The 72089-nt window shown below is 45.6% G+C and overlaps 1 protein-coding gene and 2 pseudogenes across 1 annotated transcript; all 3 read right to left on the bottom strand.

The window, feature by feature from the left end:
• Window positions 1–32280: 32280 nt before the first annotated feature.
• On the bottom strand, window positions 32281–36359 carry MGC152340 (uncharacterized LOC785476). The gene is given in 6 exon segments (NM_001099194.2): window positions 32281–32515; window positions 32618–32659; window positions 33204–33249; window positions 33522–33598; window positions 34141–34297; window positions 34940–36359. Coding segments are annotated over 5 exon segments (1605 nt in total). The 5' UTR covers window positions 36224–36359; the 3' UTR covers window positions 32281–32515; window position 32618.
• A 1418-nt stretch (window positions 36360–37777) lies between these two features.
• Window positions 37778–38650, bottom strand: LOC614449 (ribosomal protein S4, X-linked X-like pseudogene; annotated as a pseudogene).
• Window positions 38651–55978: 17328 nt separating this feature from the next.
• LOC112445561 (uncharacterized protein CXorf49 homolog) lies at window positions 55979–60578 on the bottom strand (annotated as a pseudogene).
• Between the last annotated feature and the right edge of the window lie 11511 nt (window positions 60579–72089).

Genomic DNA, 72089 nt, shown 5'->3' with positions numbered 1-72089 from the left:
GTATTCCCATCTCTTTCAGATTTCCCACAGTTTTACTGTGATCCACACATTCAAAAGGCTTTGGCATAGTCAATAAAAGCAAAAAGAGATGTTTTTTCTGGAACTCTCTTGGCTTTTTCCATATCCAGCGGAATGTTTGGCAATTTGATCTCTGTTGCCTCTGCCTTTTCTAAAACTAGCTTGAACATCAGGAAGCTCATGGTTCACATATTGCTGAAGCTGGCTTGGAGAATTTTGAGCATTACTTTACTAGCTGTGAGATGAGTGCAATTGTGGGGTGCTTTGAGCATTCTTTGCATTGCCTTTCTTTGGGATTGGAATTGAAAACTACCTTTTCGCAGTCCTGTGGCCACTGCTGAGTCTTTCCAAATTTGCTGGCATATGAGTGCAGCACTTTCACAGCATCGTCTTTCAGGATTTGAAGATAGCTCAACTGGAATTCCATCACCTCCACTAGCTTTGTTCATAGTGATGCTTTCTAAGGCCCACTTGACTTCACATTCCAGATGTCTGGCTCTAGGGTCAGTGATCACACCATCGATGATTATCTGGGTCGTAAAGATCTTTTTTGTACAGTTTCTTCTGTGTATTCTTGCCACCTCTTCTGAATATCTTCTGCTTCTGTTAGTCCATACATTTCTGCTCCTTTAGTGGAGCCCATTTGCATGAATGTTCCCTTGGTATCTCTAATTTTCTTGAAGAGATCTCTAGTCTTTCCCATTCAATGTTTTCCTCTATTTTCTTTGCACGGATCACTGAGGAGGCTTAATTTATCTCTCCTTGCTATTCTTTGGGAAACTCAAGGAAATACATGTTGTTATATAATCCTTAGTACAGAGTTTAAGCTCAGTTGCTGTTCTTGTGTTAATCATCAGTTCCAGGTTAAAGAAAAAAAAATGTTTTATGTGACTAAGACTAAGAAATGTAGAGAAAAAAAGACATTGTCCTTTCCTCCTATTGGGAAATTCCAAACCCCATCACCTCTTCAAAGAGCCCCACATCCTTCTTCTCCTCTCAGGTACCCTGGACTTCTTATCAACCTACTTAGAAATCAACTCTCTCATTTCCCCCTTTTCTTTAGGAGATTTATGTTGCCAAGGGAAAGGGGTGTCATTTTCATTCCATAACTACTTCCTGCTGTGTGAGGGGCAACATCCCTAAATTGTTAAGGCAACATATTCTTCCTAACCTCATATTGAGGGTCTCTGATCCAGGGGCCCCAAATATAGTGGAGGAGCTGTGGCACTCAAAGAAGCCTAGACAAAACCTTTGTAACTTAGAAGCTTTTCCATACAGTTAGAAATAATCCAGTTACACATTACAGATACAGTGGAGCAAACAATAAAAACAACAATTAAATTGTTACAATTTAGGTAGTTTTCCACCATGGGGATGTAGTTAAACGTTCCCAAAGTGAGTGACTGGAGGCTTCACGAGGAATCTATAAGCCTGAATCAAATCCTGTTCATGTGTTTAGTCAAGTGCAATAACATGAGTGTTTTCTTATCTGGTTATATGTACAACATTTGGTTATAAATAATAGCACAAGTTCCTCCTTGTGTGGCTGTTAGAATATCTTAAGGCCAGTTCTGTTTTGCTAAAAACCACCTTTCTAATTTCTGTTTGTTCAGCATTAAGGGCTGAAATAGCTTTGAGAGTCTTCGTAAAGCCTACTGAGTGAATTAGTCAAGAGCATCAACTCTAGCATAACATTCTGTAGTTCCAGAGAGGAATGAATATTGCACCATATAAGCGTACCAGTGAAAATACAGACCTTGCCCAGTGGTTTTATGGTGTGCAGATTAGCAGCTTCTCTGCAAGCTCTGGAAAATAGTGGAAGTTATTGAGTAAAAGTAAACCATGAGTAAAGAGATAGGGTGACATCTCCCTATCCAGCAGGATAAGCCACGTGCACTAGGCGTAGGCGGAGCCACATAATCCAGTAGGTCTCATTTGGAGCAAACGCAGTGTGACTGAGGGATCCCAGTCCCAGTGAGTTCTGGCCAGGCAAAAGGAGGACCTGAACTGGAATTGGACAACACCAGGAATGATTACATGCAATTTCTTAAGCAAAAATCCCAATTGTTTCACAATCATTATAATTAAGTTGTCAGCTAACTTCTGGGGATGGCTCTATTTATTCCCAGCATATGGGAGAATTAGATAGTAGATTTCCTTTTCAGGAGTTAGCTATATGACCTCATCCCATATTTGATAAACATCAGGTAGGAAACCACCAGATCTAGACCCATTTAGCTTCTCATGTGCAGCAAAATAGTCATTAAACCAAGATAATGTATAATCAATGTTGAAAGTCACATTATTGTCCATGGTTAATGTCCAAGGTATAAAGTGTTATACCAATCCATCTTAGTATGCTAGATGTCATCAGATTAAAGAGAGGGCATCACATGTGATTGTTGTTGGTGGAGATATTGACAGAGTTAACGAAAGTTTTCCCTTGATAATGGAGAAACAGCCGTTGGAAGCCTTCAACTGATGAAGAGGGAGTGCTCTCAGACCCAGCAATTAGACCGATTGTGGAATGCAGCATAAGAATGAGCCCAGGACAGGAAGGCATTGTCTTGAGGGTCAAACAGGCAGACTCAGGACTTTTTGAGTCAGCAGAAGCAGGCCCACATATATTATCAGGCCATCTGAAAAGTTAAAGGTGAAAGCATAGAGGATAAAGACATAAATGACATTGTTTAGTTTTGGTCTGGTGCCACTTTTTTAACTTGAGTTGTGGCTGCACCCAGAATCAATTCCTGGCACCTTGACAGCTGTGGGAGAAGAAAGAATAAGCTGGTAAGGGCCTCCCAGAGGAGCTCAAGAGATGCTCTCCAGATCCAATGTCTCTATTGGACCTCAGTCTTGCTCAATGCAGCTTGTTGACTCAGAGGCTGAGGGTGGGGAGTCACCTCCTGGGTTTCCATAATGCTCGTGAAAGGGTGGAAAGCTGAGTCACATAATTAGTTAATTCTAAGGCTTCGGGGTCATAAACAATGTCTATGATAAGAAAGTTCTTCATAGATACATTCAAAGGGGAAGGTCCTTCCTTTTTAGGGCAGTCCAAACCCTATTAAAGCTATGAGTAGAACTTCAAGCCAATTTGTCCCGAATCTCTTGAGGGTCATTTATGGCAGATGCCTCCATAATGTCATTAGCCCTTTCCTACCTTTCTTGAAGATTGGGGTCTCCAGGAACAGTGGAAGTGATATTCTATTCCTAGAGCTTTTGACACCCCTTGAGTTACAGCAGCTTTAAAGGCAGAGCCATTATTGCTCTGGAGGCTCCACAGCAGCCCAAACCTGGGAATAATTTCATGAAATTAAAATTTTTATAATTTCCTTAGCCTGTTCACTACAGCAGGAAAATGCCTCAATCCACCCAGTAAGTGTCTACCCAGACTTTAGGCAAGAAATCCATTTGTTTTTGGCATATGAGTAAAATCAATTTTCAGTCCTCTCCAGGATAGTTCCACTTCGTTGTAAAACCCCGTTTTTGCTAACTTTTCAGTCTTTGGTTATTTTTCTGACAAACCTCATATCTCTTGATAATGTCTTTAAAGGTTTCATTAGATTTTACCCTCAAATAGTGGAGAAGCCATCTGGTAAGTGCTCTCAACACCTAATAAAACTCTGGGGTAAACCCTTAAGAATTTCCCATTGAGCATTTTCAGGAATTAATTAAAATTGGTCGCATCTTTCAGACTATAATACTCATCCTCTATCAGAATTTTGGCTCTCTTTTCTCATATCTTTCTAATTCTTCTTCATTATATTTCTGTTTTTTCCTGTTAAGCAGGACCTTTCCAGACTAGGGGCAATTGTAGGAGAGGGAGTTCGTAAAGCACTGCTTTTCCAGCTTTGGGAATCATCAACTGATTTCCCTAGGCTATGGCTACATTACTCCTGTCCCTGCTGTGCCTTTGAATCGTATAACAGCTAATTATTTCAGGGACATATAAGCAGTTAGAATCTCTCAACTCTCGTTGAAATGTTTAATAGGTTCTTCCTGTTGCTGTTTTAAATTGTCTCTCTTTCCATATTGCAGCTGGGCATGTAAAGTCAATAAGCAATACTTAAAATCAGTGTAGATATTTACACCACTGCCCTTTGCTTAACTCTAAGGCTTGGGTCAAAGCAAACAAGTCAGCCAATCTGGGCACTTGTAACCAGGAGGACAGAGACTTTGCCTCTAAAACCTGTTTCAGATGTAACCATAGTGTAACCTGCTTTCTGCTTCCACTCCTGAACAAAAGAACTGCCATCTGTAAATATATCCATGCTAGAATTGTCTAATGGGGTAATCCATTAAATCTTCCCAAGCTGCATAGTTTGAAGTTAGGAATTGGGAACAAATCATGCATCGGTGTGTTTCATCTTCCTTTTCAGGAAGAAAGTGGCAGGATTTAAGTTTCGCACAAACTGTAAGCTTAGTTATTGGCCCTTCTAACAACAATGACATGATATTTATAAGAAGCCAACTGTCTCTCATCGCAAATATTAACTTTAGAGTTTAAGATTCCACTCATATCATGAGAAGTCAGTACATTGTAAGATTTCGCCCATTAATAAGCTTGAGAGCTTCAGGTGCTAACTCAAGCAATTTCAGCAATTTACTCTTAGACAATGTGGCACCCACGTGCCACAATGTTCAATTCTCTGCTTAGTTATCCTATAGGTTGTTGGTGAAGCCCTCGGGGTTGGCCATATTATAGAGCAAAAAAAAAAAAAAAGATGTTTGGTCTTTTCCTTCTCCTTGAGAATTCCAGACCCTCTCTCCTCCTCAGGACCTTGGACTTCTTATCAACCTACTAGAAATTGACTCTCCAAAAATTGTCAAGCTGAGTGAAGTAAGTAGAGAAAGACAAATATCAATGATATTCCTTATATGCTAACTGAAAAAAGGAAAGATGCAACTGAACTATTTACAAAACAGATACAGACTCTCACAGAATGAACTAATGGTTACCAGGGGGAAGAGTGTGGAGGAGGATAGTTAGGGAATGTGCATTGACGGATACACGCTACATATTTAAAATGGATACCAATAAGGTCTACTGTATAGCACAGGGATCTCTGCTCATATTATGTAATAATCTAAATGGGAAAAGAATTGAAAAAAAGAATAGAAACATATATATGTATAACTGAATCTCTTTCCTGTATACCTGAAAATAACAAAACATTGTTAACCAACTATACTCAAGCATAAAGTTACAAGTTTTTAAAAATTATAACATAATTTGTTAATGGATACACAATATAAAGAGAGGTAAATTGTGCTATCAAACATATCAAAAGGGGATAAAAGGATGGAGCTTTTTGTAAGCAAACAATGATAACTGGCTATTAGCATATACTAGACTGTTATGACGAGAGGCAATGGCACCCACTCCAGTACTCTTGCCTGGAGAATCCCATGGATGGAGGAGCCTGGTAGGCTGCAGTCCATGGGGTTGCTAAGAGTCAGACACGACTGAGCGACTTCACTTTCACTTTTCACTTTCGTGCATTGGAAAGGAAATGGCAGCCCACTCCAGTGTTCTTGCCTGGAGAATCCCATGGACGGGAGAGCCTGGTGGGCTGCCGTCTATGGGGTCGCACAGAGTCGGACATGAATGAAGCGACTTAGCAGCAGCAGCAGCAGACTGTTATCAGAGGCTTTATGTAAACATCATAATAATCACAAAGCAAAATCTAAAATAAGTTCACAAAATATTTAAAAGAGAAAACAGAGCATGCCATCACAGAAATTTCATTTACAAAAGTAGGCAGAAACAGAGGGGAAAGAAAACAATGGCAAATACTACACAACCAGAAAGCAATCCATAAGATGGTATAAGTAAGTCCCTAAATATAAATAATTACTCTAAATGGGTTGAGTTCACCAACAAAAGGGACAAAATGGTCGGATGAATAAAAAAGCAAAAACTCAACTATATGGTGCCTATAAGAGACTCGCTTCAGCTTTAAGGACACACATAGGGACACGCATTCCCTTGGTTACTATCATAAAGCTTCCTGGGTGAATTTTTAAAGCTTCTATAAAGAGTATATATTCTTCTATTCCACACTGAAGGAAAAAGTTTGTGGCCAATAATATACATTGGAGAACTGATTGAACCCAGCATGCCCCATTAAGGCAGACTGAAGCGCTGCTTTCAGGGTACCTGTAGGCAACATTGAGCCTAAAGAAACCTACTGTACACCTTCTAACCAACCCGGGGAGATCCAAGGCCAAAACTTTGTTCCATACACCTACTGGATCCAGTTAGGAGCTATCCAATATATTTCCCAGGGTGAAAAACACACTCAGAACCTGAAACATACATACACCCAAAGACTATAAACATTAGATAGGATTCATCAGGGGTTTTAATAAATTTACAAGTGATCCAACAGCACATCCTGCAACTTGCAGTATGAAGTCAGGAGGATGCTTTTGAAATCGATGATAATGGCCTGATCCATCTTTTTGGACTGCCACACTTGTATCTACTGGATGCTACACCATGTTGCGTTGATCCCTTTGCTTACTGATGAGAATTGGGAGTGTTCTCAGTTTTTCCCATCACCAATGCCACTGTGCATGTGTTTTTTAACAACAAGTACCAGGCGCTGGACTTCCTGGAACAGAGGAAAAAAAAATCGCTTTATTATTTTTGTTCAAATTTAGACCTTTGGCTCAAAGCAAGGACTCTGGAGTCATATTGCTTGGTTTCAATTCTGCCAGTGATCTGCACGGGCCAAATGCCCTTGGGCAGTGGCTGAACCTCTCAGAACCTGTTTCCTCACCTGTAAGAGGCTTATACTCATTGGTACTTAGTCCTAGGAGTGTCACAAGGAAGCATTACTATTTATGTACAGCACTTAGAGAGTGCCAGGCCCAGGGCCCCGCCTGAGTCCTTTAGCAAAGGTATTTTCTTGTACTATAAGTCCAATCTTACTCTAGAGATCTAGCCACTGACTGAGCTCGCTCAATGAGAGGACTTTGAGGTGACAGTGCAGAGCAGGGCTATAAGAGTTGAACTACACCGGGCCGCTCCGGGAGGGGTAGCTGTTATGCCGGAGAAAGGTGCTTGTCGTCACTCCAGTTTTGGGCCATGATATAATGCACGAATTACTCGCATTTATTTTAGGATTCTTCCGCAAGGTTACAGGCTTTAACCTCAAGCCTTCCCATTCCAGAGGGTTAGCTTGGAGCTTGATCGTCCTAAGTGCTTAAACCCATGTAGGTTTACTTCCACTCTCAAGATAGCAAGTGGCCTGAGATTCTTGTGGGTGTTAATCTGGAACGCGACTTCTCTTCTCTTCACATAACGTGCCTCAGAGTGGGGAAAGTAACTGATGGAATGCTTGTAGCTGGGTCAATCCACGGTCTTGTCCTCCACCAATCGCCTCCCTCGCCAGAGAGAGCGTTGCTGATGGAGAGTTGAGGCAGAAGATCGTTACATACAGGAAAAGTATAGCCCCTCTATGCCTCTGGGCCTCACATGAGAGAGTAGATATGCGAAACCTACTGATCACTGTGACCCTGCGGCATTCCTCTGCCCATATCTGCTGTCCGAATTGGCGTTGCTCATAAGGCTCGTTGGTGGCAGGGAGGCTGCGCCAATGTTTTTCAGCACTATCTAGGTGACCCAGCGGCCTCCATCCTGCATGTTTCATCCTCACCTTCCAGGAGACCAGTGCCCTCAGTACCTTCCTGCTTCCCGCTCTAACCACTTTGTACAGAGTCAGGGCTCAGAGCTGTGACAATACTATATCTATGGAAGGAATGCAAGACAGCAGGAGGTGGGACAAGAGGCTTGAAAGAGGTTACTCGCACCATCACCTTCACTCGCCAAATACTGACTGGTTGTTGAGCCTTTGGTCTGGCAGCAACACAGCCAGAAAGACCATCGCTGACCATTGGTTACGCCTCGAGGGCGAGGGCCAACAAGTCGTACCCTGGTTGAGAGGAACCCCCAATGACGAGGCTGCAGCACAGGTGTCCAGGCACGCTGACAGCCTGGCACCACTGCAGCAGTCTTGTGTGTGGGATACCTATGCCTGCTTGATCCGCTGTTCATGCTAGAGTGCTCTGCACACCTCACACTGCCCTGACTCGCACCACCACCACACTGTAACCTGGTTGATGAATCGTTGCAGCCCAGTCCAGGGGCCACCCAGATCATGACATGAGCTCCCGATGATGAGGTGTCTTTTTAGGGAGTGGTGTTTCGCCCGAGAGAGCAGGAGCGATCCCCGCCCTCAGGCCAGCTCTACACCTGGGGAACCTGGACAGGCCTGAAAGAGGGCACCACAAGTGATGAGTGTGAGGATGGGGATGGGTACCAACCCTGAGGGCTTCAAGTCAGAGGCGGAGGTGCTGGAAGCTAGAAGCCGGTTGCTGTGGGCCACGAAGGCCAACCTGGCTCCCTGGCCACCGTCAAGGTGATGGCCTGCAACTGGCTTGACGAGTCTGGTGGCAGCAGCCATCTGCAGCAGCTGAGGAACCTGGACGTGTGGGCATCCGCACATACCTGTCCCCAGAAAGCTATGCGATCACTGAAGTGCCCATCTTGTGGCGCACCTCAAGGAGGTCCCAGCATTTATGCGTGGCTGACTGATGAGCTCGTGAGGGAACGGGGCGGCCGGTTGGGCTTCCCTCTCCAGTGGCTGAGCCCAATTGTGGCGGCCGGCCTGGGGGACCCTAAGGAGGCACTAAGAGTAGGTTGATCGTGGCTGATCACAGTGGCTCCCACTCCACGTGGAAGGCCTGTATGGGCTGCTGTCTGACCTCGAGTCTTCTGATGAGTTCAGTGAGGTAGACCTGATGAGGGTGAACATTTATACCAAAAAGGAGGCCAGGTCAAGCTCAACAGCCTCGAGGATTCAAGGACGCACCCAGACATTCGAATGTCCAAGGCAGGGAGAACCCCTTAACATGCCAGGCACTTTCCTGTCTCGTCTTGCAAGGATTCACTTCAGTGTGGAAAGGCAGGACAGGCAGGGCAATGGAGATTTGGACATCTCCCCCCCAAGAAAATGCAGAGCGTGTTCTGGGGGAAGGGGGGTATCCAGCCCACCTACCCGGGAGTACCGTAGCATCAGCTACTGCAGCTGCTGCTACAGGTAGCCGCCGTGGGCCACTCCTAGGAGGAAGGGGGCCAGGAGAAGAAATCCCTCGAGGGAGTCTCCAAACCTGCCTGGGGAGAACCTTCCTTCCTGGAGGCAGCGAACTTTGGCTACTCCACTGGAACCGCCACCTTGCCCCCAATCTCCGGATTCCGCTGCTTGGGAGCTCCAAGAGGTATACCTTGGTCCCTTGCGGAGCCAAAGAGTCCAAAGCACCAGCACTGGGAAGAAATCTGAGGCCAGGCAGGCGCGAGAGGCGGTGATGGCAATGGCTGTGATGGGAGAAGACAAAAACCAAATAAAGAGCCAGTCCAAAGGGCCAAATGAGTAGGCCAGGCCCCTCCTCACTGCATACTCTTCCCTCCCACCTTCCCAGGACACACTTCTTTACCTGTATTCCCTTGTCCATCCTTCAAGGGTCGTCGTTGGGAGCCCCTCAGTCAGTGGGTCATTAGGATGCCAGATTGGGGTACTTTTACAAGGGACAATCATTAAGATAGCACTTTGGGTGTGCTGACTTGTGAAAGGTTGTTGTTGAATCACGCAAATACACCAGGATTCTTGGCCCCGGAGGAGAAGAATTCAATCCGGGGCCAGAGACGAGCTTGATCGCTCAGAGCTTTTGTGTAATAAAGTTTTATTAAAGTATAAGGAGATAGAGAAAGCTTTGACATAGGCATCAGAAGGGGGCAGAAAGAGTACCCCCTGCTAGTCTTTAGCTGGATGTTATATAGTCACTAGCAGTCTGTTATGAAAGAAAGGGAATATTTAAAATTCAGAATGGCACCAGGCCCCTCACCCATAAGATGCATTTGGGATAAATGGTTTATCCTGGGCCATAAATGATTAACTTGAATCTTGAAGAAGGGCAGACCACCATACAAATAGTTCATTTACATAGATTGGGGAACAATATCCATACTGGTTTGTCAAGTAGGTTCTGGCCAAGAGGCGGAACGACTTTGGAGACAGAGTGGGTAAAGGATAGTACATTAGCATAGCTTAAGACAAACATTTCCATAAGAAAAGGCATTGGTTATCTCTAGACTCGAGAATAGCTAACTTCAGGCGAAGCCGGGTGTCATTATGGCAACACAATATTTTTAAGAAACCTCCCTTTAATTTGTATAGAGAAGAAAAATATGCTAGTTTGTTCTCCTGCCGCTTAGAGAGATAAAAATGTCTGACACTTGCGGCTATTTCCTCTATTTGGAGACCCCTGGCCTTCCTGCTGTTACCTCTCACTTGGTCCTCCACCCTTGACCTTTCCCAGCCTACTCCGTGAGGCTGGGGCTGGAGTGGAGGGAGGGCTGGTAGCCAAATTAGGTCAAGGGGCCCCTTAAAAGCTTCACAGAGTTTCGAATTTTGTCACATCACTCCTGAATCCTGTTTCCTGGCTGTTTCCGCAAACCTTTCAGGGGCCCGGATTCTTCAGTGCCACACTGTTGTCCTCAGCTCAGCTCTGCTGCTGCCTGGGGCTGATTGACAGAGAAAGTGCTAAACAGATTAACATTGCAATTTCTTCCCAAATCCCTGCCTCAGCCTGGCCCAAATCACAGGTTCTCACATCACAGAAGACATAGACATACAAATGCACTGGTATGCACACACACACACACACACATACATACACACACACACCTTAGCTCAGATTGGTGATAAAACTTTCTTTTAACTGCCCACTCACGGACATGGCCATCTCGTCCGTGGGTGCACCGTGGAGAACCCACAGTGCCGACCTCAACATCACAGGCCCTAGGATCCAGGAAACTCAGAGCCCTTGGCTTGAACCAGAAGAAGTCATGCCCAGAGGCCTGGCCCTCATGTGAGTGTCCTGGGTTTTGATATGGGGGGAGGGGACCAGGGGTGAGGGCAAAACCTCTCTGTCTTCTCCCTATGGTGAGCTCAGCCTTGCTCTCAGGCCGCTTCTTCCATGGGAATAGGGTGTCAACAGCCCTGGCCCCATCATCCTCTGTGTGGGATTTGTTCGCAGGGTTGATCGGTGCAGTGCCCCAACAGCTACTCCGGCTGTAGACCTGCAGCATAAAAGCCTTTTTCTGTGAAGTGCTGTTCACCCACCTTGCTCTCCCAGGTGCTGGCTGTGGCTGCCGCTCTGAGACTCAAACCCAGAACCTCAGTCTTGGGGACCATCATGGTGAAAATGCTGCCCCTGGGAACAGGGGAGCAGGCCCAAGAGAGGTTTGGGCTGCCAAGCTGTGCAAGGAGGATTGTTGCCAGCAGAGCAGGTGCTAGCCTCACCTCCGTTAGAGCCTGCTTGGCCCTTTCCACCTCACTGGGAGCCTGGGAAGCTGGATTGGTGCCCTTTCCTCTCAGGTGAACAGGAAACACTGACCATTCCCCAAGACTGGAAAAGCAGCAGCCGCCACGCGGTCCTGGACTGTCTTTGGGTAATGCTTCCTCTTGCTCCTGAAATGCACAAACCCCATGGTGGAATCTGGATCCAAGTCAACTGAAAGTGTGGGCCTCCCCCCTTTGCCATCCCACACCTCGTGGGACCACTCCTTTCCACTGAGGAAGTCTTTCCCTTGTAGTCTAGACAACTGTCTTTGAGTGGAGAGCCCGGGGAGAGGAGAAGGAGGAGGAGAGGGAGCGGGTGTATACTAACCTTTTCTTTCCTCCTGTGTCTGCTGGCCTAGTGTCTGGTGCTACAGAAAGAAATAGACGACCTTAAGGAGCAACTTGGTATGAGGAACCAGGGACAGAGAGCAGCGGGTTCTTAGTGCAGAAGCTGGGTGGGCTGCAAGTGCAGGGGGCCTCGCAGGATCAGCATTCCTGTGGGGAGGAGAACCTAGCAAGCCTGATCCTGGAGCCTGCGGTGCATGTTCAGCTGGGCGTGTGGACAAGTAGCAAAGTACTGTGTGGGCTCCGAGCACACTCTGCCAGCCAGGCGAGTCCTAGAGAGTTCCTTCTGATTGGGCTTGTAGAGATGCCTTGTTGATCCTTCCCTTTAACTGATTCTTGGTGTGGCCTCTAAGGTTCTTGTTGGATTGTTTGTTTGCATGGTTTGGGTGTGGCCCCAAGCTTGAGAGCTGCTGGCACATTTTGTTTCCTTTTAGGAAAGGGCTCCACATTTAATTCAGGTGGTGGGGAGTGATCAGGCCCAGAGCTCTTTGCATCAGAGCTAGGAGGGAGTGGGTTTTTCAGGTTTCAGGGCCAGGAGGTTCCCCACTGGGGACATGGGGGGACAGGCCTTCTATATCCCCTCTGTCTAGGTAGCGGCGCTGCTTATGCCTCTCCCTGTTGCCAGCCTCCATGCAGCACCTGGCTGACAAGTTCCAGGTCCTTTGAAGTGAGTGTTACACACACCATACCCTTCCCACAGTCCTGGCTGTTGAGCAGGGCTGTGGGCTGGCCCTGGCTTGAGTCTGTTCCCTGACTGCTGTTTCACAGGTTGAGCCCAGCATCTTCCTGCAAGAGGAGCAGCTGTTACTTTTGGGGCCGGCGAGCTGTGGCCAAGCTTGTTCCCTCCTGTTCTGCGTCCACCAGGGCATCCTCTCCCCCTTGCTTTGCCCCCTCTCTGCCCCAGTTTCACAGCAGTTTTTGATTAAAGGACTTCTCGTGTTCTGTCCTCTCTCTGGGGGGTAGGGGTTTGGGGGAGTGGGGCGAGGCCTGGGGAGCTGATGTGGGGAGCTGCCCCACATCAGAGCCTGTTCAAGAACAGTACCTCTGCCATCCTGTGGTGGGGACTCTGGGTCAGCCTCTGCTACCATCCAGGCCATCAGGCCAGTGGAGCACCCCAAGTCTGTGTTCTGTATGGGCTCTGTCTGGCCACGTTGCCACATCCCCCCTTTCCCCTGAAGGTCCTCTTAGAGTTCTCTAAACACCCTCCTCTGGGATTTGGCGGTTCCCATTCACCACTGCCATTCTGCCTCCCCATCAGAAGGAACTCATGACCACTTCACAGAGCTCCGATCCATCCCCTTTCTCTCACTGTTCTCATTGTCCTGCTTGCCCTGACCACTCGGCTTTCCTATCAGAGCACCCTGGATCCCTCCCCTGACTTGCCATTAGTGACCTTGCCTGCACGTGTACTTCAGCAGGTGGAAACAGGCACAGGTGTGCTCATCTTCCCCCTTCCCGGGCCCTGCCCTCTCAATGGAGTCCCTACCCCACCCCCATTCCCCAGTACCACCTTCATGCAGGAATCTGCACACTGTCCTCCTCTCCTCTTTAGCCCTCACCCCTGAGGCTCAGGCACCAATACTTTCGCTTTTCCTTCCTTGGGTTCAGCAAAGGGCTTGAGGATAGAGCCTGGACCCAGTGAGCTGGGGAGCAAGAGGGATGGTACAGGGAACACAGGAGGGAAGTTCAGGGTAGTCGCTGAGATGGAGGTCAGGAGAGGCGTCTGGTGCCAAACTGGTGCAGAGTGCACCCTGGCAGCTAGAGGTGGATGGTCCAGTCCTTGGAGCTTTCACATCCTCTCTGCTGTAGCCGTCTTGCCAGCCTACTCTCCTCCAGCCTGGTTGTCTCTCTACCCTTGAGTGGAAATGGGCCCATCAGGCTCTATGGCAAGTGAGGTTGGTAGGTCTGTGTTCTTACAAGGTCTCCATCAAATACTGTTCCACCAGTCCCGTGACACAGATTTTCTTGCAAAATTATACTTCCCGGAGTGTCCCAGCTCAGTCTCCCAGACTACTTGTTAGGGCACACATGATTGAGTCTGAAATTCATGTTCAGTTTCTGCCTCACTGGATTTGGGGAGCACTTCCTTCTCTCAGCCAGGACCCCAGGGCTGTGCCAGCCTGAGACTCAGAGGGAAACATTTGGTTTAAGTGAAGTGAGGGTAAGTTCTGCCTGACTCCCTAAAGGCCAGTGTTTTATTACACAATAAGTGGTATGATGGTAGGTAGCACATTCAAAGTTGGTGCCTGGGCATCTGTGTGTGTGAATAAGTCATCAGGGATAATAATGCCTCTTGAAGCAGAAAGATGTGATTTGAAGAGTAATGGAAGTAGAGACCAGTCCAGATGCTGTAAGGCATTGAGCTGAAGCAAGGGTTGGATCTCTTTTATTCAAGGGGTGTCGTCACATTCCCCAAACATAGGAGGGGGTGGTGCATGAGTCACCAAACCACAGGACAGGGTGTTGGAACTCCCAAAATGTTGGATTCGCTGGAGGAGCCTCTGGATCCTACCTTACCATTCTATGTTATGAGCCAACTGCTGAGCGTGTGGATGAATGAAAATGGGAAGGGTGGCTCCGGAGAGTACCAGAAACATGAATGCTCATCTTAGACACAGGAGACCACCGAAAATAAGTTACTTGTGGGGAGTTAGGGGTGACTGCAGCTGAACAATGGGGAGCACTTGGGTCCACCCTTCCCTCATATTCTCACCTTGATTTCCTTCCGGGGCTCATGGCATGACGTCAGGTGGACAGAGCACAAGGGTTGGGACAGCCACAGACCTCAGGGTCAGAAAAGAACATTCATGGGACTTAATCCTCCCACATATACCCCTCCCTGGAGCAGGTGGGCTTGATCACTTAGTTTACAGCTGATCCAGTGGTTATTGCCTGGTGGTATAGCACATCTCGCTGTTGTCCGAGTGAGCAAATTTGGCAGAGACCTTCCAGCTGAGGTTTCTGCCCAACGACACATGTAGGTAAGTTGTACCTGGGAAGAAGTCCAGCACCAGTATTCAGTACCACCCTCAGGCAGAGAGGGGCCTGGGGCTGTGGTTACCAGGGTGAAGAAGTGGAGAAGCTCATGGAAGGGGAGGTGGGAGGGCATGAACACAACCCTTCATTCACTTTTTACCAGGCTCCCTTCCCTCCTCTGAGCACACAGTTCAGACCAACTACCTCACTATAATGTTGCTGGAAACACATACATCACAGGCCGTGGCTCAGCCCCAAGCCATCCACTTCCAGCGGGAAATCTGTGGCAGGGCCTGAGGCATAGGTTAAAGGAAATATATCTGTGCCCCAGAGGGTAGAAGGAAGGCCGAAGCCCAGCCTCATTCAGTGCACCCCTGTCGCCTTTCCCCCTCATGCCCCTTCTCCAGCCTAGGAGACAGTGGCAGCTGCTTTGGAGAGCCCTAGGCCCCATTCTGCCTGGTTCTGCTGCCTGTCCAACTCTAGGGAAGATGCTTCCTCCCCATCACACCCATCCCCACGTCTACCAGCCCCAGCCCCAGGTCTACCGCTCTGTCTGGACTCTTGAGGGAGACTGGCACAAACAAGGTAGAGTAGGTGAGCCCTGAAGAAGGAGCTGCGTGTGGTAGGCACAGTAATCATGCCCAAAGACGAACAAGTCCTAATCCCTGCAGTTGACTTATATGTTCCTTTGCATGATAACAGTGGGTTATGCTTGCAGATGTAATAAAGGCTGCCACTCAGCCGACTTAAGGTGGGGCAACTTTCTCCTGCATTGGTCACGTCTGGCTGGGCACTTTGGGACTGCCAGGTTTTCCACCTTGACTATCCCTGGGTAACTATCCCAGTCCCTGGACTGTCCCAGTGTTTGAATGACTGTGGTGTGCTTGGTGCCCTTGTGCTTGTGCAATATTGAAGGCCTGGTAAGTACTTCTCAGGCGCAGGTGGAGAAGAGGCCTGTAGTTTTGAACCTCACTTTTGTTCCAAGCCAATCATTTCTTTCTCCCTAGTCCTCTTGAGGTATCTGCCAGCCTGACTTTTACAATGATGACTCACTTTTAAGAAATGATTTACTGTTGCTTTTTCATAAAATAACCCTTCCAAACATAAAAGACTAACTACATTGAATTAAGTATGAATTAAACAAACTATATATATATCCACAAAATCCCATAGATGGAGGAGCCTGGTAAGCTGCAATCCATGGGGTTGCTAAGCATCAGAAAGAACTGAGCGGCTTCACTTTCACTTTTCACTTTCATGCATTGGAGAAGGAAATGGCAACCAACTCCAGTACTCTTGCCTGGAGAATCCCAGGGACGGGGGAGCGTGGTGGGCTGTTGTCTATGGGGTCGCACAGAGTCGGACACGACTGAAGCGACTTAGCAGCAGCAGCAGCAGCATACATATACATGTTGTGGAGAGTGTCAGCCCTCAGAATGACAATTATGAACCAATCATCCCATGTAACTATACTCAGGTAACTATACTCAGATGTACATTGCACATCCAGAAGTCACCTATGTGTTCTTTTCTCTGAGGAACCCCAATGGATAAATCAACATACTGCCTGATTCCATTTACTTCACATTCTTGAGGAGGCCAAACTACAGAGCCAGAAAACAGATTGGGGGTTGCCAGGGTCTTGGGGTTGAGATTATGGGTTAAACTACCAAAGAGCATGAAACAATTTTGTAGCTGATAAAAATATTTTTTATGTAGATTGTAGTGGTGGTTCCATAATAGAATGTTTGTAGGCACTTAGAGTTTGTATGTAAATTAATTTCAATAAACCCATATTATTTAATAAATTGTAGAAAGTACATTATGAGATCACAATCAGAGAAGAAAAAGAAACAAAGGGAATCCAAAATGGAAAAGAAAAATTAAAAGTCACTGTTTGCAGATGACATGTCATTATACATTGGAAGTCCTAAGGATGCCACCTAAAATCTACCAGAATTCATAAATCAATTCAGTAAAGTTGCAGAGTACAAAATTATTATATAGAAATCTGTTACATTTCTATCCTGTTCAAGGAGTCCAATCCCAAAGAAGGGTAATGCCAAAGAATGTTCAAACTACCATACAATTGTGCTCATTTCACACGCTAGTAAGTGAAAGTAAAGTATTAGTTGCTCAGTCGTGTGTGACTCTTGGCAACCCCATGGACTGTAACCCACCAGGCTCCTCTGTTTATGGGTTTCTCCAGGCAAGAACACTAGAGTGAGTAGCCAGGGCCTTCCCCAGGGCCAGAACTCAGGTTTCCTACCTTGCTGTCAGATTCTCTATCATCTGAGCCACCAAGGAAGACCCTGGTGCTAGTGAGGTGAAGCTCAATGTCCTTCAAGCTAGGCTTCAGCTGTACATGAACAAAGAACTTCCAGATGTACAAACTGGGTTTAGAAAAGGCAGAGGAACCAGAGATCAGATTGTCAACATTTGTGGGATCACGTAGAAAGCAAGGGAGTTCCAGAAAAACATCTACTTCTTCATTGACTATGCTAAAGCCTTTGACTGTGATCATAATGAACTGTGGAAAATTCTTAAAGAGATGCCACTTTACCTGTCTCCTGAGAAACGTGTATGTGGGTCAAGAAGCAACAGTTAGAACCAAACATGGAATAATGGACTGGTTCAAAATTGGGGAAAGAGTATGTCAAGGCTGTACACTGTCACCCTGATTAAATAATCAGAGTACATCATGCGAAATGCTGGGCTGGATGAATCACAGGCTGAAATCAAGATTGCCAGGAGAAATAGCAGTAATCTCAGATAGGTGGATGATACCACTCCAATGGCAGAAAACACCTCTTGATGAAGGTGATAGAAGAGAGTGAAAAAGTTGGCTTAAAATACTTCAAAAAATGAAGTTCATGGCATCTGGTCCCATCACTTCATGCCAAATTGATGGGGGCAACAATGGGAACAGTGACAGACTTTATTTTCTTGGGCTCCAAAATCACTGCAGATGGTGACTACAGCCATGAAATTAAAAGACACTTGCTCCTTGGAAGAAAAGCTATGACCAACCTAGACAGCATATTAAAAGGCAGAGACATTACTTTGCCAACAAAGGTCCATCTAGTCAAAGATATTGTTTTCCAGTAGTCAAGTATGGATGTGAGAGTTGGACTATAAAGAAAGCTGAGCCCTGAAGAATTGATGCTTTTGAACTGTGGTGTTGCAGAAGACTCTTGAGAGTCCCTTGGACTGCAAGGAGATCCAACCAGTCCATCCTAAAGGAAATTGGTCCTGAATGTTCATTGGAAGGACTGATGCTGGGGCTGAAATTCCAATAATTTGACCACCTGATGCAAAGAACTGACTCATTGGCAAAGACCCAGATGCTGGGCAAGATTGAAGTCAGGAGGAGAAGGGGATGACAGAGGATGAGATGATTGGATGGCATCACCGACTCGATGATGACATGAGTTTGAGCAAGCTCCAGGAATTGGTGATGGACAGGGAAGCCTGGCGTGCTGTAGTCCATGGGGTTGCAAAGAGTTGGACACGACTGAGAGACTGAACTGAACTTAAAATGCAACATTCCAAAAACGAAGATCATGGCATCTTGTCCCATCACTTCATGGCAAATCAAAGGGGAAAAAGTCAAACCAGTAGCAAATTTTATTTTCTTGGGCTCCAAAATCTCTGTGGACAATGATTGGAGCCATGAATTTAAAAGAGGCTTGCGTCTTGGAAGGAAAGCTCTGACAAACCTAGACAGCCTATTATAAAACACCACTTTGCCGACAAAGGTCTGTATAGGCAAAGCTATGGTTTTTCCAGTAGTCATGTACAGATGTGAGAGTTGGGACATAAAGAAGGCTGAGTGCCGAAGAATTGATGCTTTTGAACTGTGGCACTGGAGAACTTGAGAGTCCCTTGGACGGCAATGAGATTATACCAGTCAAACCTTAAGGAAATCAAGCCTGAATATTCATTGGAAGGACTGATGCTGAAGTTCCAATACTTAGGTCACCTGATGCAAAGAGCAGACTCATTGGAAAAGACCCTGATGCTGAGAAAGACTGAGGCCAAAAGGAGAAGGGAGTGGCAGAGGTAGAGATGGTTAGGTAGCATTACTGACTCAATGGACATGAATAGGAGCAAACTCTGGGAGATTGTGAAGGACAGGGGAGCCTGCATGCTGCAGTCCATGGGGTCACAGTCCACTTAATGACTGAACAGCAACAACAGAAAACATTGTTATACACTAAGAATGAAATACCAGAAAGAGAAATTAGGGAAACAATTGCATTTAGCATTGCATCAAATAGAATAAAATACCAGTATTCTTGCCTGGAGAATCCCATAGGAAGAGGAGCCTGGCGGGCTACAGTCCATACGGTCAAAAAGAGAGATGACTGAAGCAACTTAGCACAGGAGGCGAAAGACCTGTACTCGAAAAACTGTAAGACTGTTGAAAGAAGTTGAACGTGACACAAGCATATGAAAAGATAAACCATGTCCTTGGATTGGAAGAATCAGTATTGTAAAATGTCCACGGTACCCAAGGCAAGCTACAGATTCAATGCAATCCCTATCAAATTACCAATGGCATTTTTCACACAACTGAAACAAATAATTATCAAATTCGTATGGAAACACAAACAACCCTGAATTGTGGAAACAATCTTGAGAAAGAAGAATGTAGTTGTAGGAATTATGTTCCCTGACCTCAGACTGCTACAAAGATACAGTAATCAAAACATCATGGTACTGACACAAAAAGAAACACGTAGATCAATGCTACAGGGTAGAAGGCTCAGGAATAAAGCCATGCACTTAAGGTCAATTACTCTATGACAAATGAGGCAAGAATGTACAATGGAGAAAAGACAGTCTCTTCAGTAAGTGGTGCTGGGAAAACTGGACAGCTACACATAAAATAATAAAACCAGAACATTCTCTAACACCATATAGAAAAATAAACTCAAATGGATTAAAGACCTAAATGTATGGCAGGATATTATAAAACCAATAGAGGAAAACATAGGCAGGACAGTCTTTGATATAAATCACAGCAATACTTTTTGAATCTATCCCCTAGAGTAATGGAAACAATAGCAAAAATTAACAAATGTGACTGAATTAAACTTAAAAGTTTTTGCACATGTACATAGAAAACCCTAAAGACAGTATCAGAAAATTACTACAGATAATCAGTGAATTTAACAAAGTTGCAGGATACAAAATCAATACACAGAAATCACTTGCATTTCTATATAGTAACAATGGAAAATCAGAAAGAGCAATTTGGGAATCAATCCTATTCACCATTGCAACAAAAAGAATTAAATATCTAGGAACAAACTTACCTAAGGAGATGAAAGAACTGTACACAGAAAATTATAAGACACAAATGAAATAAATCAAAGATGACATAAACAGATGGAGAGATATTTCATGTTCCTGGGTAGGAAGAATCAATACTATAAAAATGACTATACTACTAATGCAATCTAAAGATTTAATGCAATCCCTATTAAATTATCATGGAGAAGGCAATGGCACCCCACTCCAGTACTCTTGCCTGGAAAATCCCACGGACAGAGGAGCCTGGTAGGCTGCAGTCCGTGGGGTTGCTAAGAGTCGGGCATGATTTTCACAATTTATATGGAAACACACAAAAGACCCCCAAATAGCCAAAGCAGTCTTAAGAAAGAAGAATGAAACTGGAGGAATCAGGCTTCCTGACTTCAGGTTATACTACAAAGCTACAGTCATCAAGACAGTATAGTACTGGCACAGAAATAGAAATGTAGACCAAGGGACCAAAATAGAAAGCCCAGAAGTAAACCCATGCACCTATGGGTACCTTATTTGTGACAAAGGAGGCAAGAATATACAATGGGGCAAAGACAGCCTCTTCAATAAATGGTGCTGGGAAAACTGGACAGCTACATGTAAAAGAATGAAATTAGAACACTTCCTAACACCACACACAAAGATAAACTCAAAACGGATTAAAGACCTAAATGCAAGATCAGAAACCATAAAACTCTTAGAGGAAAACATAGGCAGAACACTCAGTGACATAAATCAAGATCCTCTATGGCCCACCTCCTAGAGTAACAGAAATAAAAATGAAAGTAAACAAGCAGGACCTGATTAAACTTAAAAGCTTTTGCAGAGCAAAGGAAACTCTAAGCAAGGTGAAAAGACAACCCTCAGAATGGGAAAAAATAATAGCAAATGAAACAACTGACAAAGGATTAATTTCCAAAATATACAAGCTGCTCATACAAGTCAATACCAGAAAAACAAACAACCCAATCAAAAAGTGGGGAAAAGACCTTAACAGACATTTCTCCAAAGAAGACATACAGATGGCTAACAAACACATGAAAAGATGCTCAACATCACTCATTATTAGAGAAATGCAAATCAAAACTACAATGAGAAAAAAAAAAAAAAAACTACAATGAGATACCACCTCACACTGGTCAGAATGGCCATCATCAAAAATCTACAAACAATAAATGCTGGAAAGGGTGTGGAGAAAAGGGAATGCTCTTGCAGTGTTGGTGGGAATGTAAATTTATACAGCCACTATGGAAGATAGTATGGAGATTCTTTAAAAAACTAGGAATAAAACCACCATATGGCCCAGCAATCCCACTCCTAGGCATATACCCTGAGGAAACCAAAATTGAAAGAGACACCTGTATCCCATTGTTCATTGCAGCACTATTTACAGTAGCCAGAACATGGAAGCAACCTAGATGTCCATCAACAGATGAATGGATAAAGAAGTTGTGGTATATAAACACAATGGAATATTACTCAGCCATAAAAAGGAGTGCATTTGAGTCAGGTCTAATGAGGTGGATGAACCTAGAACCTATTATACAGAGTGAAGTCAGTCAGAAAGAGAAAGATAAATACCATATTCTAACACATATATAGGAAATCTAGAAAAATGGTACTGAAAAATTTATTTACAGGACAACAATGGAGAAGCAGACATAGAGAATAGACTTATGGACATGGGGAGAGGGGAAGAAAGGGTGAGATGTATGGAAAGAGTAACATGGAAACTTACATCACCATATGTAAAATAGATAGCCAATGGGAATTTTCTGTATGGTTCAGGAAACTCAAACAGGGGCTCTGTATCAACCTGGAGGGGTGGGATGGGAAGGGAGATGGGAGGGAGTTTCAAAAGGGAGGGGATATATGTATACCTATGGCTGATTCATGTTGAGGTTTGACAGAAAATAGCAAAATTCCGCAAAACAATTATCCTTCAATAAAAAATAAATAAATTTTAAAAAAAGTTTTTGCACAGCAAAGGATACCATAAGGAAAACAAAAAGACAACCTATGGACTGGAGAAAATATTTATAAAAAATGGACTGACACAGGGGTTAATTTCCAAAACATGCAAACAGCTCATGCAGCTCAATATCAAAAAACAACAACAAGCAACCCAATCAAAAAGTGGGCTGAAGACCTAAATAGACATTTCTCCAGAGAAGACATACAAATGGCCAACAGGCATATGAAAAGATGCTCTACATTGCTAACTATTAGAGAAATGCAAATCAAGACTATAATGAAGTTTTACCTCACACTTGTCAGAATGGCCATCATCACAAAGTCTACAGATAATAAATGCTGGAAAGGGTGTGTAGAAAAGGGAACAGTTGTTTTGGTGGGAATGTAAATTAGTGCGACCACTATGGAATACAGTATGGAGGTTCCTCAAGCGAAAAATAGAGTTACCATATGATCTAACAATTCCACTGGGGCATATATCCAGAGAAAACTTTAATTTGAAAAGATACATGTACCCCTATGTTCATAGCAGCACTATTTACAATAGCCAAGACATGGAAGTAACCTAAATGTCCATCAACTGAGGAATGAATAAAGAAGATGTGATATAAATATGCATATACATATATACACACATATAGATGCATGTGTATATATTCATACATACACACATGGAATAGAATGGATGTGGTATATATATGTATATACAATGGAATATTAGCCATAAAATAGAATGAAATAATGCCATTTGCATCAACATGGATGGACCTAGAGATTATCATACTAGGAAAAGTAAGTCAGGCAAAGAAGGACAAATACAATATGATATCGCTCATGTGTGGAATCTATTTTAAAAATGATACAAATGAACTTATTTACAAAACAGAAGCAGATATCAAAAACAAACTGATGGTTGCCAAAGGGAAAAGGAAGGAGGGATAAATTAGGAGTTTGGAATGAACAGATAGATACACACTAATATATGTAAAATAAACAACAAGGACCTACTGTATAGCACAGGGAACTATGTTTAATATATTGTGTTAATAGTAAACTATAATGGGAAAGAATTGGAAAAGAATATATATATATATACATGAATCACTTTGCTGTACACCTGAAACTAACACAGCATTGTAAATCATCTCTACTTCAGTTTTTAAAAGTACATTACAGATGGATATTGTTACTTATGTTATTGTTACAAATGGAAGTTGGTAAAGAATATGCCTGCAATGCAGGAGACCCGGTTCGATCCCTGGGTCCAGAAGATCCCATGGAGAAGGATATGGCAACCCACTCTAGTACGTTTGCCTGGGAAATCCCATGGACAGAGAAGCCTGGCAGACCACAGTCTATGGGGTCGCAAGAGTTGGACATGACTGAACAACTGAACCACCACCACCACCACTGTTACTTACTGTTTATTTTTAAACGTGAGAATCATAATTTTCTCTTATAATCTGTTAACAGGTAAAGCTATATCGCCTTATTCTCTGAAATTAATTAAATCAAGTTTGTATTCCTGGGATGAATCTAGTCATGGTATGTTTTGTATTTTCTTTTTATATCCTGAAAGATTCACAGGCCGTGAGCCTGTGGTTGACCTGTGGTTTTTCTTTCTCAAACTGTCGACAGGATTTAGTTATCAAGGTTATTCCCTCCTAAGAAATGAGTTGAGGAGTGCCCTGCCTTTTCTATTTTTTCTAAGATTTTGTATCAAACTGAAAATATGCTTAGAATGCTTAACAAAATTCTGTGGTGAAGCCTAGAGTACTTTTTTTGAAAAGCATTTTGACTACTAGTATATTTCTTTACAATTATTATGAAACAATTCCGGTTGGCTATTCCTTCCTGAGTCATTTTTGGCAAGTTATGTTTTTGTAAAAATGGGTGACCTTTTTCTAAGTTTTCAAATTGATTATATTAAAATGGTCTATAATATCCTGTTTTTCCCTTATTTTTTAAATTTATTTTTCTTTTGAACTTTTGTTGATGTATGGCAAAACCAATACAATATTGTAAAGTAAAAAAAAGTGAATAAATAAAAAAAAAGAAAGAAAAAAAATTTTGTATTGGGATATAGCCGATGAACATGTTGTGATGGTTTCAGGTGAACAGTGAAGGGACTCAGCCATTCATATACATGTATCCATCCTCCCCCAAACTCCCCTCCCATTCAGGCTGCCACATAACATTGAACAGAGTTCCATGTGCTATACAATGTGTCCTTGTTGGTTATCCATTTTAAATATAGCAGTGTGTACACAACAAACTCCCTAACTATCCCTTCCCCTTGGCAACCATAAGTTCATTTTATGTCTGCGAGTCTCTTTCTGTTTTGTAAGTAAGTTCATTTGTATCGTTACTTTTTACATTCCACATATAAGAGATGTCATACAATATTTTTCCTTCCTTGACTTAAAAGTCTGTCCTACAGATATTTATACAAGAAAATTTCAAGCAATATCCATTCATCCTTCAGTTGAACTTACCCATTGTAGCTTTTGACATATTTCCTTTCCCTGTATCTGTGTATTTTTAATTATTGTGTTGAATCATTTGAGGTATTTGAAGATATTATAGTACATTGTCCCTAAATATCATGATCTTTCTCTTGGGGGAAAAACGGATTGCTACAACATCTTTTTTTTCTTTTTTAATTAATTTATTTTTAAATTGAAAGATAATTGCTTTACAGAATTTTGTTTTTTTCTGTCAAACCTTGACATGAATCGGCCACAGGTATACATATGCCCCCTCCCTCTTGAACCTCCCTCTCACTCCCTCCTCACTCCCTTCACTCCCTCCCCATCCCACCCCTCTAGGTTGATGCAGAGCCCCTGTTTGAGTTCCCTGAAACATACAGCAAATTCCCATTGGCCGTCTATTTTACATATGGTAATGTAAGCTTCCATATTACTCTCTCCATGCATCTCACCCTCTCCTCCCCTCTCCCCATGTCCATAAGTCTGTTCTCTATGTCTGTTTCTCTACTGCTGCCCTGCAAATAAATTCATTGGTACCATCTTTCTAGATTCCATATATATATATGCATTAGTGTATATGATATTTATCTTTCTCTTTCTGACTTACTTCTCTCTGTATAATAGGCTCTAGGTTCATCCACCTCATTAGAACTGATTCAAATACATTCCTTTTTATGGCTGAGTAATATCCCATTGTGTATATATACCATGGCTTCTTTACCCATTCGTCTGCTGATGGACACCTAGGTTGCTTCCATGTCCTAGCTATTGTAAACAGTGCCGCAATGAACATTGGGGTACATGTGTCTTTTTAAATTTTGGTTTCCTTGGGGTATATGCCTAGGAGTGGGATTGCTGGGTCATATGGTAGTTTTATTCCCAGTTTTTTAAGGAATCTCCATACCATCTTCCATAGTGGCTGTGTCAATTTACATTCCCACCAACACTGCAAGAGGCTTCCCTTTTCTCCAAACCCTCTCCAGCATTTATTGTTTGTAGACTTTTTGATGATGGCCATTCTGACCAGTGTGAGGTGATATCTCATTGTAGTTTTGATTTGCATTTCTCTTATAATGAGTGATGTTGAGCATCTTTTCATGTGTTTGTTAGCCATCTGTATGTTTTCTTTGGAGAAATGTCTGTTTAGGTCTTTTCCCCACTTTTTGATTGGGTTCTTTGTTTATCTTGTATTGACTTGTATGAGCAGCTTGTGTATTTTGGAAATTAATCCTTTGTCAGTTTTTTCATCTGCTATTATTTTCTCCCATTCCGAAGGTTGTCTTTTCACCTTGCTTAGAGTTTCCTTTGCTGTGCAAAAGCTTTAAGTTTAATTAGGTCCCACTTGTTTACTTCTGTTTTTATTTCCATTCCTCTAGGAGGTGGGTCATAGAGGATCTTGCTTTGATTTATGTCATCAAGTGTTCTGCCTATGTTTTCCTCTAAGAGTTTTATAGTTTCTGACCTTACATTCAGGTCTTTAATCCATTTTGAGTTTATTTTTGTGTATGGTGTTTAGGAGGTGTACTAATTTCATTCTTTTACATAATGATTGCTACAATATCTTAAGCAGTTTTCAAACTTAGCAAATTTAACTTTGAGGCAATATAATTATCTACTGTAGGCATTCATTCAAAATTCATGTGTCCCAAAATTGTTCTTTGTACCTATTTTTTAAATTCTGCTTCCAATCAAAGAACATGCATTGCATTCAGTTTTCGTGTCTCTTTCATTCAGTTCAGTCGCTCAGTCATGTCCGACTCTTTGCGACCCCATGAATCGCAGCACACCAGGCCTCCCTGTCCATCACCAACACCCGAAGTTCACTCAGACTCACATCCATCAAGTCAGTTATGCCATCCAGCCATCTCATCCTCTGTCGTTCCCTTCTCCTCCTGCCCCCAGTCCCTCCCAGCATCAGAGTCCTTTCCAATGAGTCAACTCTTCGCATGAGGTGGCCAAAGTACTGGAGTCTCAGCTTTAGCATCATTCCTTCCAAAGAAATCCCAGGGCTGATCTCCTTCAGAATGGACTGGTTGGATCTCCTTGCAGCCCAAGGGACTCTCAAGAGTCTTCTCCAACACCACAGTTCAAAACCATCAATTCTTCAGCGCTCAGCTTTCTTCACAGTCCAACTCTCACATCCATACATGACCACTGGAAAAACCATAGCCTTGACTAGACGGACCTTTGTTGGCAAAGTAATGCCTCCGCTTTTCAATATGCTGTCTAGGTTGGTCATAACTTTTCCTCCAAGGAGTAAGCGTCTTTTAATTTCATGGCTGCAATCACCATCTGCAGTGATTTTGGAGCCCCCCAAAAAATAAAGTCTGACACTGTTTCCACCGTTTCCCCATCTATTTCCCATGAAGTGATGGGACCAGTTGCCATGATCTTTGTTTTCTGAATGTTGAGTTTTAAGCCAACTTTTTCACTCTCCTCTTTCACCTTCATCAAGAGGCTTTTTAGTTCCTCTTCAGTTTCTGCCATAAGGCTGGTCTCATCTGCATATCTGAGGTTATTGATATTTCTCCTGGCAATCTTGATTCCAGCTTGTGCTTCTTCCAGCCCAGCATTTCTCATGATGTACTCTGCATATAAGTTAAATAAGCAGGGTGACAATATACAGACTTGACGTACTCCTTTTCCTATTTGGAACCAGTCTGTTGTTCCATGTCCAGTTCTAACTGTTGCTTCCTGACCTGCATACAAATTTCTCAAGAGGCAGGTCAGGTGGTCCGGTATTCCCATCTCTTTCAGGATTTTCACAGTTTATTGTGATCCACACAGTCAAAGGCTTTGGCATAGACAACAAAGCAGAAATAGATGTTTTTATGGAACTTTCTTGCTTTTTTGATGATCCAGCTGATGTTGGCAATTTGATCTCTGGTTCCTCTGCCTTTTCTAAAACCAGCTTGAACATCTGGAAGTTCACAGTTCACGTATTGCTGAAGACTGGCTTGGAGAATTTTCAGCATTACTTTACTAGCATGTGAGATGAGTGCAATTGTGCGGTAGTTTGAGCATTCTTTGGCATTGCCTTTCTTTGGGATTGGAATGAAAACTGAACTTTTCCAGTCCTGTGGCCACTGCTGAGTTTTCCAAATTTGCTGGCATATTGAGTGCAGCACTTTCACAGCATTATCTTTCAGGATTTGAAATAGCTCACCTGGAATTCCATCACCTCCACTAGCTTTGTTTGTAGTGATGCTTTCTTTAATGTCCTTTAAACTAGAACAATTTCCCAGACTTTTTTTGGTCATGTGTGACATGACTTTTCACTGTTTAGTATGATGCTGATGATGGGCTTGTCATATAAGGCCTTTATTATGTTGAAGTTGTTCCTTCTATACCCAATTTGTTCAGTGTTTTTATCCTGAAATGACGTATTTTGTCAAATACTTTTTCTGTATATATTGAAATGATCATATGATTTTTATTTTTTCTTTTTTAATGTGGTATATCACATTTATTGATTTAAACATGTTGAACCACCCTTGCCTCTCAAGGATAGTTCTCACTTGGTCATGGTATATACTTCTTTTCATGTACTGTTGAGTTTGGCCTGCTATTTTGTTGAGAATTTTAGTGATATCAGTGACATTAGTCTATAGTTTTCTTACAGTGTCTTTCTCTGACCTTGGTATCCAATAACACTGGCCTTGTGAAAAGAGTTTGGAAGTATTCCATCTTTTTTAGTTTTTTGGAAGTGTTTGAGAAGGACTGGTATTAATTCTTCCTTAAATGATTGTTAGAATTCACAATTGGAACCATCTGGTCTTGGGCTTTCCTGAGAGTTTTTTTGTCTTCACTGATTCAATCTCCTTACTCACAATTGGTCTGTTTACATTTTCTATTTCTACATGATTCAGTCTTGGTAAATTGCATGTTTCTAGGATTTATCCATTCCTAGATTTCCAATTTGATGGTGTATGTTTGCTCATATTTGTCTCTCACAATCCTTTGTATTTCTGTGGTGTCATTGTAATGTCTCCTATTTCATTTCTGATTTTATTTGTTTGAACTCTTTTTTTTTTAAGTTAATCTAGTAACAAGTTTGTCAATTTTGTTTATCATTTCAAAAAGCCAGCTCTTATTTTCATTGATCTTTTCTATTCATTCTCTGGTCTCCATTTCAATTTTTTTTTCTTCTCTGATCTTTGTTAATTCCTTCTATCTCTAACTTTGCACTTAGATTTTTTTTCTTTTTTCTCATATTCCACAAGGTTTTTTATTTGATATCTTTCCTGTTTCTTTTTTTTAAAAATTTCATTCATTTATTTATTTTTGGCCAAACTGGGTCTCCGTTGATGTGCAGGCTTTTCTCTAGTTGCGGCAAGTGGGGGCTACTCTCTAGTTGAGGTGTGCGGGCCCCTAATTGCAGTGGCTTCTCTTGTTTGGAGCACAGGCTCTAGGTGTGCAGACTCAGTAGCTGCAGCTCCCGGGCTCTAGCGCGCAGGCTCATAGTTGTAGTGCACAGGCTTAGTTGCTCTGCGGCCTGTGGATCCTCCCAGATCAGGGAGTGAACCTGTGTATCCTGCACGGGCAAGCACATTCTTTTCCACTGAGCCACCAGGGAAGCCCTCTTTCTTGTTTCTTAATGTATTCATTTATCACTATAAACTTCTTTCGTAGAACTGCTTTTGTAGTACATTGTGGTTCCGTTTTCATTTGTTTCGAGATATTTTTAAATATACCATTTTACTTCTTCTTTGACCCATTAGTTGTTCAGGAGTGTGCTATTTAATATCCAGATATCTGAATTTTCCAGCTTTGTTCCTGTTATTGATTTCTAGTTTCATGCCATTGTAGTCGCAAAAGATACTTGATGTGGTTTCAACCTTCTTAAATTTGCTTAGAGATGTTTCATGAGATATCATATGATCCATCCTGGAAGATGTTCCATTTGAACTTGAGAAGACTGTGTTCTGCGGCTGTGAGATGGAATGTTGTATAAGTCTGCTAAGTCCATCTGGTCTACAGTATGGTTCAAGCCCATTTCCTTTTTCCTTTTGCTGATCTCGTATGGTTAATCTATCCATTGTGAAAGTGGAATACTGAAGTCCCCTACTATTGTTGTGTTGTTACCTATTTAGCCCTTCAGATCTGTTAGTATTTGCTCAATATACTCAGGTGTTCCAATGGTGGGTGGGTATATATTAAGACTCACAATTCTTGTATCATCTCGATGAACTGACACCCTTTATCATTATATAATGACTTTCTTTGCCTCAAATTTGGCTTAAAGCCTATTTGGTCTGATATCGGTATGGCTACTCCTGCTCTCTTTTGTTTCCCACTTTCATGGAATACCTTTCACCATCCCTTCATGTTGAGCATAGGTATGACCTTAAAACTGAAGTGAGTCTCTTGTAGGCAGCAGTGCAGTTGAGCATTTGTTTTGTTTTGTTTTTAATCCATCCATCCACTCTATTCCTTTTGCTGGAGAACTAAATCCAGTTACATTTAGAGTAATTATCGATAGGTAAGTATTTAATAATGCCATCATATTGATTTCTGACTGATTTTTAGTTCCCTAATTCCTTTCTTCCATTTTAGCTGCTTTCCTTTGTAAATTGATTTTCATGGTAAGTTTTGGTTCCCTTCTCTTCATCTTTGTGAATCTAATGTATGCTTTTGCTTTGTGGTTACCATGGAGCTTGCATAAAATATCACACACGTTAAGTTTTTTTATATTACCATTTATGTATTTTAAATTGCATACCCATTAACAAATTGTTGATGCTACAGCAAATTTTTATCTTTTAATCTTGATGCTAGAGTTAAGTAGGTACACCCCCATATTACACTGTTAGATTATTCTGGATCTGAATGTATGCGTCCCTCTACCACTGTGTTGTATGTTTTTGTAATATTAATTGAGTGGAAGGAGTAAGTCCCACGCATGTTCTTTTCTGACCCTGAGGTCTGTGACTGTCCCAACCCTCGTGCTCTGTCCACCTGACGTCATGCTATGAGCCCCGGAAGGAAGTCAATGTGAGAATATGGGGGAAGGGCGGACCCAAGTGCTCCCCATTGCTCAGGTCCAGTCACCCCTAACTCCCCACAAGTAACCCAGGTTTCGCCGGAGGGGGGGGGTCTCCTGTTTCTAAGATGGGCAGCCATGTCCCCAGAGCCACCTTCCCATTTTCACTCATCCACACCCTCAGCAGTTGGCAGACATCACAGAATCACAAGGTAGGATCCAGTGCCTCCTCCAGCGACTCCAACATTTTGAGATGTCCTGTCCTGAGGTTTGGTGAACTGCATCCCTCCCCTTCTATGTTTTGGGAACGTGACAACACCCCTTGAATAAAGGAGATCCAACCCTTGCTTTGGCTCACTCAATGCCTTACAGAATCTGGACCAGTCTCTACTTCCATTACTCCCTGATTCACATCTTTCTGCCTCAAGGGGCATTATCCCTGATGACTTTTATTCACACACAGAGATGCCCAGGCACCAACTTGGAATGTGCATCATACCCTCTTTTGTGAAATAAAACCATGGTCTTTCAGGAAGGGAGTCAGGCAGAACCTACCCTCACTTCACTCAAATACAAATGTGTCCCTCTGAGTCGCAGGCTGGCACAGCCCTGGGGTCTTGGCTGAGAGAAGGAAGTCCTCCCCAAACTTCAGGGCGGGGGCGGGGGGGAATTGAACATGGATTTCAGACTTAGTCTTGTGTGCCCTAACAAGTAGTCTGGGAGACTGAGCTGGGACACTCTGGGAAACATCATTTGCAGGAAAATCTATGTCATGGGGCTGGTGGAACAGTATTTGATGGAGACCCTGTAAGAACACAGACTTACCAACCATACTTGTCATAGAGCCTGACGGGCCTGTTTCCACTCAAGGGCAGAGAGACATCCAGGCTGCAGGAGTGTAGGCTGGTCAGCTGGCTAGGGCAGGGAGGCCATGAAAGCTCCAAGGACTGGACCATCCATCTCTAGCTGTCAGGGTGCACTCTGCCCCAGATTGGCACCAGACGCCTCTCCTGACTTCCAGCTCGGCAACTAACCTCAGCTTTTCTCCTGTGCTCCCTGTACCTTTGCTCCTGCTCCCCAGTTCACTGGGTCCAAGATTCATCCTCATGCCCTTTACTGACCCCGAGGAAGGGGAAGCAAAAGTTTTGGTGCCTGAGTCTCGGGGATGAGTGCTAAAGAGGAGAGGGGGAGAGTATGCAGGTTCCTGCTTGCAAGGTGGCACCGGGGGGTGGGGTAGAGACTCCACTGAGAGGGTAGGGCCCGGGAATGGGGAAGATGAGCACACCTGTGCCTGTTACCACCTACTTAAGTAAACATGCAGGCAAGGTCATCGATGGCAAGCCAGGGGAGGGATCGAGGGTGCTCTGACAGGAAAGCAGAGTGGTCAGGGTAAGCAGGACAGTGAGTGCAGTGAGGGAAGGGTGAAAGACTGGAGCTCTGTAAGGGGGTCACGAGTTCCTTCTGACAGGGAGGCAGAATGGCAGCAATGAATGGAAACTGCTAAACCCCAGAGGAGGGTGTTTAGAGAACTAGAAGAGGGCCTTCAGGGAAAAGGGAGGACGTGCCAATGTGGCCAGACAGAGCCCACACAGAACACAGACTGGGGGCGCTCCGCTGGCCTGACGGCCTGGATGGTAGCAGAGGCTGACCCAGAGTCCCCACCACAGATTCCAGAGGTACTGTTCTGGAAAATGCTCTGAGGTGGAACAGCTTCCCACCAGGCCTCGTCCCACTCCCTTAACCCCTACCCCGCAGAGAGAGGGCAGAACACAGAATATGAGAAGTCCTTTAATCAAAAACTGCTGTGGCAAAACCAATACAATATTGTAAAGTAAAATAAATTAATTAATTTTTTAAAAAAACAACTGCTGTGAGACTGGGGCAGAGAGGGGGCAAAACAAGGGGCAGAGGATGCCCTGGTGGAGGCAGAACAAGAGGCAACAAGCTTGGCCACAGCTCGCCGGTCCCGGAGGTAACAGCTGCTCCTCTTGCAGGAAGATACTGGGCTCAACCTGTGAAACAGCAGTCAGGGAAGAGCCTCAAGCCAGGGCCAGCCCACAGCCCTGCTCAACAGCCGACGTTGTGGGAAGGGGTATGGAATGTGTAACACTCACTTCAAAGGATCCGGAACTTCTCAGCCAGGTACTGCATGGAGGCTGCAACAGGGAGAGGCATAAACAGGTGCTCCAGACAGACGGACACAGAAGCCTGTCCCCCTGTCCCCGTGGGGAACCACCTAGCCCTGCAACCTGAAACCCACGTACCCCCAGCCCTGATGCAAAGAAAGAGCTCTGGGCCTGATCGGGCCCCACTACCGGAATTAAATGTGGAGCCATTTCCTAAAAGGAAACAAAATGTGCCAGCAGCTCTCAAGCTTGGGGCCACGCCCAAACCATTCAAAAATTGTCTCGCAAAATATCCACCAAGAACCTTAGAGGCCACACCAGATCAACAAGGCATCTCTACAAGTCCTATCAGAAGGAACTCTCTAGGACTCGAATGGCTGGCGGAGTGTGCACGCAGTCCACACAGTACGTTGTTACTTGTCCGCACGCCCCAGGGGCAGGCTTGCTAGGTTCTCCTCCCCACAGGAATGCTGATCCCTGCGAGGTCCCCTGCACTTGCAGCCCACCCCACCCCAAGGGCCCACCCCGCTTCTGCACTGAGAACCCGCTGCTCTCTGTCCCTGGTTCCTCATACCAAGTTGCTCCTTAAGGTCGTCTATTTCTTTCTGTAGCACCAGACACTAGGCCAGCAGACACAGGAGGAAGAGAAATGGTTAGTATACACCCGCCTCCCCTCTCCTCCTCCTCTCCTCTCCCCTGGGCCCTCCATCCCAAAGCCAGGTGTCCAGACTGGCAAGGGAAAGACTTTCCTCAGTGGAAAGGAGGTGGGCTCCCTCCCTGGGGTGTGGGATGGGGACGGGGGGGAGGGGGCCCACACATATCAGTTGAACTTGGACCCAGATCCCACCATGGGGTTTGGGTGTGCATTTCCAGGAGTCAGAAGAAGCATTACCCGAGGACAGCCCTGCCTTCTGGGTGGCTGCTGCCGCCTTTTCAGTCTTGGGTGATGGTCAGCTGGTTTCTGGTCACCTGACAGGGAAAAGACACACCATCCAGCTTCCCAGGCTCCCAGTGAGGTGGAAAGGGCCAAGCAGGGTCTAACGTGAGGTGAGGCAGTACCACCCTCTGCTAGCATCAAGCCTCCCCTGCTCTGCCTGGCAGGCAGCCCAAACCTTCTCTCTGGGCCTGCCCCTCCTATTCCGCAGGGGCAGCCACTTCACCACGATGGTCTCCAAAGACTGTGGTTCTGGGTTCGAGCTTCCCAGAGCGGCAGCCACAGCCAGCACCTGGGAGAGCAATGTGGGCGAACAGCACTTCACAGAAAAGGCTATTAGCCTGCAGGTCTACGCCCAGAGTAGCTGTTGGGGCACTGCCACCAATCACCCCTGCCAAACAAATCCCACACAGAAGGTGATGGGGCCAGGGTCAGCCCTGTTGACACCCTGTTTCCCATGGGAGAAGTGGCCTGAGAGCAACGCTGAGCCCCCAGAAAAGAGAGAGTGAGTCAGAGACAGAGGTTTCTGCCCTCACCCCTGGTCTCCACCCCCCAAATCAAAACCCAGGACACTCACCTGAGGGGCCAGGCCCTCTGGGCATGACTTCTCCCTTGTTCATGGCCACGGGCTTTGAGTTGCCTGAATCCTGCCCACCTCTGATGCTGAGGTTGGCGGTGCTGGGTTCTCCATGATGCACCCGTGGACAAGATGGCCACGGCCTGTCAGTGGCCAGCTAAAAACAAAGATTTCTCACTGATCTGGAGTAAGGACGTGTGTGTATGTGTGTGTGTGTGTGTGTGTGTGTGTGCGTGTGTGTACCAGTGCATTTATGTGTCTATGTCTGTGTGTGAGAGAGCTCGTATAATTCAAGACTGAGCTGAGGCAGGGAATTGGAAAGAGAATTGAAAGGCTGATCTCTTTAGCACATTTTCTGTCAGTCAGCCCCAGGCCAGCAGGCAGAGCTGAGCAGGGGACAACAGTGTGGCACTGAGAAAGCCCGGGGCCCCTGCAAGGAAGGTTTGGGGAACAGCCAGGAAGTAGGATTCAGGAAAGTGATGCGTCTAAACACCGAAGCTCTGTGAAGCTTTTAAGGGGTCCCCTCAAATCAATTCCCTTCCACGCCAGCCCCAGCCTCATGGAGGAGGCTGGAAACAGGCCAAGGGTGGAGAACCGAGCCCAGCACACCCAAAGTGCTACCTTAACGTTTGTCCCTAGTAAAAGGACCCCAAACTGGCATCCTAATGACCCAGTGGCCGAGGGTCACCCAGTGACGACCCCTGAGGAATGGAGAGAGGGGAGCACCGGGTGAAGACGTGTGTCCTGGGGAGGGTGGGAGGGGAAGAGTGGGGAGAGAGGAGGGGCCTGGCATACTCACTTGGCCCTTTGGGACTGGGTCTCTATTTGGGTCGTTGTCTTCCCCTGACACCGCCGTTGCTGCCACCAACTCCCGGGCCCGCCTAGCCACAGATTTCTTCCCAGCGCCGGTGTGCTTGGACTCTTTGGCTCCCCAAGGGACCGAGGCATACTTCTGGGACCTCCCAAGCAGCGGGATGCCGGAGATTGGGGGGAAGGTGGCCGGATCCAGGGGAGTGGCCGAGATTCCCCGTCCCCAGGAAGGGAAGGTTCTCCCCAGGGCAGGTTTGGAGACGCCCCCAAGGGATTTCTTCTCCTGGACCCTCTTCCTCCTAGGACTGGGCCGCGGCAGCCTGCCTGTAGCGGCAGCTGCAGTAGCTGCTGCTGCTGCTACTCCCGGGAAGCTGGGCAGGCTGCCCCCCTTCCCCCAGAGCACGCTCTGTATTTTCTTAGGGGGTGAGATAGTCTCCTGCTCTGCATCGCCCTGCTTGCCCTGCCTTTCCACAACCGAAATCAATCCTCGCGGAGCCGAGGACAGGCAAGTGCCTGGCACGTTAGGGAGAGTCTCCCTGCCTTGGACATTCGAGTGTCTGGGTGTGTCCCGGGGATCCTTGGGGCTGTTCAGCTTGGCCTGGCCTCCGTCTTTGGGATAAATGCTCACCCTCATAGGCTGTATCTCACTGCACTCATCAGAGGACTCGGAGTCGGAGAACAGCCTGGCTGGGCTTACTGAGGGGGGCCACTGGCGATCCACAGCCACGTTAGTGCTTCTCTTAGGGTTCCCCCAGGCCCGGCCCGCCCTGGGCCTGCCGACCCAGCGAGGGCCGGCCTCAGCCCGTGCCGCTTCCCCACACCTCTGGGCGGCCGCGCCTCGACTGCCGGGACGCGCCTCGACGTCCCGCAAGGGAGACACGTCGCCGACCCCGTGGCTCTCCGGGGACATGTGTCTGCGGATGCCCAGCAAGTCCAGGTCGGCCAGCTGCCGCAGGATGGCCGCCACTGACTCGTCAGACAGCTGCACGACGTACCCTGTGTCGTCGGCCGGGGAGCCAGGTCGACCTTCGCAGCCCAACAGCACCGGCCCTCCCGCTTCCAGCACCTCCCGCTCTGACTCGAAGCCCTCAGGGTCTGGGAAGCCATCCCCGCCCTCACCCTCGCCACTTTGCGGTGCCCCGGGCTCGGGGCCGGGGTCGGGGCCGGGTCCCCGCGGGGCTGTGGAACCGGCCTCAAGGCCGCTGGTCTGCTCCCCGCACTCTGAGCCGAAACCCGGTCCCCAAACAAGCACCTCATCATCTGAGGAGCTCATGTCGCGATCTGGGTGGCCGCCGGACCTGGGGCGGCGACGGTTTATCAACCGGGTCGCGGTGGCGGCGGTGATGGCGGTCGGGGCACCTGAGGCGGGTGGCGTCTGGACGTGCCGTCAAGCACCACAGGCACCGCACGCAAGAGATCGCCGCAAACGACGCGAGGCTTTCAGCGTGCCAGCGCTGCCGCCTCCTCATTGGTCCGGTTCCCGCCAACCAGCACGCGCCTTGTTTGCCCGCCCCCTCGAGGTGTAACCAATGGGGTCGAGGGCCTCCTCTGGTTTGTTGCCAAGCCCCAAAGCCATGCCGGCAGTTGGCGAGTTGGCTGGTGAAGGTCATGCTGCGAGTGTATCTCTGTCAAGCCTCTCGTCCCACCTCCTCCTGTCCCACCTCCCCTTTCCGGTTAGAGTCACAACCCTGAGTTCCGACTGTGTACGAAGTGGGTGGAGCGGGAGGCTGAGGGGGGGTTGGGGCAGGCACTGAGGGTGCTGGGCGCCTAGCACGTGCTGAAAGCATTTGCCAGCCCTCCTTCCACCTCAAGTCTTATGACCCAATGGGAGAATGGGCAGAGGAATCCCGCACTCAGTGATGAGTGGTCGGCGTACTTCTCCCTAAGTGGCCAGAGGACAAAGGGATCGTAGTTTTGTTCTGTAACATCTCTGCCTCAACTGCTCCATCAAACGTTCTTGGCAGGCAGATTTGGGGGACAGACTGGGGTTGACCTCACTCCCTCAGCTCTTTCCCCACTCTGAGGCAATTCAAAGAAGAGAGAGTCTCAGTCAGTGTCCAGTTACACCCGCAAAGATGCTCACCCCTGCTGATCCTGCAGATGTAAACTAAAACCACGAATCGGGCTTCACACACTAGGATGACAAGCTTCCAAGTGCTTAACCATTCTGAGAGTGGGAGAGTTTAGGAGCAAACCTCTGTGGCGGTGGTGCAAGAAATCCATTTGGGAGGTAATTTGGCACAATCTATGAAAGGCAACTTACACAGCAGAGACCCCATGCCCGGCACTCTTCTAAGTGCTGTACGTAAATAGTAATGCTTCCTTGTGACACTCCTAGGACTATAGTACTAATGATTACCAGCCTCTTACAGGTGAGGAAACAGGTACTGAGAGGTTCGGCCACTGGCCCATGGTCATTTGGCCCATGGGAATCAGTGGTAGAATTGAAGCCAAGCGGTCTGACTCCAGAGTCCTTGCTTTGATCCAAAGATCTAAAAAAGCTATTTTTTCCCCCTCTATCAGGAAGTCCACTGCCTGGCACATCTTCTAAAATTGAGGGTTTATTTCTCAGATGTCTGTTTTAACTCCATTGGTCTATTTGTTAATATGGCAGTAACACACAGTTTTGATTACTGTAGCTTTGTAATGTTTTGAGATCAAGAAGTCTGAGTTCTCTACTTTTTCTTTGTCCAAATTGCTTTGCCTGTTAAGGATCTCTTTAGATTCTACTTAAATTTTAGGACAAGTTTTTCTATTTCTGTGAAGCATGCTATTGGGATTTTGATAGGGTTTGCTTTGTTTTTTGTTTTTGTTTTTGTTTTTTTTCCACTTGGTATTATCTTTAATTAGAAAGACTTTTCCAATCTCATCACATAGAGATCATTTTATCCACTGCTCTGTTTGGCTGCCAATCTCTTATCTCTCTCCTCAGCAATGGTAAGGCGAATACCCTTTCCACGAGGAAGAGAGATCCACGGTTTGTTGCCTTTGCCAATAATGAAAATGTTTGAGAGCCATGTGGCAAAGCTGTTGCCGTTCGCATCTTTCACATGAACTACATCAAAAGAACCTGGATGCCTCTCCCGGTTTGAAATCACACCAATTCTTCCCAGGTTAGCACCTCCAGTCACCTTGCACAGGTTACCAGTGTCAAATTTGATGAAATCAGTAATCTTGCCAGTCTCCAAGTCAGTCTGAATGGTATCATTCACCTTGATCAGGGGATCAGGGTAACGGATGGCACGAGCATCATGGGTTACCAGATGAGGGATTCCTTTTGTCCCCACAAATATCTTTCTTACTTTGCACAATTTATACTTGGCCTCCTGAGGTGTAATACGATGAACAGCAAAGCGACCCTTGGTGTCATAGATCAAACGAAAATTCTCTCCAGTCTTATCAATGCCGATGACATCCATAAAACCAGCAGGGTAGGTTATATCAGTGCGGACTTTGCCATCAATCTTAATGAAATGCTGCATGCCAATCTTCTTTACTTCATCTCCAGTTAGGGCATACTTAAGTCTATTCCTTAGGAAAGTGATTAGGGGGAGACACTCCCTTAGCTTGTGGGGGCCGGTAGATGGACGAGGGGCAAACACACCAGTCAGTTTATCCAGCATCCAATGTTTTGGAGCTGCTACGCATTTCAGGGGCTTCTTGGGACCCCGAGCCATGGCTGCGCTAGGCACGAAAAGAGTAGGGTTTGCTTTGGATCTGTAGATCACTCTGGGTAATGTGTTAGAAGAACAGATCCAGTGGAGTGTGTGTGTGTGTGTGTGTGTGTGTGTGTGTGTGTGTGTAAAAGAATTGACTCATTCAATTATAGAAGCTGGTGAGTCCCAAGATCTAGAGGGTGAGTTGGGTAGCTGGAGACCCAGAAGAGCCTGTGGTTTAGCTCTAGTCCAGGTTAGAAGGCCTAAGAACCAAACCAGTAGAGCTGATATTTCAGTTTGGGTCTAAAGGCAGGAAAAGAAGCTGATGTCCCAGGTCCAAAGGCTTTCACGCAGGAGGAATTCTCTTACATGAGGAAAGGTTGCCTTTTTGTTTTATTCAGCCTATCAGCTGATTAGGTAAAGCCCACCCACGTTGTCGGGGGGAAATCTGTTTTACCCAGTTGACTGATTTAAATGTTAATCTCATGAAAAAGCACCCTACAGAAACACCCAGAATAATGTTTGACTAAATATCTAGGCACTCTGTGGACCAGTCAAGCTGACACATAAAATTAAGCACCTCAGATAGTATGGGCTGCTTGACAATATTTAGTATTCCAGTCTGTGCAGACAGATGCCTTTCCATTTATTTGTCTTTTTCAGTTTCTTTCAGCAATGTTTTGTAGTTTGCAGTGTACAAGTTTTTTGACTCCTTGCTTGAGTTTATTCCTCAGTATTTTATCCTTTTTTGCTGCTAATGTCAATGGAATTGTTTTCTTAATTTCCTTTTCAAATTGTTCTTTGTTAGTGTATAGTAATACAACTGAATTTTGCTTTTGGATTTTGTGTCCTACAACTTTGTTGAATTTGTTTATTAGTTCTACCAGTTGTGTGCATGTGTGTGTGTGGGCGCATGTAATCTTTTGAGTTTTGCATGTACAAAATCACGCTCTCTTCAATAGAGCTAATTTTACTTCCTTCTGATTTGGATGCCTTTTATTTCTTTTGCTTTCCTAACAGCTCTGGCTATGACTTCCAGTTGTTGAATACTAACATAATGGTGAGAGCAGGCTTCCTTGCCTTGTTCCTTATCTTAGAAGAAGAGATTTCAGTTTTTCACCACTGAGTATGATGTTAGTTGTGGCCTTTATTATGTTGAGGTAATTTCTTTCTACTCCTAGTTCTTTGACTGTTTTTTCTCATGGAGTGATGAATTTTTTATGCATCTATAGAGATGTTCATGTGATTTTTGTCCTTCATTCTGTTAATGTGTTTTATTACATTGATTGACTTTTATATGCAACCAAGGGATAAATCCCTTTTGACCATGGCACATAGTCCTTCTAATGTGCCATTGAATTGTTTTGCTAGTATTTTGTTGAGGATTTTTGCATCTGCATTTGTCCGGGAAAGTGGCCTGTAGTGTTCTTTTCTTTTGGTGCCTTTGATATCAGGATAATGCTGGCCTCATAAAATGAGTTTGGAAGTGTTCCCTCTTCTTCAATTTTTTGGAAGCATTTGAGAAAGATTGGTATTAATTCTTTAAATGTTTGGTGGAATTCTCCAGTGAAGCTATCAGTTCCTGATTTTGTGTGTGTGGGGGGAGAGGTTTGTCATTACCAATTCAATCTCATTATTGGTCTATCGGGTTTTCTGTGTCTCCTTGATTCAGTTCTGGTAGACTGTGTGTTTCTAGGAATTTATTCATTTCTTCTAGGTTGTCCAATTTCTTGCCACAATTGTCCATAATATTCTTGTGTAATCCTGTTTGTTATTGTCACATTGATTGTAATATCCCCTCTTTTATTTATGATTTTAGTTATTTTAGTCTTTTTCTCTTAGTTAATCTAGGTAAGTATTTTAAAAAATTCTTTGTGTATAAAGAAGTTTGCTCACAACAGTGTTGTTTATAAGGGCAAAAAACTCTGACTGCTACTTACATTTTCATCACAAAAGCTACTAATATCTGTTGAAACTTTACTACGTGCTAGGCCCTCTACATGCATTATGTCATTTAATTCTCACAACAGCCATGTGAGGTAGACACTAATCTTATCCCTATTTTATATACAAGGCACAAACATGTGATAACTTGTCCAAAGTCAAACATCTAGTAGGTGGTGGAATCAGGATTTAAACTCTGGTCTTTGGGTTTATATAGATACAAATCTGTGTTATACAACTATTCGAAAAGGAAGCATGTTGCAATAAAAGATATACTGCACTGTTCTAAGCAAGAGCTCAAGAAATCTGCAAGTGCCTAAAAACGTTGTATTGAAACATGAATGTCCAGGATGGGTTTCTGGCAACCAGTGGGTGCAATGGCTCTGAAGCTTTTTTTTTTTTTTTTCTTTCGGTTATGGGCCCTGTGTTAGTCTGTTCGAGTTGCCAAAACCAAATACCACAGGCTGGATGGCTTAAACAAAAGACATTTAGTTTCTCATAGTTCGGGAAACTAGAAGTCCAAGATCAAGGTGCCAGCGAGTTCAACTCCTGGTGTAGGCACTCCTCTTGTATTGCAGTTGGCCACCTTCCCTCTGTTTCCTCACATGACATTTCCTGTGTGTGTGTATGGAGACAGAGAGAGACCGCGCGCGAGAGGTCTGGTAACTCCTCCTCTTATAAGGATGTCAGATCCTTTGGGATTAGGGCCCCACTCTTACACCTCTGTATGTGTTGTGCTTGGTCACTCAGTTGTGTCCGACTCTTGGTGACCCCATGAACTGTGGCACACCAGGCTCCTCTCTCCATGGGAATTCTCCAGGCAAGAATCCTGGAGTGGGTTGCCATGCCCTCCTCCAGGGGAACTTCCCAACACAGGGATGGAACTCAGGTGTGCCACATTGCAGGTGGGTTCGTTACTGTCTAGCCACCAGGGAAGCCCAAGAATACTAGATTGGGTAGCGTATCCCTTCTCCAGGGGTACTTCCCGACACGGGAATCAAAACCTATATTGCAGGCAGATTCTTTACCAGCTCCCTCAATTAACCCTAATTACCTCTCTAAAGGCTCCATCTCCAAATTCAGTCACATTGAGGGTTAGGGCTTTAAGATAGGCATTTGAGGGCCACACAATTCAGCCCATAATAGGACTCCTTTGAGAATCTATTGAAAGCTCTATACACCCTCCCACGAAGACTGTATACATTACCTCCCACAACTCTGCACACAATTTCAGGAAGTTCTTGGAATCCAGGTTGAGAGCCACTGTTCTAGGTCACCTTCCTCTTTTCCCGATGGAGAAACAAGAGGTTCAGAAAGGGAAAGTGCTTTTCGTCAGGTTAGGAGAGAGGTAGGTCTCCTGATTCCTCATCAAGTGCTTGCCCTACCTTACTCTGCCTTATGTTAGGGCTGTTAGGTCAGCAATCCAAGGTGACCCCAAAACACTAGAGATTCTGTGGATGCAGTGAAGGGGAGTGCTTCACCTGGGATGCTCAAGTGAGTGAACAAGGCTCTAGCTATAACTGACAGTAAATGGGACCGATTTCATTGTTTCAAATTAGTCAGGAGGTTGGGAAGAAGCTGCACCAGCTTCAACATACATCCACGAGAGTTCTGAGTGTGAGGCGATGCAGGTGCTTCTGTCCTAACGAACAGCAAAGTGGGGACTGAACAGGTAGAGTTGAACTGCCTGCTGGCCTGGACATGGCACTGTCCCTCTACTCTCAGATTCCTCATTTGTACACCCCTCAGGAGTAGACCTGTTAGATTTCTACATGAGATTATCTAGCTCTAGTATTCTGTACATCTGTGATTCTGGGGCAGGAACCATGCGGGAAAAATCAGCTGAGGCATTTGGGTCCTAGTTCAGTTCAGTTCAGTCGCTCAGTCGTGTCCGACTCTTTGCGACCCCATGAACTGCACCGCGCCAGGCCTCCCTGTCCATCCCCAACTCCCAGAGCTCACCCAAACTCATGTCCATCGAGTTGGTGATGCCATCCAGCCATCTCATCCTCTGTCGTCCCCTTCTCCTCCTGCCCCCAATCCCTCCGAGCATCAGAGTCTTTTCCAACGAGTCAACTCTTCGCATGAGGTGGCCAAAGTATTGGAGTTTCAGCTTTAGCATCAGTCCTTCCAAAGAACACCCAGGACCGATCTCCTTTAGAATGGTCCTAGAATCATGGGCAAAACAATTTTTTTTTCAAAATGTCTTCTGATGGTGTCCAAGAATTAGCAATAAAGCACATGTAGTTTAAAGAGATGAAAAATCCCAAATAAGCACGAGAAGACCCTTTACATGCTCAGTCATTTAAGGTAAAGTCTCAACAGAAATGTTTCCTCAATTTCTGTTTCAGGTCCATCCTTAAAAAGGGAGGCAAATTTTAATAGCTGGAATTCTGAACAACAAGGTTAGAAGATGGAACAGTATTTATAATGGGAAAAGTTATGTTATCTTTAGGCAGAGGGGTGGCCCCAGAAAATGACTCTTGTTTCATTTCAGCAATCAATGAGCATTTAAAAAACAGGACATTCTTCCTATTGACCCTATCAATGCCACGAACCAGTGTGGAGCCTTCACTTGGGCCACAAGACTAGAAACAAAAGCAGGGGCACTCACTGCGGGGTGGAGGCTAACATTTCAGGAAAATTCTTTCAGCTTTGCTCCCTACAAAGAACAAGGGAAGGGCTTGAAGGGCTGTGCACACCCACCTACTGCTTCTGTGCCAGTGGAAGGTGGGAGCACACCCAGTCGAGCACATCAATGGTCTCAGTTTCTGTCTGAGGAGAAAGAGGAAGAAAAGAGCTGCTGCTGCGGGGAGGAGAGGTGAAGGCTGGTGTTGAGATGGAAGTGTCAAACAGGCAAGGGAGATGCAGCGCATCCAACCACCAGCACCATCACCATCACCACCATATTGGCACAAATAAGCTCTTCAGTCTCAGGGGTTAACAGACTAATCACAAAGATCAGGAGGAACTCCAAGCCATGGCATCTGGCCCTTCCCAACAAACAGCCTTAGACGATACTGCCCTCTCCTGGTCAAGTCGGTGTATTACAATGCAGGGACATCGCTCCGGATTTTTGGCCTTCATTTCTTTTGCTCAGGTTCTTGGTGCTCCACCTCTGAGAGGAAGTGCATGGGGAGGGGAGAAGTCTCTGAGAAATTGTATCCAAATACATCACTTCTGTGGGTTTCAGCACAATTTCACAATTAAATTCTGAGTGATAATGTACTACCCAAATATGGAATATTTATTAAAAATTGAAATTGATATTATAATTATGTGAGCTTCACTTTATTATTTTTCATTACAAAGGAATGAGTTCTCAAAAATATAGCTATTAATGTAGATGAAATAAGATTACTAAACTCAATTAGATATGTTATAAACAAAGAAAGTAACTTTGGTTCTACTTCTGATTAGAACATAATTACAATATGCTTATACCGGGATGTTATTTCCCTAAGCATTATATTTTTCTCCAATTATACTGAAACGTAACATAGATAGAGAAAAAGTCACAATATATACGTGGAGTTTAATAACTGATTATCAAGTGTATACCCCCAAGTCACAGAAGGGGATAGTGTCGGCTTCCCCAACACTCCTGAAGTTTCCCTGTCTTATCTTAGACCCGCTCCTTCTTCAAGGAGAACAGGCACACTCTTACTTATATGCCATCCTTTCTATCCTTTTCCTCAAAAATTGTATACTATATATGTGTGTGTGTGTGTGTATATATATATATAATGTTATGTGTTAGTGTTGACAGCTACTTACAGTTATATGAATGGAATTGTTAAATATATCTGTGTTGCTTCTTGGTTTTTAATCAATGTTAAATTTGTAAGATTCATGCCTCTTCTGTGCAGTGGTAGTTTGTATATTTTTGCTGATGAAATTGTATTTATTCACATGAAGAGGATCTCCCAGAACTTTTGGATTTGAAGCCAGCAGGGCTTAATTTGGGGAGAGCCAGAGGGCCGTGGGAAGCAGACTCCACTCTTAAAGGGGGCATACAAAATCTCACATGCTCCAGGACCCTGGGCTGAAGCAATAATTTGAAAGCAGCCGGGGTCAGAGGCAGCTGCTGATCTTGAGAGCCTCCCAGAGAGGCAAGAGGCAGCTGGACTCACCCTGGGGACACAGCCACTTTGCGGAGCTCCATCGACCACGTGGACACCGGTGCTGGCAAGTGCCATTTTGGAATCCTCCCTGCAGCTCACCAGCACCAGTGCCCAGACCTGCCCATCAGCCTGTAGGCAGTAATACTAGGACAGGACAAGCTACTAGCCAGGCAGAGACGCAGCCCCACCCACAAGCAAGCCTGCTGCCTTAAGACTCCCTGGAGCTGGACCTGTCAATCAGAGGCCCCGACACACCACACTGGCCCTATACACCAATGAAAAGGCACTAAGCCCAGGACTCCAGGGTCCTGCAGTCAGAGCCTGGGACCTAGTTCCTGCCCACAGCAGGTCATCGCTAGCCCCAGGACCAGTTTTACCCATCAGTGGGTAGGCACCAGCCCTAGTATGCCCTGGACCCAGCCCCAGCCACCCATGGCCCAAAACACCAACTCCTGGACTCCTCCAGGGCCCTGAAGCCAGAGAACCCAAGAACCAGCTCCACACACCAGCAGGCAGACGACAGCAACCGGAGTAACTCCAGCCCTGCAGCCTGCCATACCAGGAAATAGGTCACCCACCAGCAGGCCCACACCAGCCCCAAGAGCCACTGAGTCCCAGCACAGTGTACTGGCAAGTAGACACCAGGTCTGGGACACTTTGGAGCTCTCAGCCAGCAGCTCTGGAATCTGGCCCCACACTGCAGTGTGTGGAAGCCCCCTTTGGGACATCTAGGACCCCACAGCCAGCCATGTCAGGAACTGGCCCCACCCAACAGTGGACTGAAACCAGCTCTGGGACCCCCAGGGCCCTGCAGCTAGAGACCCAGGAACAGAAACAGAGTTCCACCCACCAGTGAGCTGGCACTACCCCAGGACACCCTGGGCCCCAAACTCAGTCAATGGCAGGACAAACCAGCCTCAAGATACCTTGGCATGTCAGCCAGCTGCCCCCAGAAACAGCCACACTCACCAGCAGGACAAGATGAACTTTGGGACACCTAGGACCCCATAGCCAGCAATGTAGGAACTAGCCCTACCTACGTCAGCAGAAGGCTATGCTTATTCATTTGATACTGATGCATAGTGGGGAGAGAAGTATGTTTTAGGCTTGCAGGATTATATGCAATAGAAATTATTGTTGTTTAGTAGCTCAGTCGTTTCCCACTCTTTGCCACCCATGAACTGCAGCATGCCAGGCTTCGCTGTCCTTCATCGTTTTCCAGAGGTTGCTCAAACTCATGTCCTTTGAGTCAGTGAGGCATCACTGACTTGATGCATCCAAACATCTGATCCTCTGTCGTCCCCTTCTCCTCCTGCCTTCTCTCTTTCCCAGCATCAGGGTCTTTCCCAATGAATCGGCTCTTCGCATCAGGTTGCATCAGATGTTGCATCACATGTTATGGGGTGGGGCCCCTTTGTTTTTGACCCCCAAGGAGCCTTTCTGCCCATGTGCAGTGTCTCTCCTGCCCTGAGAATGGGACATATGTGACCTCTTGATCTTTTACTCAAACAGAGAGCTCCTCTGTCTCTGCCAGAGCTGTTATCTTAAAGTGTCCTCAGGAGACAAAGCTTGACTATTTACCCTGTTACTCTTATTCTATTTCAAAGTGCAAGCCGGAGGCTGATTGTAAACATCTGGACTCAAGCCCACTTGCCTCCTTCCTTAGGAAATGTAAAGCAGAGGCTAGTTGTTAATGCTTGGCCTCACAAGAATACGATATTTCTTTCCATCTGTTTACGTCATCTTCAACAGCTCTCGTTAGGATGTTATAGATTAGGATCTTTATCCCTTCCCTACCTCTGCCTTTCCGTTTTGGTAATCATAAGTTTTCAAAGTCTGTTTCCATTTTGTTAATAAGTTCATTTGTACAATTTTTTAGGTTCCACATGTAAGGGACATTTGTCTTTCTCTTTCTGACTTTCTTCACTCAGTATGGCAATCACTATGTCCATCCATGTTGCTGCAAGTGGCATTATTTCATTCTCTTTATGGTTAAGTAATATTCCACTGTATATATGTACCACATATTCTTTATCCATCCCTCTGTTGATGGATATTTAGGTAGCTACCATGTCTTGGCAGTTGTAAATAGTGCTGCAATCAACATTGGGGTGCATGCATCTTATAGATTTGTGAGTACAGCTCTTTTGTCTCCTTAGGTTTATTCCTTGGCGTTTTATTCTTTTTTTTTTTTTTTTTTGGTGAGCAAGGCCCATAACTTTATTTTCAAAAGGAACTTTTAAAGCTTGACTTGTACATAGAGGGAAATGAAATATGCAGAGTCATGCAGAGTCAGCCCAAACATTACACATGTTTCGTCTTTATCAAAACCAGGGTTTTTTCTGCATACCTTTCCTATAAACAATGTTGTGTACATTATCTTCTGGCCTTGGAGGCCTGTGGACATTTTTTTTTAATTTTATTTTATTTTTAAACTTTACATAATTGTATTTGTTTTGCCAAATATCAAAATGAATCCGCCACAGGCATACATGTGTTCCCCATCCTGAACCCTCCTCCCTCCTCCCTCCCCACACCATCCCTCTGGGTCGTCCCAGTGCACCAGCCCCAAGCATCCAGTATCGTGCATCGAACCTGGACTGGCAACTCGTTTCTTACATGATATTCTACATGTTTCAGTGTCACTCTCCCAAATCTTCCCACCCTCTCCCTCTCCCACAGAGTCCATAAGACTGTTCTATATTCTTTTTGATGTGATGATAAATGGGATTGTCTATTTAGTCTCTCTTTCTGAAATTTCATTGTTAGCATGTGAAAATGCAAGAATTTTCTGTGCATTCATTTTGTATCCTGCAGTTTTACTGAATTCATTGATGAGCTCTTAATAGTTTTCTGGCAGCATCTTTAGGATTTTCTATGCATAGTATCCTGCAAACTGCAAGCAGTGACAGCTTTATTTCTTTTCCAACTTGGATTCTTTTATTTCTTTTTCTTCTCTGATTGCTGTGGTTAGAACTTCCGTGACTATATTGAATAAAAGTGGCGAGAGTGGCCATCCTTCTCTTCTTCCCGATCTTAGAGGAAACGCTGTCTTCTTTTTACCATCGAGTATGATGTTATCGGTAGGTTTGTCAAATGTGGCCTTTTTTATGTTCAGATAGGGTCCCTCTATGCCCACTTTCTGGAGAGTTTTATCACAAATGGATGTCGGACTTTTTTCTAAAGCTTTCTCTGCATCTATTGAGATCTATGGATTTGTGGCTATTGAAAAATTCTTGCGTCACTTGGATGAATCCCACTTGATCATGTTGTGTGGTCCTTCTAATGTATCGCTGGATTTGGTTTGCTACTGTTTTGTTGAGAATTTTGTGCCTATGTTCATCATTCATATTGCCCTGTAACTTTCTCTTTTGGTGGTATATTTGTCTGCTTTTGGTATCAGGATGACGGTGCCTCATAGGATGAGTTTGGGGAGTGTTCTTTCCTCTGCAAGTTTTTGGAATAGTTTCAGAAGGATGGGTATTGACTCTTCACTAAATGCCTGATGGAATTTGCCTCTGAAGTCATGTGGTCCTGGCCTTCTGTTTTCTGGAAAATTTTAAGTCAGAGTTTCAATTTCAGTACATATGATGTGTTTCTTTGTATTTTCTATTTCTTCCTGGTTCATACTTGGAAAATTGTACCACTCTAATAATTGGTCCATTTCTTCTAAGTTGTGCATTTCACTGGCATATACTTGCTTCCTGTATTCTCTTACAATCCAGTGCATTTCTGTGATGTCAGTTGCAACTTACTTCTCCATGTCTAATTTTATTGAGTTTAACCCTCTCCCTTTTATTCTTGATGGGTCTGGCAAAAGGTCTATCACTTTTGCTTATCCTCTCAAAGAACCAGCTTTTAGTTTTATTCACTTCAGTTCAGTCACTCAGTTGTGTCCGGCTATTTGCAACCCCATGGACTACAGCACGCCAGCTTTCCCTGTCCATCACCAACTCCTGGAGCTTACTCAAACTCACGTCCGTCGCATCAGTGATGTTCTCCAATCGTCTCATCCTCTGCCATCCCCTTCTCCTCTCACCTTCAATCTTTCCCAGCATCATGGTCTTTTCCAATGAGTCAATTCTTCACATCAGGTGGCCAAAGTAGTTTCATTGACTTCATCTATTGCTTTCTTAATCTCTATTACATACATCTCTGCTCTGATCTTTGATTTCTTCCCTTCTGTTAACTTTCCATTTTATTTGTTCTTTTTTCTCTCATTGCTTTAGGTGTAAGATTAGGTTGTTTATTTGAGGTTTTTCTTGTTTCCTGAGGTGAGATTGTATTGCTATAAAATTCTCTCTTAACTGCTTTTGCTGCATCCCACAGGCTTTGTGTTTTCCCTTTCATTACTCTATAGGTATATTATGATTTACTCTTTGATTTCTTCAGTGACTTAGCCTCCACATTTTTGTTTTTTTCCTACAGTTGTTTTTTTTTTTTGCTGCAGCTGATTTCTACTTTTTACCATTGTTTAATAATATGGGTTTGTTGTTGTTGTTCAGTCGCCCAGTCGTGTCTGACTCTTGGTGACCCCGTGGGCTTCAGCTTGCCAGGCCTCCGTGTCCCTCACCATCTCCCGAAGTTTGCCTAAGTTCATGTCCATTGCATGGGTGATGCCATCCAGCCATCCCACCCTCTGACGCCCTCTTCTCCTTCTGTCCTCAGTCTTTCCCACCATCAGGGACTTTTCCAATGAGTCAGCTGTTCGCATCAGATGACCAAAATACTGGACTTTCAGCTCAGCATCAGTCCTTCCCAATGAGGATTCAGAGTTGATTCCCCTTAAGATTGACTGGTTTGATTTCCTTGCTGTCCAAGGGACTCTCAGGAGTCTTCTCCAGCACCACAGTTCAAAGGCATCAATTCTTTGGTGCTCCGCCTTCTTTACGCTCCAGCTCTCACAACCGTACATGCCCACTGGGAAGACCATAGCCTTGACTATATGGATCTTTGTCAGCAGAGTAATGTCTCTGATTTTCAACACACCGTCTAGGTTTGTCATAGCTTTCCTGCCAAGAAGCAAACGTCTTCTGACTTCATGGCTTCAGTGACCATCCACAGTGATTTTAGAGCCCAAGAAGAGGAAATCTGTCACCATTTCCACCTTCCCCCCTCTATTTGCCATGAAGTAATGGGGTGGGATACCGTGATCATTCTTTTTTTTCAATATTTAGTTTTAAGCCGGCTTTTCCCACTCTCCTCCTTCACCCTCATCAAGAGGCTCTTTAGTTCCTCTTCCCTTTCTGCCATTAGAGTGGTATCATCTGCATATCTGAGGTTGTTGAGGTTTCTCCTGCCTATCTTGATTCCAGCTTGTAAATCATCCAGCCCGGCATTTCTCATGATGTGCTCAGCGTATAGTGTAAACAAACAGGGTGACAGCAGACAGCCCTGTCGTACGCCTTTCTCAGTCCTGAACCAGTCAGTTGTTCCATACAGTGTGTGTTTCTTCTTGACCCACATACAGGTGTCTCAGGAGACAGGTAAGATGGTCTTGTAGTCCCATCTCTTTAAGAGCTTTCCACAGCTTATTATGACACACACAGACAAAGGCTTTGCGTAGTTGATGAAACAGAGGTAGATGGTTTCCTGGAATTCCCTTGGTTTCCCTATGATCCAGCGAATGTTGGCAGTTTGATCTCTGGTTGCTCTTCCTTTTCTAAACCCAACCTGGACATCTGGATGTTCTTGGTTCACATAATGCTGAAGGCTAGCATGCAAGATTTTAAGCATTTCCTTACTAGCATGGCAGTTCAGTTCAGTTCAGTTCAGTTGCTCAGTCATGTCCGACTCTTTGCGACCCCATGAATCGCAGCGCGCCAGGCCTCCCTCTCCATCACCAACTCCCGGAGTTCACTCAGACTCAAGTCCATCGAGTCAGTGATGCCATCCAGCCATCTCATCCTCTGCCGTCCCCTTCTCCTCCTGCCCCCAATCCCTCCCAGCATCAGAGTCTTTTCCAATGAGTCAACTCTTTGCATGAGGTGGCCAAAGTACTGGAGTTTCAGCTTTAGCATCATTCCTTCCAAAGAAATCCCAGGGCTGATCTCCTTCAGAATGGACTGGTTGGATCTCCTTGCAGTCCAAGGGACTCCCAAGAGTCTTCTCCAACACCACAGTTCAAAAGCATCAATTGTTCGGTGCTCAGCTTTCTTCACAGTCCAACTCTCACATCCATACACGACCACTGGAAAAACCATAGCCTTGACTAGACGGATCTTTGTTGGCAAAGTAATGTCTCTGCTTTTCAATATGCTATGTAGGTTGGTCATAACTCTCCTTCCACGGAGTAAGTGTCTTTTAATTTCATGGCTGCAGTCACCATCTGCAGTGATTTTGGAGCCCAAAAAACTAAAGTCTGACACTGTTTCCACTGTTTCCTCATCTATTTGCCATGAAGTGATGGGACCAGATGCCATGATCTTTGTTTTCTGAATGTTGAGCTTTAAGCCAACTTTTTCACTCTCCTCTTTCACTTTCATCAAGAGGCTTTTTAGTTCCTCTTCACTTTCTGCCATAATGGTGGTGTCATCTGCATATCTGAGGTGATTGATATTTCTCCCGGCAATCTTGATTCCAGCTTGTGCTTCTTCCAGCCCAGCATTTCTCATGATGTACTCTGCATATAAGTTAAATAAGCAGGGTGACAATATACAGCCTTGAGGTACTCCTTTTCCTATTTGGAACCAGTCTGTTGTTCCATGTCCAGTTCTAACTCTTGCTTCCTGACCTGCATACAGGTTTCTCAAGAGGCAGGTCAGGTGGTCTGGTATTCCCATCTCTTGAAGAATTTTCCACAGTTTATTGTGATCCACACAGTCAAAGGCTTTGGCGTAGTCAATAAAGCATAAATGGATGTTTTTCTGGAACTCTCTTGCTTTTTCCATGATCCAGCTGATGTTGGCAATTTGATCTCTGGTTCCTCTGCCTTTTCTAAAACCAGCTTGAACATCCAGAAGTTCACAGTTCACGTATTGCTGAAGCCTGGCTTGGAGAATTTTGAGCATTACTTTACTAGCGTATGAGATGAGTGCAATTGTGCAGTAGTTTGAGCATTCTTTGGCATTGCCTTTCTTTGGGATTGGAATGAAAACGGACCTTTTCCAGTCCTGTGGCCACTGCTGAGTTTTCCAAATTTGCTGGCATATTGAGTGCAGCACTTTCACAGCATCATCTTTCAGGATTTGAAATAGCTCAACTGGAATTCCATCACCTCCACTGGCTTTGTTCGTAGTGATGCTTTCTAAGGCCCACTTGACTTCACATTCCAGGATGTCTGGCTCTAGGCATGGCAGACGAGTGCAATTGTCCAATGGTTAGCACATTCTTTGGTACTACTCTTTTTGGGAATTGGGATGTGGATTGACTTTTTCCAGTCTTGTGGCCACTGGTAGATCTTCCAGGTTTGCTAACATATTGGATGCAACACTTTGATGGCATCATCCTTTAGGGTTTTGAGAAGTTCTACTGGAATTCCGTCGCATCCACTAGCTTTATTAAGAGCAGTGCTTCCTAAGGCCCACTGGACTTCACTCTCCAGAACAGGTGGCTCTGGGTGGTGACCACACCATCGCAGTAATCCAGTACATTAAGATCTTTTTTGGACAGTTCTTCTGTATATTCTTTCCATATCTTCTTGATCTTTTCAGCATCTACTAGGTCTCTTCCGTTTCTGTCCTTTATTGTGCCCATCTTTGGGAAAAATATTCCCTTGATATCTCCAGTTTTCCTGAAGAGATCTCTAGCATTTCCTCTTCTGTTGTTTCTTCTAGTTTTATACACTGTTCATCGAAGAAGGCCTTCTTGTCTCTCCGTGCTGTTCTTTGGAAATCTGCGTTTAGTTTGGTATACCTGTCCCTTTCTCCCTTGATCTTTGCTTCTCTTCTTTCTTTAGCTATTTGTAAGGCCTCCTACCACTTTGCCTTCTTGCTTTTCTTTCTCATTTTGATGGTTTTGTTCACAGCCTCCTGTACAGTATAACAGACCTCAGTCCATCGTTCTTCAGACACACTGTTTACAAGTTCTAATCCCTTGAATCTGTTTGTCGCCTCTGCTGCATTATCATAGTGGATTTGACTAAGTCATACCTGACTGGTCTAGAAGTTTTCACCACATTTTTAGGTTAAGCCTGAATTTTGCTATGTGAATCTGATGATCCAAGCCACAGTCAACTCCAGGTCTTGTTTTTTCTGACTATATACAGGTTCTCCATCTTCAGTTACAAAGACTGTAATCAATTTGATTTTGGTATTGACCATTTGGTGATGACCATGTGTAAAACTGTCTCATGTGCTGTTGAAAAAGGGTATTAGTATCTCAATAATATGGAATTATTAAGATACAATTTACTTACAAGGTCTCTGAGCCACTCTAAGCACATCCTCTTATGGTACCACCACCACAATTGAAACGAAAAACTTTTTCATCACCTGCAAAATTGCTTCTGGGTTTTCGTAGTGTAACCCCTTATGTCAATCCCCAGATGCAGGCAACACTCAATCTGTTTTCTCCATATATAGTTTGGCCCCCTCAAGAATGTGAAGTAAATGGAATAGGCAGTAGGTAGACCTATCCTTGAGGATTCTGTGAGGGAAAAGGATATGTAGGTGACTCCTGGATGTGCAATGCACATGGCACCTGAGTGTAGTGACATGGGTTGATTGTTACCTACCTATTCGTCAGACTGAAGGCTTACACTCTCCATAATGTGTATATGCATTGTCTGTTTAACTCATATTTAATTCAATGCAATTTCTCTTCTATGTTTGCAAGGGTTGTTGTATGAAATAGAAATGGTAAATCTTTTAAAAGAAAGTGTATCTTCTTTGTAAAAGTCCTCCATCTGCGTCTGAGAGGTACTTACCAGGACGTCAGCATTGCACAAGCACGGGTACAACAAGCACACTAGTCATTCAGACGCTGCTCCCTGGGTCACACAGGGACAGTCCAATGGCAACCCCGGCAGCCCCGAAGTGCCCGGCCGGACCTGCCAATTGCAGGTGAGAGTCTCCTCACTTAAAGTCAGCTGAGTAGCAGCCTTTATTGCATCTGCAAGCTTAACCCACTGCTATCATGCAAAGGAACATATAAGCCAACTGCAAGGATCAGGACTCTTGACATCTGGGGGCATGGTTACTGTGCCCACTGCAGCCAGCGCTCTCTTCAGGGCTCGCCTACTCTAAATTCTTTGTTTGTGCCAGTCTCCCTCAAGAGTCTAGAGAAAGCGCTAGACCTGGGGCTGGTGCTGGTGGGGTGGGGGCGTGATAGGGAGGGAGCATCTTGCCAAGAGTTTGACAGGCAGCAGAACCAGGCAGGATGGGGCCTAGGGCTCTCCAAGGCAGCTGCCGCTGTCTCCCAGGCTGGAGAACGGGCATGAGGGGGAAAGGCGACAGGGGTGCACTGAATGAGGCTGGGCTTTGGCCTTCCTCCTACCCTCTGGGGCACAGATGTATTTCTTTAGCCTATGCCTCAGGCCCTGCCACAGATTTCCCGCTGGAAGTGGATGGCTTGGGGCTGAGCCACGGCCTGTGATGTATATGTTTCCAGCAACATCATAGTGAGGTAGTTGGTCTGAACTGTGTGCTCAGAGGAGGGAAGGGAGCCTGGTAAAAAGTGAATGAGGGGTTGTGCTCATGCCCTCCCACCTCCCCTTCCATGAGCTTCTCCACTTCCTCACCCTGGTGACCACAGTCCCAGGCCCCTCTCTGCCCAAGGGTGGTGCTGATGCTGGTGCTGGACTTCTCCCTGGGCACAAGTTACCTACATGTCTCGGTGGGCAGAAAGCTCAGCTGGAAGGCCTCTGCCAATTTTACTCACTCAACAACAGCGAGATGTGCTACACCACCAGGCAATAACCACTGGATCAGGGTCAGGGTCACAGCTGTAATCTAAGTGATCAAGGCCAATTGGTCCGGGGTGGGGGGGTGCGTCTGATTAGAAGGAGGAAGTTCCACCAATGTTCTACTCTGACCCTGGGATCTCTGACTGTTCCAACCCACATGTAGTCTGTCCACCTGACCTCCTGCCAAGAGGCCTGGAAGGGAATCAACGTAGGAATATGGGGGAAGCGCTCCCCATTGCCCAGGTGCAGTCACTCCTAACTTCGCTTCCTCATGGCACCCATCTTGCCCCTCCCTCAGGTAACTCATGTTGGGCGGTTCCCTGTTTCTAAGATGAGCAGCAGTATCCCTGGTACTCTCCAGAGCCACTCTTCCCATTTTCATTCATCCACACCCTCAGTAGTTGACAGATATCATAGAATGGCAAGGTAAGATCCAGAGCCTCCTCCAGCGACTCCAGCACTTTGAGATTCCCAACACCCTGTCCTGAGGTTTGGTGCCTCCTGCATCATTCCCTTCCTACATTTTGGGAATGTGACGCCACCCCTTGAATGATGGGGATCCAACCCTTGCTTCGGCTCACTCAATGCTTTACAGAACCTGGACCGCTCTCTACTTTCTTTACTCCCTGAATCACATCCTTCTGTCTCAAGGGCATTAACTTTGCTGACTTTTATTCACACAGAGAGATGTCCAGGTACCAACTTTGAATGTGCTACCCACCATCATGCCCCCTTTTGTGTAATAAAACCCTGGTCTTTCAGGAATGGTGTCAGGCAGAACCTACCCTCAATTCACTCAAACACAGATCTTTCTCTCTGAGTCTCAGGCTGGCACAGTCTTGGAGTGCTGGCTGACGGAAAGGAAGTGCTCCCCAAACTTCAGTGAGGGAGAAATTGAACAGAGAGTTCAGACTCATTGTCATGTGCCCTAAAGAGGTAGTCTGGGATACTGAGCTGGGATACTCTGGGAAATATCCTTTGTTGGAAGTTCTGTGTCATGGGTCTGGTGGAGCAGTATTTGACGGGGACCTTGCAAGAACAGAGACCTACTAACCACACTTGCCATAGAGCATGATGGGCCCATTTGCACTCAAGGGTATAGAAAGGCTCAGGCTGGAGGTGAGGGTGGTCAGCTGGCTAGGGCAGGAAGGATGTGAAAACACAAAGGACTGCACCATCCATCTCTAGCTGCCAGGGTGCACTCTGACCCAGGTTGGCACCAAACAGATGAGTCTCCTGACCTCCAGGCCAGAGACTCGCCTGTCTCCTGTGTTCCCTGTATCTTCCCTACTGCTCCCCAGCTCACTGGGTCCAGGCTTCATCCTAAGCCCTTTATTGAATCCAAAGAAGGAGAAGAGAAACTATTGGTGCCTGAGTCTCAGGGGTGAGGGCTAAAGAGGAGAGGAGCATTGTGTGCAGGTTCCAGCGTGCAAGGTGGGACTGGGGTGGGGGTGGGGGAGGGCAGTACAGGCAGTAGGGACTCCAATGAGAGGGCAGAGCCTGGGAAGGGAGAGATGAGCGCACCTGTGCCTGTTTCCACCTGCTGAACTACACGTGCAGGCAAGGTCACCAATGGCAAGTCAGGGAGGGATCGAGGGTGCTCCAACAGGAAAGGAGAGTGGTCAGGGTAAGTAGGACAACGAGTCTAGTGCAGGAAGGAGGATGGGTTGGAGCTCTGTAAGGGGGTCATGAGTTCCTTCCCACGGGGAGGCAGAATGTCAGCGATGGATGGGAACCAGCAAATCCCAGAGGAGGGTGTTCAGAAAACAAGAAGAGGGCCTCAGGGGACTGGGAGGATGTGCCAATGTGGCCAGACAACGCCCTCAGTGAACCCAGACCAGGACCACTCCGCTGCCCTGATGGCCTGGATGGTAGCAGAGGCTGACCCAGAGTCCCCACCACAGGATGCCAGAGGTACTGTTCTGGAACAGGCTCTGATATGGAGTGGCTCCCCACCAGGCCTTGCCGCACTCCCCCAACCCCTACCCCCCAGAGAGAGGACAGAACACAGAATATGAGAAGTCCTTCAATCAAAAACTGCTGTGAGACTGGGGCAGAGAGGGGGAAAACAAGGGGCAGAGGATGCCCTGGTGGAGGCAGAACAGGAGGCAACAAGCTTGGCCACAGCTCACCAGCCTCGGAGGTAACATCTGCTCCTCTTGCAGAAAGATGTTGGGCTCAACCTGTGAAACAGCAGAGTCAGGGAAGAGCCTCAAGCCAGGGCCAGCCCACAGCCCTGCTCAACAGCCAGGACTATGGGAAGGAGTATGGTGTGTGTAACACTCACGTCAAAGCATCTGGAACTTGTCAGCCAGGCGTTGCATGGCGGCAGCAACAGGGAGAGGCATAAGAACGTGCTCCAGACAGAATGATATAGACGCCTGTCCCCTTGTTCCTGTGGGGAACCACCTAGCCCTACAACCTGAAACCCACCCTACTAGCCCCAGTGCAAAGAGCTCTGGGCCTGATCACCACCCACCACCTGAGTTAAATGTGGAGCTATTTCCTAAAATGAACCAAAATGTGCCAGCAGCTCTCAAGTTCAAAAATTGTCTCGCAAACAAGCAATAACAAGAACCTTAGAGGCCACACCAAGCAGCAGTTAAAGGGAAAAATCAACATGGCATCTCTACAAGTCCTATCAGGAGGAGCTCTCTAGGACTCGAATGGCTGGCAGAGTGTGCGCGCAGTCCACACAGTACTTTGCTACTTGTCCACACGCCCAGCTGATCATGCACAGCACACTCCAGGGACACGCTTGCTAGGTTCTCCTCCCCACAGGAATGCTGATCCCTACGAGGCCCCCGGCACCTGCAGCCCACCCCACCCCAAGGGCCCACCCTGCTTCTGCACTAAGAACCCGCTGCTCTCTGTCCCTGGTTCCTGATACCGTATTGCTCCTTAAGGTCGTCTATTTCTCTCTGTAGCACCAGACACTAGGCCAGTAGACATGGGAGGAAGAGAAAAGGTTAGTATACACTGCCCTCCTGTCGCCTCCTTTTTCTCCTCTCCCCAGGGCCATGCATCCCAAAGCCAGATGTCTAGAATGGCAAGGGAAAGACTTTCATCAGTGGAAAGGAGGTGGGCTTCTTCTGACGGGTGTGGGATGGGGACAAGGCGGGGAGGCCCACACATTTCAGTTGAACTTGGATCCAGATTCCACCATGAGGATTGGGTGTGCATTTCAGGAGCCAGAGGAAGCATTACCCAAAGACAGTCCAGCATTCCCAGTGGCGGCTGCTGCCTTTCCAGTCTTGGGGAATGGTCAGTTGGTTCCTGGTCACCTGAGAGGGAAAGGGCACCCAATCCAGCTTCCCAAGCTCCCAGTGAGGTGGAAAGGGCCAACCAGGCTCTAACGCAAGGTGAGGTAGCACCCCCCTCTGCTGTCAACAGGCCTCCTCTGCTCTGCCAAGGGCAGCATTTCTCCTCTCCTCTTCTCTATGGGACTGCCTCCCCTGTTCCCCAAGGGCAGCATTTTCACCACTGTGGTCCCCAAAGACTGTGGTTCTGGGTTCGAGCCTCTCAGAGTGGCAGCCACAGCCAGCACCTGGGAGAGCAATGTGGGTGAACAGCACTTCACAGAAAAGGCTATTAACCTGCAAGTTTACAGCCAGAGGAGCTGTTGGGGCACTGCCACTGATCACCTCTGCCAAACAAATCCCACACAGAGGATGATGGGGCCAGCCCTGTTGACATCCTGTTTCCCATGGAAGAAGCTGCCTAGGAGCAAGGCTGAGCCCCCAGGAGAGAGAGAGAGAGAGAGGTTTCTGCCCTCACCCCTGGTCCCCTCCACCCATATCAAAACCCAGGACACTCATCTGAGGGTTCAGGTCCTCTGGGCATGACTTCTCCCAGGTTCAGGGCCACGGGCTCTGAGTTTCCTGGATCCTGGGGGTCTCTGATGTGGAGGTCATCACTGCTGGGTTCTCCATGATGTGCCCATGGAGAAGATGGCCATACCCCGTGAGTGGGCAGCTAAAAGAAAGATTTTTCACCAATCTGGACTAATGATGTGTGTGCATATATATATGTATGTATGTGTGTACCGGTGCATTTATATGTCTATGTCTGTGTGTGTGTGGGCAGGTGTGATTTGGGACTGGGCTGAGGCAGGGGAATGGGAAGAGAATTGAAAGGCTGATCTCTTTAGCACTTTCTCCATCAGTCAGCCCCAGGCCAGCAGGCAGAGCTGAGCTGGGGACAACAGTGCAGCACTGAGAAAGCCCGGGCCCCTGAAAGGAGGTTTGGGGAACAGCTAGGAAGTAGGATTCAGGAAAGTGATTCATCTAAACACTGAAGCTCTATGAAGCTTTTAAGGGGCCCCCTTGACACAATTAAGCTACCAGCCCTCCCTTCCTCTCTAGTCCCAGACTCGCAGAGACTGGAAACAGGCCAAGGGTGGAGAACCCAGCCCAGTACACCCCAAGTGCTACTTTAACATTTGTCCCTAGTAAAAGGACCCCAATCTGGCGTCCTAATGACCCACTGACCAAGGGCACCCAATGATGACCCCTGAGGGATGGACAGAGGGAGCATGGGTGAAGAATTATGTCCTGGGGAGGGTGAGAGGGGGAAGAGTGGGGAGAGAGGAGGGGCCTGGCCTACTCACTTGGCCCTTTGTTACTGGGTCTCTATTTGGGTCGTTGTTTTCTCCCACCACCGCCATCACTGACACGGCCTCCCGTGCCCTCTTGGCCACAGATTTCGCACCAGCGCCCGTGTGCTTGGACTCTTTGGTTCCCAAAGGGACCAAGGTATGCCTCTTGGACCTCCCAAGCAGCGGAATGCCAGAGACTGGGGCAAGGGGGCCGGTTCCAGGGAAGTGGCCGCGATTCGCTGCTCCCAGGAAGGGAAGGTTCTCCCAGGGCAGGTTTGGAGATGCCCCGGAGGGATTTCTTCTCCCGGTCTCTCTTCCTCCTAGGAGCGACCCGCGGCAGGCTGTCTGTAGTGGCAGCTGCAGTAGCTGCCGCTACTGGTACTCCCTGATAGCTGTGCGGGCGGCCATCCTTCCCCCAGAGCTCGCTCTGCATTTTCTTAGGTGGAGAGATGTTCATTTAGCTCTGCATTGCCCTGCCTGTCCTGCCTTTTCACAACCGAAGTGAATCCTCGCAGAGTGGAGGACAGGAACGGCCCTGGCAAGTGAAGGAGATTCTCCCTGCCCCAGACAGTCGAGTGTTTGGGCGTGTTCCTGGGACCCTTGAGGCTGTTGAGCTTGGCCTGGCCTCCTTCTTTGGGATAAATGCTCACCCTCATCAGCTCTCTCTCAATGAACTCATCAGAGGACTCGGAGTCAGACAGCAGCCCAAACGGGCCTTCCGAGGGCGGCCGCTGGTGATCCGCAGCCACGTTCAATGTACTCTTAGCGCCTCTCTTAGGGTTCCCCCAGGCCCGGCCCGCCTCGGCCCCACCGACCTGGAGAGGGCCAGCCGCAGCCAGCACCGCTGCCCCACAACTCTAGGGGACCATGCCTCGACCGCTGGGACCTGCCTCGAGGTCAGCCCACAAGGAGGTCTCATCAGTGATCGCATAGCTTTCCAGGGACAGGTATCTGCTGAAGCCCAGTACGTCCAGGTCGCTCAGTTGCCGCAGGATGGCCGCCACTGACTCGTCAGCCAGCTGCAGGGCATCCCCTTTGTCGTCGGCCAGGGAGCCAAGCTGGTCTTCGCAGCCCCACAGCACCGCCCCCCCCCCACCCCTGCCCCCACCCCGCTTCCAGCACCTCCCGCTCTGAGTTGAATCCCTGAGTTTGGGTACCCATCTCCACTCTCATGGTGTCCTCACCTCGGAGCCCAGTCCAGGTCCCTGCGGGGCTGTGGAGCCGGCCTGAGGGACGCAGGTCCGCTCCCTGTCCTCTGGGCCGAAACCCGCTCCCCAAACTGACAGCTCATCATCTGGGGAATATGGGTGGCCCCCGGACCTGGGCTGGAGGTGATTTATCAACCGAGTTGCGGTGGCAGTGGTGGAGACCGTCACGGAAGGTGAGGCCAGCAGCGTCTGGAGCGAGCGGTCAAGCACCACAAGCACGGCACGCACAAGATTGTGGCCAACGGCGCCAGGCTTTCAGCAAGCCTGGGACGCCGGCGCCATGGCCTCCTTATTGGTCTGGTTCCCACCAACCAGCGCGCGCCTTGTTTGCCTGCCCCCTCGAGGAGTAACCAATGGGCCAAAGGCCTCCTCCTGTTTGCCGCCAAGCCCAAGGGTCATCAGGGCAGTTGATGAGTTGGCGGGTGAAGGTGATGGTGGGATGAGCACCTCTGTCAAGCCTCTCGTCCCACCTCCTCCTGTCCTGCCTTCCCTTTCTGATTAGAGTCACAGCTCTGAGCCCTGACTCTGTACAAAGTGGGTGGAGTGGGAAGCAGGAGGGTCCTGAGGGCCCTAGTCTCCTGGGAGATGAGGATGAAACGTCAGAATGGAGACGCTGAGCAGTTAGAACGTGCTGAAAGCAACTGCCAGCCTCCCTTCCACCACAGGCCTTTCGACCCAATGAGAGAATGGGCTGAGGAATCCCACAGTCGGTGATCAGTGGTCGGCGTACTTCTCCATACGTGGCCAGAGGGCAAAGGGATCCTATTTTTGTTCTGCAAGCAATCTGCCTCATCTGCTTCCATCAAACGTTCTTGGCAGGCAGATTTGGGGGACAGACTGAGGTTGACCTCACTCCCTCAGCTCTTTCCTCACTCTGAGGCAATTCAAAGAATAGAGTCTCAGTGTCCAGTTACACCTGCAAAGATACTCACCACCGCTGATCCTGCAGATGTAAACTAAAACCATGAATCGGGTTTCACACTCTAGGACTGCAGGCTTCCAAGAGCTTAACCATTCTGAGAGTGGGAGACGTTAGAAGCAAACCCCTGTGACTGTGCACCACCGTCTTGCACAGAGATCTATTTGGGAGGTAATTTGGGAAAATCTATGAAAAGCAACTTATACAGCAGGGACCCTGGGCCTGGCACTCTTCTAAGTGCTGTACATAAATAGTAATGCTTCCTTGTGACACTCCTAGGACTATAGTACCAATGAGTAAAAGCCTCTTACAGGTGAGGAAACAGGTTCTGAGAGGTTCAGCCACTGGCCCAAGGGCATTTGGCCCGTGCAGATCACTGGCAGAATTGAAACCAAGCAATATGACTCCAGAGTCCTTGCTTTGAGCCAAAGGTCTCAAATCTTGAACAAAAATAATAAAGCGATTTTTCCTCTGTTCCAGGAAGTCTGCTGCCAGGTACATCTTCCGGAGACACCCTGGTACTTGTGGTGTACAAAAACACATGCACAGTGGCATTGGTGATGGGAAAAACTGAGAACACTCCCAATTCTCATCAGTAAGCAAAGGGATCAATGCAACATGGTGTAGCATCCAGTAGATACAAGTGTGGCAGTCCAAAAGAATGGATCAGGCCATTATCATCGATTTCAAAAGCATCCTCCTGACTTCATACTGCAAGTGGCAGGATGCTGCTGCTGGATACACGTCTATAAATTTATTAAAACCCCTGATGAATCCTGTCTAATGTTTGATAGCCTTTGGGTGTATGTATGTTTCAGGTTCTGAAGTGTGTTTTTCACTGGCTGGGAAATATATTGGATAGCTCCTAACTGGATCCAGTAGGTGTATGGAACAAAGTTTTGGCCTTGGATCTCCCCGGGTTGGTTAGGAAGGTGTACAGTAGGTTTCTTTTAGGCTCAATGTTGCCTACAGGTACCCTGAAAGCAGCTGCTATCAGTCTGCCTTTAATGTGGGCATGCTGGGTTCAATCGGTTCTCCAATAGTATTATTATTTGGCCACAAAATTTATTCCTTCAGTTGGAATAAAAAATATCACTCCTTGTATAGAAGCTTTAACAATATTCACCCGGAAAGCCTTTGATGATAGTAACCAAGGGAATGCGTGTCCCTATGTGTGTCCCTATGTGTGTCCTTAAAGCTGAAGCAAGTCTCTTATAGGCACCATATAGTTGAGTTTTGCTTTTTTATTCATCCAGACAATTTTGTTCCTTTTGGTTGGTGAACTCAGCCCATTTAGAGTAATTATTTATATTTAGGGACTTACTTATACCATCTTATGGATTGCTTTCTGGTTGTGTAGTATTTGCCGTTGTTTTCTTTCCCCTCTGTTTCTGCCTACTTTTGTAAATGGTAATTTTCTGTGATGGCATGCTCTGTTTTCTCCTTTTTAAATATTTTGTGAACTTATTTTAGATTTTTGCTTTGTGATTATTATGATGTTTACATAAAGCCTCTGATAACAGTCTGCTGCTGCTGCTGCTAAGTCGCTTCAGTCGTGTCCGACTCTGTGTGACCCCATAGACGGCAGCCCACCAGGCTCCCCCGTCCATGGGATTCTCCAGGCAAGAACACTGGAGTGGGCTGCCATTTCCTTCTCCAATGCACGAAAGTGAAAAGTGAAAGTGAAGTCGCTCAGTCGTGTCTGACTCTTAGCAACCCCATGGACTGCAGCCTACCAGGCTCCTCCATCCATGGGATTCTCCAGGCAAGAGTACTGGAGTGGGGTGCCATTGCCTTCTCCGTCATAACAGTCTAGTATATGCTAATAGCCAGTTATCATTGTTTGCTTACAAAAGCTCCATCTTTTTATCCCCTTTTTGATATTTTTGATAGCACAATTTACCTCTTTTTATATTGCGTATCCATTAACAAATTATGTTATAATTTTTAAAAACTTGTAACTTTATGCTTGAGTATAGTTGGTTAACAATGTTTTGTTATTTTCAGGTATACAGGAAAGAGATTCAGTTATACATATATATGTTTCTATTCTTTTTTCAAATTCTTTTCCCATTTAAATTATTACATAATATTGAGCAGAGATCCCTGTGCTATACAGTAGGACCTTATTGGTTATCCATTTTAAATAGTGTAGCGTGTATACGTCAATGCACAATTCCCTAACTATCCTCCTCCACACTCTTCCCCTTGGTAACCATTAGTTCATTCTGTGAGAGTCTGTTTCTGTTTTGTAAATAGGTTCAGTTGCATCTTTCCTTTTTTAGATTCAGCATATAAGGAATATCATATGATATTTGTCTTTCTCTAACTTACTTCACTCAGCTTGACAATTTTGAGAGTCAATTTCTAGGTAGGTTGATAAGAAGTCCAGAGTCCCTGAGGAGGAGAGAGGGGTCTGGAATTCTCAAGGAGAAGGAAAAGACAAACATCTTTTTTTTTTTTTTTTTTGCTCTATAATATGGCCAACCCCGAGGGCTTCACCAACAACCTATAGGATACCTAAGCAGAGAATTGAACATTGTGGCACGTGGGTGGCCACATTGTCTAAGAGTAATTGCTGAAATTGCTTTATTAGCACCTGAAGCTCTCAAGCTTATTAATGGGCGAAATCTTACTGTACTGACTTCTCATGATATGAGTGGAATCTTAAACTCTAAAGTTAATATTTGGATGAGAGACAGTTGGCTTCTTAAATATCAGTCATTGTTGTTCGAAGGGCCAATAACTAAGCTTACAGTTTGTGGAAACTTAAATCCTGCCACTTTCCTTCCTGAAAAGGAAGATGAAACACCCGATCATGATTGTTCCCAATTCCTAACTTTAAACTATGCAGCTTGGGAAGATTTAATGGATACCCCATTAGACAATTCTAGCATGGATATATTTACAGATGGCAGTTCTTTTGTTCAGGATGGGAAGCAGAAAGCAGGTTACACTATGGTTACATCTGAACAGGTTTTAGAGGCAAAGTCTCTTCCTCCTGGTACAAGTGCCCAATTGGCTGAGCTTGTTGCTTTGACCCAAGCCTTAGAGTTAAGCAAAGGGCAGTGTGTAAATATCTACACTGATTTTAAGTATGCTTATTTGACTTTACATGCCCATGCTGCAATATGGAAAGAGAGACAATTTAAAACAGCAACAGGAGAACCTATTAAACATTTCAACGAGGTTGAGAGACTTCTAACTGCTTTATATTGTCCTGAATAATTAGCTGTTATACATTTCAAAGGGCACAGCAGGGACAGGAGTAATGTAGCCATAGCCTAGGGAAATCAGTTGGCTGATTCCCAAGCTGGAAAAGCAGTGCTTTACGAACTCCCTCTCCTACAATTGCCCCTAGTCTGGAAAGGTCCTGCTAAACAGGAAAAACCAGAATATAATGAAGAAGAATTAGAAAGATATGAGAAAAGAGGAGCCAAAATTACTGATAGAGGATGGTTATAGTCTGAAGATGGACAATTAATAATTCCTGAAAATGCTCAATGGGAAATTCTTAAGGGTTTACCCCAGAGTTTTCATTTAGGTGTTGAGAGCACTTACCAGATGGCTTCTCACCTATTTGAGGGTAAAAATCTAATGAAACCTTTAAAGAACATTATCAAGAGATATGAGGTTTGTCAGAAAAATAACCCAAAGACTGAAAAGTTAGCAAAAACGGGTTTACAACGAAGTGGAAACTATCCTGAAGAGGACTGAGAAATTGATTTTACTCATATGCCAAAAACAAATGGATTTTCTTGCTAACAGGTCTGGGTAGACACTTACTGGGTGGATTGAGGCATTTTCCTGCTGTAGTGAACAGGCTAAGGAAATTATAAAAATTTTAATTCATGAAATTATTCCCAGGTTTGGGCTGCTGTGGAGCCTCCAGAGCAATAATGGCTCTGCCTTTAAAGCTGCTGTAACTCAAGGGGTGTCAAAAGCTCTAGGAATAGAATATCACTTCCACTGTTCCTGGAGACCCCAATCTTCAAGAAAGGTAGGAAAGGCTAATGACATTATTGAGGCATCTGCATAAATTACCTCAAGAGATTCGGGACAATTGGCTTGAAGTTCTACCATAGCTTTAATGAGGGTTTGGACTGCCCCTAAAAAGGAAGGACCTTCCCCCTTTGAATGTATCTATGGAAGACCTTTCTTATGCATAGACATTGTTATAGACCCCGAAGCCTTAGAATTAACTAATTATGTGACTCAGCTTTCACCCTTTCAAGAGGCATTATGGAAACTCCAGGAGGTGACTCCCGACCCAGCCTCTGAGTCAAACAAGCTGCAGTTTGAGCAAGGCACTGAAGTCCTAATAAAGACATTGGGATCTGGAGGGCAATCTCTTGAGCTCCTCTGGGAAGGCCCTTACCAGCTTATTCTTTCTTCTCCCACAGCTGTCAAGGTGCCAGGAATTGATTCCTGGGTGCACCACACTCAAGTTAAAAAGTGGCACCCAGACCAAAACTAAACAATGTCATTTTATGTCTTTATCCTCTATGCTTTCACCTTTAACTTTTCAGATGGGCCTGATAATATATGTGGGCCTGCTTCTGCTGACTCAAAAAGTCCTGAGTCTGCTGTTTGACCCTCAAGACAATGCCTTCCTGTCCTGGGCTCATTCTTATGCTGCATTCCACAATCGGTCTAATTGCTGGGTCTGAGGAGCACTCCCTCTTCATCAGTTGAAGGCTTCCAACGGTGGGTTTCTCCATTTCAAGGGAAAGACTTTCTTTAACTCTGTCAATATCTCCACCAACAACAATCACATGTGATGCCTCTCTTTAATCTGATGACATCTAGCAATCCTAAGATGGATTGGTATAACACTTTATACCTTGGACATTAACCATGGACATAATGTGACTTTCAACATTGATTATACATTATCTTGGTTTAATGACTATTTTGCTGCACATGAGAAGCTAAATGGGTCTAGATCTGGTGGTTTCCTACCTGATGTTTATCAAATATGGGATGAGGTCATATAGCTAACTCCTGAAAAGGAACATCTACTATCTAATTCTCCCATATGCTGGGAATAAATAGAGCCATCCCCAGAAGTTAGCTGACAACTTAATTATAATGATTGGAAACAATTGGGATTTTTGCTTCAAGAAATATGCAATGTAATCATTCCTGTGTTTTCCAATTCCAGTTCAGGTCCTCCTTTTGCCTGGCCAGGAACTCACTGGGACTGGATCCCTCAGTCACACTGGTTTGCTCCAAATGAGACCTACTGGATATGTGGCTCCTACCTATGCACGTGGCTTATCCCTGGCTGGATAGGGAGATGCACCCTATCTCTTTTACTCATGGTTTACCTTTTACTCATAGCTTCATATTTTCAGAGCTTGCAGAGAAGCCTGCTAATCTGCCACACCATAAAACTCACTGGGCAAGGTCTGTATTTCACTGGTACGCTTATATGGCTGCAATATTCATTCCCTCTCTGGGAACTACAGATGTTATGCTATGAGTTGATGCTCTGACTAACTTCACTCAGTAGGCTTTACAAGACTCTCAAAAAGCTATTTCAGCCCTTAATGCTGAACAAACAGAAATTAGAAAGGTGGTTTTACAAAACAGACTGGCCTTAGATATTCTAACAGCCACACAAGGAGGAACTTGTGCTATTATTTATAACCAATGTTGTACATATATACCAGATAAGAATACTCATGTTATTCACTTGACTAAACACATGAACAGGATGATTCAGGCTATAGATTCTCGTGAAGCCTCAGTCACCTCACTTTGGGAAACGTTAACTACATCCCCATGGTGGAAAACTATCTAAATTGTAACAATTCTAATTGTTGTTTTTATTGTTTGCTCCCTGTATCTGTAACTGTGTAACTGGATTTATTTCTAACTGTATGAAAGCTTCTAAGTTACAAAGGTTTGTCTAGGCTTCTTTGAGTGCCACAGCCTCCTCCAACTATTATTTGGGGCCCCTGGATCAGAGACCCTCAATATGAGGGTTAGGAGAATATGTTGCCTTAACAATTTAGGGATGTTGCCCCTCAACAGCAGGAAAGTAGTTATGGAATGAAAATGACACCCCTTTCCCTTGGCAACATAATTCTCCTAAAAGAAAAGGGGGAAATGAGAGAGTTGATTTCTAGGTAGGTTGATAAGAAGTCCAGGGTACCTGAGGAGGAAAGAGGGATGTGGGGCTCTCGAAGAGGTGATGGGGTTTGGAATTCTCAATAGGAGGAAAGGACAAATGTCTTTTTTTTCCTCTACATTTCTTAGTCTTAGTCACATAAAACATTTTTTTTTCTTTAAACCTGGAACTGATGATTACACAAGAAAGCAACTGAGCTTAAACTCTGTACTAAGGATTATATAACAACAATGTATCTTCCTTGAGTTCCAAAGAATAGCAAGGAGAGATAAGTAAGCCTTCCTCAGTGATCAGTGCAAAGAAATAGAGGAAAACATTGGAATGGGAAAGACTAGAGATCTCTTCAAGAAAATTAGAGATACCAAGGGAACATCTCATGCAAAAATGGGCTCACTAAAGGACAGAAATGGTATGGACCTAACAGAAGCAGAAGATATTAAGAAGAGGTGGCAAGAATACACAGAAGAATTGTACAAAAAAGATCTTCACAGATAATCACAATGGTGTGCTCACTCACCTAGAGCCAGACATCCTGGAATGTGAAGTCAAGTGGGCCTTAGGAAGCATCTCTATGAACAAAGCTAGTGGAGGTGATGGAATTTTAGTTGAGCTATGTCAAATCCTGAAAGATGATGCCGTGAAAGTGCTGCACTCAATATGCCAGCAAATTTGGAAAACTCAGCAGTGGCCACAGGACTGGAAAATATCTGTTTTCACTGCAATCCCAAAGAAAGGCAATGCCAAAGAATGCTCAAACTACCACACAAATGCCCTCATCTCACATGCTAGTAAAGTAATGCCCAAAATTCTCCAAGCCAGGCTTCAACAATACATGAACCGTGAACTTCCAGATGTTCAAGCTGGATTTAGAAAAGGCAGAGGAACCAGAGACCAAATTGCCAACATCAGCTGGATCATCGAAAAAGCAAGAGAGTTCCAGAAAAACATCTATTTCTGCTTTATTGACTACGCCAAAGCCTTTGACTGTGTGGATCACAATAAACTGTGGAAAATTCTTCAAGAGATGGGAATACCAGACCACCTGACCTGCTTCTTGAGAAATCTGTATGCAGGTCAGGAAACAACAGTTAGAACTGGACATGGAAAAAAAAAAACAAGAACTGGACATGGAACAACAGACTGGTTCCAAATAGGAAAAGGAGTACCTCAAGGCTGTATATTGACACCCTGCTTATTTAACTTCTATGCAGAGTACATCATGAGAAACACTGGGCTGGATGAAGCACAAGCTGGAATCAAGATTGTCAGGAGAAATATCAATAACCTCAGATATGCAGATGACACCACCATTATGGCAGAAGGCAAAAAGAACTAAAGAGCTTCTTGATGAAGGTGAAAGAGGTGAGTGAAAAAGTTGGCTTAAAGTTCAACATTCAGAAAACTAAGTTCATGGCATCTGGTTCCATCACTTCATGGGAAATAGATGGGGAAACAGTGGAAACAGTCAGACTTTAGTTTTTTGGGCTCCAAAATCACTGCAGATGGTGATTGCAGCCATGAAATTAAAAGACACTTATTCCTTGGAAGAAAAGTTATGACCAACCTAGACAGCATATTCAAAAGCAGAGACATTACTTTGCCAACAAAGGTCCATCCAGTCAAGGCTATGATTTTTCCTGTGGTCATGTATGGATGTGAGAGTTGGACTGTGAAGAAAGCTGAGTGCCAAAGAATTGATGCCTTTGAACTGTGGTGTTGGAGAAGACTCTTGAGAGTCCCTTGGACTGCAAGGAGATCCATCCAGTCCGTTCTTTAAAGGAGATCGGTCCTGGTTGTTCTTTGGAAGGAATGATGCTAAAGCTGAAACTCCAATACTTTGGCCACCTCATGCCAAGGGTTGACTCATTGGAAAAGACTCTGATGCTGGGAGGGATTGGGGGCAGGAGGAGAAGGGGATGACAGAGGATGAGATGGCTGTACGGCATCACCACCTCGATGGGCGTGAGTTTGTTTGAGTGAACTCCAGGAGTTGGTGATGGACAGGGAGGCCTGGCGTGCTGCAATTCATGGGATCGCAAAGAGTTGGACATGACTGAGCGACTGAACTGAACTGAACATATATATACTCTATAAAATTTAGAGGAAAAGGGAAGAAAGGATGGCACATAAGGAAGAGTGTGCTTATTCTTGAATAAGGAATGGGGCTAAGATAAGACAGGAAAAACTTCAGGAGTCTTGGGGGAAGCCAACACTATCCCCTTCTGTGACTTGGGGGTACACACTTGATAATCAATTATTAAACTCCACGTATATATTGTGACTTTATCTCTATGTTACATTTCAGTATAATTGGAGAAAAATATAATGCTAAGGGAAATAACATCCCAGTGTAAGCATATTGTGATAATGTTCTAACCAGAAGTAGAACCAAAATTACTTTCTTTGTATATAACATATCTAATTGAGATTAGTAATCTTATTTCATTTAGATTAATAGCTTTATTTTCAACAGCTCAAAGCTTTTTACTAAAAATAACAAAGTGATGCTTAGATAACTGTAATATCAATTTCAATTTTTAATACATATTCCATATTTGAGTAGTACATTATCATTCAGCATTTAATTGTGAATTTGTGCTGAAACACACAGAAGTGATGTATTTGGTCACAGTTTCTCAGAGAGTTCTCCCCCTCCCCATCCACTTCTTCTCATACACGGAGCGCCAAGAACTTGAGAAAAAGAAATGAAGGCCAAAAATCCGGAGCGATGTCCCTGCATTGTAATACACCGATTTGACCAGGCGAGGGCAGTATCGTCTAAGGCTGTTTGTGGGGAAGGGCCAGATGCCATCCATGCCTTTGGAGTTCCTCCTGTTCTTTGTGATTAGTCTATTAACCCCTGAGACTGAGGGGCTTATTTGTGCCAATAAAGGTGGTGGTGGTGATGGTACTGGTGGTTGGATGGGCTGCATCTCCCTTGCCCGTTTGACACTTCTATCTCAACACCAGCCTTCACCCCTGCTCCCCGCAGAGGCAGCTATTTTCTTCGTCAGACAGAAACTGAGACCATTGATGTGCTAGACTGGGTGTGCTCCCACCTTCTACTGGAAGAGAGGCAGTAGGTGGGTGTGCACAGCCCTTCAAGCCCTTCCCTTGTTCTTTGTAGGGAGCAAAGCTGGAAGAATTTTCCTGAAATGTTAGCCTCCACCCCGCAGTGAGTGCCCCTGCTTTTGTTTCTAGTCTTGTGGCCCAAGTGAAGGCTCCACACTGGTTTGTGGCATTGATACGGTCAATAGGAAGAATGTCATGTTTTTTTTTAAATGCTCATTGATTGAAGAAATGAAACAAATCATTTTCTGGGGCCACTGCTCTACTCAAAATGACGTTTCCCATTATAAATACGATTCCATCTTCTAAGCTTGTTGTTTATAATTCCAGCTATTATAATTTGCCTCCCTTTTTAAGCATGGGCCTGAAGCAGAGAATGAGGAAATGTATGTTGAGACTTTACTCTAAGTGACTGAGTATGTAAAGGTTCTTCTCAGATTCTTCTTAGGGATTTTTCATGTCTTTAAACTACATGTGCTTTATTCCTAATTCTTAGACACCATCAGAAGACATTTTGAAAAAAAAATTGTTTTGCCCATGATTCTAAGATCCAAATGCCTCAGCTGATTTTTCCCACGTGGTTCCTGCCTCAGAATCACAGATGTACAGAATATTAAAGCTAGATAATCTCATGTAGAAATCTAACAGGTCTACTCCTGCTGCTACTACTGCTGTTAAGTCACTTCAGTCCTGTCCGACTCTGTGTGACCCCACAGACGGCAGCCCACCAGGCTCCCCCGTCCCTGGGATTCTCCAGGTGAGAACACTGGAGTGGGTTGCCATTTCCTTTTCCAAAGCATGGAAGTGAAAAGTGAAAGTGAAGTTGCTCAGTCGTGTCCGACTTAGCGACCCCATGGACTGCAGCCTACCAGGCTCCTCCATCCATGGGGTTTTCCAGGCGAGAGTACTGGAGTGGGGTGCCATTGTCTACTCCTGAGGGGTGTACAAATGAGGAATCTGAGAGTAGAGGGACAGTGCCATGTCCAGGCCAGCAGGCAGTTCAACTCTACCTGTTCAGTCCCCACTTTGCTGTTCGTTAGGACAGAAGCACCTGCATCGCCTCACACTCAGAACTCTTGTGGATGTATGTTGAAGCTGGTGCAGCTTCTTCCCAACCTCCTGACTAATTTGAAACAATGAAATCGGTCCCATTTACTGTCAGTTATAGCTAGAGCCTTGTTCACTCACTTGAGCATCCCAGGTGAAGCACTCCCCTTCACTGCACGCACAGAATCTCTAGTGTTTTGGGGTCACTGTGGATTGCTGACCTAACAGGCCTAACACAAGGCAGAGTAAGGTAGGGCAAGCACTTGATGAGGAATCAGGAGACCTGTCTCTCTCCTAACCTGCTGAAAATCACTTCCCCTTTCTGAACATCTGTTTTCCCTTTTGGGAAAAGTGGAAGGTGAACTAGAACTGTGGTTCTCAACCTGGATTCCAAGAACTTTCTGAAATTCTGTGCAAAGTTGTGGGAGGCAACGTATACAGCTTCTTGGGAGGGTGTATAGAGCTTTCAATAGATTCTCAAAGGAGTCCTACTAAGGACGGAATTGTGTTGTCTCCACATTCCCATCTTCAAGCCCTAACCCTCAGTGTGACTGAGTTTGAAGATGGAGCCTTAGAGAGGTGATTAGGATTAATT

This window comes from Bos taurus, unplaced genomic scaffold (assembly GCF_002263795.3).
Source record: "Bos taurus isolate L1 Dominette 01449 registration number 42190680 breed Hereford unplaced genomic scaffold, ARS-UCD2.0 Leftover_ScbfJmS_1959, whole genome shotgun sequence".
Taxonomy (NCBI): Eukaryota; Metazoa; Chordata; class Mammalia; order Artiodactyla; family Bovidae; genus Bos; species Bos taurus.
This window is presented reverse-complemented; position numbering and strand designations above follow the sequence as displayed.